This window comes from Oryx dammah, unplaced genomic scaffold (assembly GCF_014754425.2).
Source record: "Oryx dammah isolate SB20612 unplaced genomic scaffold, SCBI_Odam_1.1 HiC_scaffold_18, whole genome shotgun sequence".
In the NCBI taxonomy this organism is placed as follows: domain Eukaryota; kingdom Metazoa; phylum Chordata; class Mammalia; order Artiodactyla; family Bovidae; genus Oryx; species Oryx dammah.
The window spans coordinates 4,215,944-4,288,032 of NW_024070202.1; the positions used below are offsets into that span (position 1 = coordinate 4,215,944).

Here is a 72,089-nt window from a genome sequence, read left to right on the forward strand (position 1 = left end):
TGGCTGGATGGCGACACTGACTGGATGGACGTGAGTTTGAGTGAACTCCGGGAGTTGGTGATGGACAGGGCAGCCTGGCGTGCTGCAATTCATGGGGTCACAAAGAGTTGGACACAACTAAGTGACTGAACTGAACTGAACTGTATACATCCAGAAATGTTTCCCACATTGTGTAAAGTGACGTTTCTTTCTGATAATTGTATAAAATATAAGTTGAAAGAAAAAGAGTTAGATCATCAGCTTTGTGATTCATAAAAAAAAAAAAAAAAATCCTAAAATAGCTATTATATAATGCCCACTAAGTGCAGTCAGCAATGGATTAGAAAATCTTGTATAAATTCAAAACACACTTGAAAATCAGAATAATGGTGTAACAATTTAGTATCATCAATTCACCATTATCATTATGGCATAATTAGAATAGAAGAGTTCAACATTCTTAAGTAGGCATGATTACTAAATACTTGGCAAGTTTAAGTAGAATTAGTATGTAATTTTTCCTTAAGTGAAAATGGACTGTTATGAAAATTAGACATTTAACAAACCAAAATAAAAACTTTTTAAATTATATGGCTAAAAATGCATATTAAAAACTCAATACTAAAATATTCATTAACCACCAACAATTATTAATCAATTGTATATTATACAATTAACATTTAAATTAAAAACATTTAAATATATTAAGCATTAAGTAAATAACATTCATTAATGACTATTAGTCATCAATTAATACTTAAAGACAAGACATTCTACTTTTATGCAGTATTATATTTAGTATGGCCATCTAAATGACCACTGAAAGCAAGAATCTAAAAATAGTAAACAAAATAGTAACATGCTAGACCGTATGATGGTAGAGAATGGCAAACCACTTCAGTATTCTTGCCTTGAGAACTCCATGAACAGTATGAAAAGGCAAAAAAATCACTGAAAGATGAACTCCCCAGGCCAGTACGTGCCCAATATGGTACTAGAGAAGAATAGACAAATAACTCCAGAAAAATGAAGAGACGGGACCAAAGTGGAAAAAAAAAAAATCCCAGTTTTGAATGTGACTGGTGATGAAAATAAATTCTGATGCTATAGAGAACAATATTGCAAAGGAAACTGGAATGTTAGATCTATGAATCAAGGTAAATTGAAAGCAGTCAAGAGATGGCAAAAGTGAATGAACATCAACATTTTAGGACTCAGTGAATTAAAATGAACTGGAATGGGTGAAATTAATTGAGATAACAATTATATATATTACTGTGGACAAGAATCCCTTCAAAGATACGGAGTAGCCCTCATAATCAACAAAAGTCCAAAATGCAGTACTTGGGTGCAATCTCAAAAATGACAGAATGATTTCTGTTCGTTTCCAAGGCAAACCATTCAAAATCACAGTAATCTAAATCTGTGCCCCAACCACTAATGCTGAAGAAGCTGAAGTTGAATGATTCTATGAAGACCTTCAAGGTTTCCAGAACTAACAGCAAAAAAAAGATGTCCTTTTCATCAAAGAGGCCTGGAATGCAAAAGTAGGAAGTCAAGATATACCTGGAGCAACAGGTAAGTTTGGTCTTGGAGTACAAAATTAAGCTGGGCAAAAGCTAACAGAGTTTTGCCAAGAGAACACATTGGTCATAGCAAACACCCTCTTCGAACTACACAAAAGAAAACTCTACATATGGACATTCACCAGAAGGTCAATACCGAAATCAGATTGATTATAATCTTTTCAGTCAAAGATGGAAAAGCTCTATACAGACCACAAAATCAAGATTGGGAGCTGCTGTGGCCCAGTCCATAAAATCCTTATTGACAAATTCAGACTTCAGTTCAGTTCAGTTCAGTTCAGTCGCTCAGTTGTGTCCGACTCTTTGTGACCACGTGAATTGCAGCACAATGTCCATCACCATCTCCCGGAGTTCACTCAGACTCACGTCCATCGAGTCAGTGATGCCATCCAGCCATCTCATCCTCTGTCGTCCCCTTCTCCTCCTGCCCCCAATCCCTCCCAGCATCAGAGTCTTTTCCAGTGAGTCAACTCTTCGCATCAGGTGGCCAAAGTACTGGAGCTTCAGCTTTAGCATCATTCCTTCAAAAGGACATCCAGGACGGATCTCCTTCATAATGGACTGGTTGGATCTCCTTGCAGTCCAAGGGACTCTCAAGACTCTTCTCCAACACCACAGTTCAAAAGCATCAATTCTTCAGCACTCAGCTTTCTTCACAGTCCAACTCTCACATCCATACATGACCACAGGAAAAACCATAGCCTTGACTAGATGGACCTTAGTCGGCAAAATAATGTCTCTGCTTTTGAATATACTGTCTAGGTTGGTCATAACTTTTCTTCCAAGGAGTAAGCATCTTTAATTTCATGGCTGCAGTCACCAAGTCACCATCTGCAGTGACTTTGGAGCCCAAAAAACTAAAGTCTGACCCTGTTTCTACTGTTTCCCCATCGATTTCCCATGAAGTGATGGGACTGGATGCCATGATCTTCGTTTTCTGAATGTTGAGCTTTAAGCCAACTTTTTCACTCTCCTCTTTCACTTTCATCAAGAGGCTTTTTAGCTCCTCTTCACTTTTTGCCATAAGGGTGGTGTCATCTGCATATCTGAGGTTATTGATATTTCTCCCGGCAATCTTCATTCCAGCTTGTGTTTCTTCCAGTCCAGCGTTTCTCATGATGTACTCTGCATAGAAGTTAAATAAGCAGGGTGACAATATACAGTCTTGAGTACTCCTTTTCCTATTTGGAACCAGTCTGTTGTTCCATGTCCAGTTCTAACTATTGCTTCCTGACCTTTATACAGATTTCTCAAGAGGCAGGTCAGGTGCTCTGGTATTCCCATCTCTTTCAGAATTTTCCACAGTTTATTGTGATCCACACAGTCAAAGGCTTTGGCATAGTCAATAAAGCAGAAATAGATGTTTTCCTGGAACTCTCTTGCTTTTTCCATGATCCAGCGGATGTTGGCAATTTGATTTCTGGTTCCTCTGCTTTCTCTGAAACCAGCTTGAACATCAGGAAGTTCACGGTTCATGTATTACTGAAGCCTGGCTTGGAGAATTTTGAGCATTACTTTATTAGCATGTGAGATGAGTGCAATTGTGTGGTAGTTTGAGCATTCTTTGGCATTGCCTTTCTTTGGAATTGGAATGAAAACTGACCTTTTCCAGTCCTGTGGCCACTGCTGAGTTTTCCAAACTTGCTGGCATATTGAGTGCAGCACTTTCACAGCATCATCTTTCAGGATTTGAAATAGCTGAGCTGGAATTCCATCACCTCCACTATCTTTGTTCATAGTGATGCTTTCTAAGGCCCACTTGACTTCACATTCCAAGATGTCCGGCTCTAGATTAGTGATCACATCATCATGATTATCTGGGTCATGATAATCTTTTTTGTACAGTTCTTCTGTGTATTCTTGCCACCTCTTCTTAATATCTTCTGCTCCTGTTAGGTCCATACCATTTCTGTCCTTTATCGAGCCCATCTTTGCATGAAATGTTCCGTTGGTATCTCTGATTTTCTTGAAGAGATCTCTAGTCTTTCCCATTCTGTTGTTTTCCTCTATTTCTTTGCATTGATCGCTGAAGAAGGCTTTCTTATCTCTTCTTGCTATGAGGTCAGGGGCAGTGGCCTAGAGAGCCAGGCTGCAACGGTGCAGGAACGGCTGAGAGAAGCTACCCTGCGTCCGAGGTCAGTGGCGGCTGGGAGGAGACACCCCGTGTCTGAGGTCAGGGCAGCGGCCAGGAAGAGCTACCCTGCATCCGAGGCCAGTGGTGGCAGGGAGGAGACACCCCGTGTCCGAGATCGGGGCGGCCAGGAGAAGTCACCTCACGCCTGAGGCCAGGGGCGGTGACCTTGAGGAGCTACCCAGAGCCCGAGGCCAGGGCCGGCCGCTGGGAGGAGCAACCCGAGGAGTGGTGGCTGAGCAGGCACAGGAGGGCCTAGAGGAGCTATCCCCACGTTGAAGGTCAGGAACGGTGGTGGTAAGGAGATACCCCTCGTCCAAGGTAAGGAACAGCAGCTGTGCTTTGCTGGAGCAGCTGTGAAGAGATATCCCACGCCAAGGTAAGAGAAACCCAAGTAAGATGGTAAGTGTTGCAAGAGGGCATCAGAGGGCAGACACACTGAAACCATACTCACAGAAAACTAGTCAATCTAATTCAGACTTAAATTGAAGAAAGTAGGGAAAATCACTAGACCATTCAGATATGACCTAATTCAAATCCCTTGTGACTACACAGTGGAAGTGACAAATAGATACAAGAGATTAATCTGATAGAATGACTGAAGAACTATGGACAAAGGTTCATGACATTGTACAGAAAGCAGTGATCAAGGCCACTTCCAAGAAGAAGAAATGCAGAAAGCAAAATGACTGTCTGGGAAGGCCTTACGAGACAGCAAAAGAGACACAGATGTATAGTGCACTGGGATGACCCAGAGAGATATGGGGAAGGAGGTGGGAGGGGGATTCAGGATTGGGAACATGTGTACACTCGTGACAGATTCATGTTGATGTATGGCAAAACCAATACAGTATTGTTAAGTAAAATAAAGTAAAAAAAAAAAAAGAGCACTAGAAGACCCCTGAGATCACCTGTTCATCCAGATGTGCCACCAGCTGCCACGGTAGTGCATGTGTGTGTGTGGAGCGGTGGGGGTAGGGTGTGAAGTGATTGTGGAAGGATACAACACTATTTAAATAGCCACATTTTCATTTTAATGTGCATGAGAAAAATGCAACTGGCCATCAAATCCTTCATGTGTATGTCCTCTGTGTGTATGTAAAAATGACCTAACTCAAAAAGCAGATTATTCATTGATGCAACTTTTGTGATATAATAAATTGATGGAAAATTGAAAAAAAAATGCTGAGAAAAGAACAGAAGCTAAAAGCAAAGGAGAAAAGGAAAGATACACCCATTTGAATGCAGAGTTCCAAAGAATAGCCAGGAGCGGTAAGAAAGACTTGCTCAGGGATCAATGCAAAGAAATAGAGGAAAACAACATAATAGAAAGGACTAGAGATCTCTTAGAGAAAATTGGAGCTACCAAGGCAATGTTTCATGCAATGATGAGCAGAAAATAGTACAGAAATGGTACAGACCTAATAGAAGCAGAAAATATTAAGAAGAGGTGGCAAGAATACACAAAAGGACTATACAAAAAAAGATATTAATGACCCAGCAAACCACGATGGTGTGATCACTCACCTAGAGCCCGACATCCTGGAATGTGAAGTCAAGTGGGCCTTAGGAAGCATCATTACGAGCAAAGCTAGTGGAGGTGATGGAATTCCAGTTGAGCTATTTCAAATCCTAAAAATAATGCTGTGAAAATGCTGCACTCACTATGACAGCAAATTTGGAAAACTCATCAGCGGCCACAGCATAGAAAAGGTCAGTTTTCGCTCCAATCTCAAAGAAAGGTAGTGCCAAAGTGAGCTCAAAGTATCACACAATTGCACTCATCTCACATGTTAGCCAAATAACGCTCAAAATTCTCCAACTGAGGCTTCAATAGTACATGAACTGATAACTTCCAGATGTTCAAGCTGGATTTAGAAAAGGCAGAGGAACAAGAGGTCAAATTGCCAACAACTGTTGGATAATAGAAAAAGCAAGAGAGTTCCAGAAAAACATCTACTTTTGCTTCATTGACTATGCTAAAGCCTTTGACTGTGGATCACAACAAACTGTGGAAAATTCTGAAAGAGACAGGAATACCAGACTTCTAGACCTGCCTCCTGAGAAATGTGTATGCAAGTCAAGCAGCAACAGTTTGAACTGGACATGGAACAGCACACTGGTTCCATATAGGAAAAGGAGTACATCAAGGCTGTATATTGTCACCCTGATTATTTAACTCATATGTGGAGTACATGAGAAATGAAGGGTTGGATGAAGCACAAACTGGAATCAAAGTGGTGGGAGAAATATTAATAACCTCAGTTATGTAGATGACACCACCCTAAAGGCAGAAAACAAAGAGGAATTAAACAGCCTCTTAATAAAAATGAAAGAGGAAAGTAAAAATGCTGGCTTAAAACAGCATTCAAAAACCTAAGATCATGGCATCTGGTCCCATCACTTCATGACAAGTAGATGGGGAAACAATGGAAATAGTGACAGACTTTATTTTTCTTGAGGTCCAAAATCACAGCAGATGAAGACTGCAACCATGAAATTAAAAGATGCTTGATCCTTGGAAGAAAAGTGATTACCAACCTAGACAGCTTATTAAAAACCAGAGACATTACTTTGCCAACAAAGGTCTGTCTATTTAAAACCTATAGTTTTTCCAGTAGTCATGTATAGATATGTGAGTTGGACTATAAAGAAAGCCGAGCACCAAAGAATGGGTGCCTTTGAACTGTGGTGTTGGAGTAGAATCCTGAGAGTTCCTTGGACTGCAAGAAGATCAAACCAGTCAATCCTGAAAGAAATCATCCCTGAATATTCATTGGAAGGGCTAATGGTGAAGCTGCCCCTCCAATACTTTGGTCACCTGATGCAAAGAACTGACTCATTGGAAAAGACCATGATCCTAGGAAAGACTGAAGGCAGGAGGAGAGGGGACGACAGAGGATGAGATGGTTACATGGCATCACTGACTTGATGGACATGAGTTCAAGAAAGCTCTGGGAGTTGGTGATAGACAGAGAAGCCTGGAGTGCTGCAGTCCCTGGGTCACAGAGTCGGACACGACTGAACAACTGAACTGACTGAACATGATGGTTTCATTAGGTGTCCATTTCTAAATAAAAAAAGCTAAGCGGTTTTGAGAATAAGTCAGTTATTTTTCTTAAGAAGAAAGAAATAATAGCACTTCTAAGCAAGGGAAAAAAACTTACTTTAAAGAAGTTCTAAAATGAAATTCATAAGAGAATAAAAATACATTAGAAAAATGGAAACTGAAGTTTTTTTTTTAAAAGTTTCTTATAATCAAGTACATAAGACATTTGTAAACATGATAATAAAAATGAATATAACAAATAAATAAAATGAGTATAAATTACTCCTAGAGAAGCTAAAATGGGAAACTGAAGATTAAAATTAATTATGAAAGATGCTATTTATAGTATAAGTTGTTTACCTATATCAACACATTTTATATTGGAGGGAATTTTTTTCAAATAAATATCAAGATGTAGTATTAGGTTGATAGATGAGCTCTTTCGAAATTCCAAATTAAAAAAATCCTATATATATCATATTGAAGCCTTCTAGTTCATTATACAAGTTAAATATAACTTGGATTCTATATTCTGATGAACTTCCATGAAAAGAAAACTATTCGTCAGAAGAATAGCAAACACTATTATAAAGCACTTAATTTAATAAATATGCATTTTAACCAATCTGGCCCAGTCACAGGGATGCAATGACAGAAGTCCCAGTCATGGGTGACCCTCTCTTAGCAGGACGGGGAGGTAAATGTAATGAATTTCAGTTAAATACATTCCTGTGATGCTGGGAGGCCCAGTCAGAGAGACAGGAGGGAAGTGCACTTACCTCAGTCAGATGGCTAGGGCACAGTGCAGCTCCACCACCACCATCTTGGCACTGGATCCCAGCAGCCAGAGGTGGTGTCAGGAATACAGGGCTCAATGCTTTTCACAGAATTGTATGGAAACAGACACAGAATTGAAACACTTCAACAGGACTCTAATTCATAATGAATTAGAACTTTTAAATGCAACTCTGCTGAGATTTTCAAACTTTCTATGCTTGCTATTTATTTTTAAGCCCCACATTTTTACCAGATTTTATGATGTAAGCCTTTCCTTCATTTCTATTCAACTCTATGCCCTTCTCTGGACTCCAACTGTGTTTTCTACTTTTTTCTGTTGAAAACCATCATTAAAAACATGAATAAACAGCAAGAGAGCTTACAGTGTTGTCACAAAACTTTATCTGAGCATACACTGGAAGCTGTAGCTTTGAACAGTAGTCAAGGAATTCTGTATGGTCTTTGGCCAGCATAAAATCTGTGACTGTTTAATTGTCATTTGAAAAAATGCATGGAGGTATGACAACTCTTTCCACATTAAGTTATAGATTCAGTGCATTTCCAATTAAAAGTCTAATAAGATACTTTATGAAACCTGACAAAATGATTCTTAAATTCATTAATAAAATAAATGAATAAGGCTATTTAATGTATTCTGAAATAAAAAAAGAATGTTAATGATAGACTAAAGATCTTGCCAGATAGTAGAACCTAACATATATCAAGAGTAATTAAACTTCATTGAAGAGCCATAGAACTCAGAAAAAAAATTGTTGAAAAATGTAAAATATAAACCAAAGATGATATGCACAAATAATGAAGAAAGCCTTAAGCAAGAAGTTCAAAAAGAAACAACATCCAGTGTTTATTCTTAAAATAACTGGAGAGAAGCACAATGCAGAAATATTGTGAAAACAAAATGTAAACATTGGAGACTCATCTCCTCTTTCTGAAACAGTAAGAAAGAAAAGTGAAAGTGAAGTTGCTCAGTTGTGTCCGACTCTTTGCGACCCCATGGACTGTAGCCCACCAGGCTCTTCCATCCATGGAATTTTCTAGGCAAGAGTACTGGAGTGGGTTGCCATTTCTTGATTTTATTTCTTTAAAAAAACTAGCTATGATGTGGCTCTAGGAAGACAGAATATAAACTATAACCAAGATTATCTATTTACATATCTATCATCTGTCTGTGCATGAGAAAAATCTAAATGACCAACAGTTAGTACATCTATTAATGTGTTAACAAATGCAAATGCTGAAACGTAATTGGTTTCTTTGGAAGGCTTTAATACCATTTTGAAGTCATTAGTCTTTACATATTTACATTATATTTAGAAAGCATACATTTGTAGCAAGAACTGTATAAATAGATCTAATCAGAGTTCCAGGGCCAAAGCACTCCTTGCTTTAAAAGTGTTATATTCTCACTGTGCTTTACATATTTTATATTTTTCTTAAAATTTACTCTTTTCTTAGAAGATTAAGTACAAATGTATACACAGTTGTCATTTTTTAATTCCTGGTACTGAAAATTTCTCTATGTGTAGTCAAAATGAAGAAGCAGTTTGAAAATTTGTGGATATAGACTTAGAAACTATGAAAGTGAAACCATCAAAAATAAAACCCACTTAGCGTACAGAAGAGCGAGGACAGTGAGATGCAAGGAGGTGACTTGCCCCTCTGCTGCAGCAAGCCTGAAAGCCAAACAAAAGCATGGGCCTCTGAGTTCTGCCTTCCAAGTGTTCTCGTAGCGATCACGTCAGTCCTAATGCCTCTCTGCTCCCTTCATCGGAGCCATTCATCAGCCAGGTGGGACTCCTGCCCCCAAATGGACATGAGGCCAAGGTCTCTGTCCTGTTTTCTGCTTTAAGTCCAGCCACTACTATATTCATTCAGGGAGACACAGGGCTTATGTTCCCATGTTTAAGGAAACCAAGAAATCGAAGTTCCTGAATGTGCTTTGCTGCCTCTAGGCTCCTGTCATTTCCCTTCCTTCGTATGTTTGTCTTGTATCATTTTTATTTAATTACAGTGTAATTTATGTCAAGCTTCACATAAATTGCACGTGAATCATAAACAGAATGATCTCAGGGGATACTGGAAGGGCTGGGCCAGCTGAGCCTGTGTAAGAAAAATGGCTTATTCGACACAATGAATGAAAACATTCAGAGAGGATAAAGGCAGAAAAGCTGTTTTCGTCCATTGTACAGGAGTTTGTTCTGTCAGTGTGGCCAGTGTCTGGGGTGATAGTGTGCATGTGAAAAAAGACTATAGAAGATTCTTTTCAGTCCTCAGCTACCAATCTGGAGATAGTACAGGTGCAAGTGTTAAATTAAACCACAGGAACGTAATCAGCAACATCTAGATGAAAAAGTAAAAAAGATGACAGCAGTGTTTCTAAATGTGGCAAAGCACCAGCTTAACCTACGTGCTCAGTTTTAATTCCATTCATATACAAACATATAAAATCCCATATTTGGATAGTAAAATGGCTGAAAATGGTTTCTAAACACTTATTCTTTTCTATTGATTCTAATTTAAAATTTAATATAATGCAGGGAATTCTGTAGCAGTCCAGTGGTTAGGACTAGACATTTTCATTGCCTGGGCCTGACTTCAATCCCTGGTTAGGGAACTAAAATCCCACTGGCTGCAAGGCAAAAAAAAAATATATATATATATATATATTTAAAAATAAAATTTTACATAATGCAGGTTTTAAAATATTCTGAGGAAAATGAGAATAATGGAAAAATATTTTTAGTTTATGCAGAATTTGAATTGTGCAAGGCTACAAAAATTAATTTATATATGAGAAAGTAAAATGTTTTTTCCATAATAGGCAATACTGACATTATTTTCAAAGGAAATGATTTTAACATATATTAGTTACACTGTCTTTTAAATTATCTATAATATTCACTTGGTGTTTCTCCAAAGAAAATGTGCATTTTTTATAATATTTCTACCTTTTTGTGCATTATTTTATAATATTTCTACCTTTTTGTTGAAATAGATATATAAACTTTAAAAAAGATGACTATAAAATTAGGCAGATGTTTCTATGATGTTGGATTTTTAGTTCTTTATTTTTGATCTATTGAAAGAATGTGCTCAGTTGTTCAGTCATGTCCAGTTGTTTGTGACTCCATGGACTGCAGCCAGCCAGACTCCTCCATCCATGAAATTTTCCAAGCAAGAATACTGGAGCGGGTGGCCATTTCCTTCTCCAGGGGATCTTCCCAACCCAGGTATTGAACCTGTATCTCTTGCATCTTCTGAATTGGCAGATGGGTTCTTTACCACTAGCACCACCATATCTTGAGACAAATTACCTTGAGTAGAATTATTGTATGGGGAAAAATTAAATGACTTATTTCTTTAAATCTGGAAATAATGTTCCCTTTTTCTGAAAGAATTGGGATTTTTATAATTGCCCTAATAATTTAATCATTCACCTGGAGCTTGAAAATTAATAGATTTGTAACACTTTAAAAATCTAAAGATTTAATTCAAGGAACATCTATGTTGAACCTCTGTGTACAAAGCAGTAAGGCAGCTATAGCGAAGTCCCTGCATGCGCAACAGTACTGGCATTGCCCTGAACGTGCAGATTCTCCACCAAATATTCACATGTTGGAATTCTTCAGAATCAAGCTTGATCCTTCACTTCTCTGCTTTTGGTGAAATCTCCCCAATGTAAGCTAATCTGTGCACAGGGGTTCTTTGGCACTGACGCATGGACAATCGGTTCTCATTATCTGTAGCAGTTTTGTCCTGTGAACTTGTCACAGACACTGAATCAGTGACTACTGCACCATTATTGTTTCTAGGGAAAAGGCAAGGTTAGGTTTCTGTAAGCCTGTGGTCACATTATGTCAACTAATCAATTAAAAATATATATATTTACAAAATGTTTGTTCCCATTGAAAGACATTTTTTTAAGATATATACTGTTGATACATTAGCATCAAACTCACAGTCAACAGCACTATAACTCATGCCTGAAATAAGTTTTCCATCACATATTTTCTTTGTAAAATACATCACAGCCTTCTTGCTCTTAGCGACACTGAATATATACTATTTAGCACTATACTTGGGGGCCTTTTTTTTTTTAGCAAAACCACCCAAGAAAGCACAAAAATGTGAAAATGTGGATCTAAATATATCATAAAAAGGACAGTTTTTTACAGTGTGAGTGCTAAAACAAGAAGGCAAAGCACTATCTTGTTCAAACAGCCATGAGCACAAGCATGAGGCAGCAATGATATTTTAAAAAATATTTATTTCACTGTGTTGGGTCTTAGTTGTGGCACACATAATCTTTTGTTGCAGTGTTTGGACTCTGGCCATGACTCACAGGCTTAGCTGCACCGTAGCATGTGGGATCTTAGTTCTCAGATCAGGGGTCAAACCCAAATCCCCTGCATTGCCAGGCTGATTCTGAACGATTGATTTTTGCCACTTCATGCACATCTGGAAAGTCTGTGAAAGCAAAACAAGTACTGATTTTGGCTTCAAGTTCATAAGTAGATTTCAGTGAATAGGTAAATTCCCAAATATAGAATCCATAAATAATAAGGAATGTCAGTCTGTCTGTCTCTATCCTTCCTTTCCTCTGAGAGAGACATCAATATAGATATAGATGTAGGTATCAGATCTATCGATCTATCTATTCTAATAGGTGCATCTGTCCCTCTATCAATCTATTGATATTATCATCTATATGTAGAGAAAGAGGAAAAATATTCTGTCTCCATTTCAGCTCATCATTTACTAAGTGCTTAATGACTATATACAGTTATCTAAAACTGAAATCATGAATTTCCATCTGGATGTTTCTTTCCGTTCTGAGAAACTAGCAACATCATCAATCTCACATGGCAAGGCAGTGAAATTGGGAGCCATCTGATACTCAACTTTCTTCTTCCTACATAGCAAAATTCTGTCTTATTGATGATACATTCTAAATACTGTCAGTCTGTCTATCCTGTCATTACCACTGCTGACACTGAATATACACCAAAGTGGCCTCACCTGCTTACCTACAGTACACAATATGCATCCTCCAGTTTGTTATCTACACAATCTACAGAGTAAACTTTTCACATTTTAAAACACAAATTAGATATATCTCCTCCTTCAATCCCTCCAAAAAATTATCATTAATTAAAAAAAAAATCCCCTCTGGCATCACACAGGATCATTTCTTTTACTTTTCTTTGATTTTCTTTCATCTGACATTGATGTGTCTTGGTGCAGTTTTCTTTTTTCCCCCATATTCATCCTACATAGTATTCTCAGAGCTTTCTTGAATCTGTGGTTTGGTGTCTGACATTAATTTGGAATTATTTTTATGATTGGTTCAAATATGTCTTCTACTCTTTTCTCTCTTCCTTCTACTTCTGATATTCCCAATATGTGTGCATTTTGTGGTTGCTTTATGGCCCTAGAAGCTTTCTTCTTTCAATCTGTGTTCTCTTACCTTTTTAGTTGTTAAGAATTCTATTAGCATATCATCGAACTTAAACATTTTTTCCTTAGCTATATCCAGTCAACTAGTAAGCTCATGAAAGGCATTTTATTTTGGTTACAGTTTTTTTTTTTAACCTCTCATATTTCTTTTCATTTTGTTTTTTAGGATTTCCATCTCTCAGCTTATCATGCACATCACTGTATGCTGTATGCTTTATCTATTAGAGCCCTCAGTGCATTAATCACAGTTGTTTAAATTCCTGGTCTGATAATTTTGACATCCTTGTTTGTCTGATTCTGATTCTTGCTCTCTCTCTTCAAATTATGTTTTTGCCTTTTGCTATGCCTTGTAAGTTTTTCTTGACAACTGGATACAATATTCTGGGCAAAAGAATGGCTGTAAATAGGTCTTTAGTAGTGTGGTGGTCTAGAGTGAGTTGAGGGGTAGTGCTCTATAGTCCTATTTACACACAGAGAGTGAATTATCCATTTTTTGTGTCAGGCTTAAAGCCAAAACTCTAAAGTTGACACAAACAAGATGGATAATTCTCTATGTGTGTGTTTTGTAGATTTACGGATTCATTTGCATGTTACCAGAAAGGCACCTAGATTCTGCTCTCCAAGGGAAATTAGTGTTTCCTGTTTCTTGAATTCTTTCCAAGGATATTCTGAGTGGATACATACACACATCCTCCTTGTTAGTCAAGGATACGAACATTGTTGTGCATCTTGCTTTGTTCTGCTGATATTTTAAATTTTGTGAGTTATTCTATGTCAGAACATTTAGTTATATTAAATCCTTTTAACTGATGTTATTGGGCTTCCCAGGTAACACAGTGGTAAAGATTCTGCCTGCCAATGCAGGAGATTCAAGAGACTCAGTTTCAAACCCTAGGTTGGAAAGATCCCCTGGAGTATGAAATGGCAACATTTCCCAGGATTCTGGCCTGTGGAATTCCATGGGCAGCTGAGCTTGGTCGGCTACATGTGGTCCATGGGGTCACAAAGAGTTGACATGACTGAGCAATTGAGCATACACACACATAGTGTAGCACAGAGAATCATGGCTCCATGTACTCAACCAGTCTCATAGGTGCCAAAAGTCATTTGTACTTTTTACAAACGTTTGACAGTATGGAAGGAAATGCATGAATGTTCCTTGTGCATCCTCTCTTGTGTACCTATGCAAATATATCTGTGGCAATTCTGTGTCAAGAAAGCAGATGCCTGATGTTTATAGGCACATAAATGTGTCTTCCTGAGAGGTCCTATGGTGGGTGGGGTTGGGGGGAGCTGGCAATGTGCTAGCTGTGCTATTAGAGCTCCTGTTTCCTCACCTTTCCACCAAAGCTTCACAGTATCTGGCCCACCCCTGCCCAAGACTGGCCACCTATAGCACAGGCATGACAGCCTAGATCCAAACATAGGATGTGATCACAAGCCCCATGCCATACGGAATCCACAGTCTCTTAGCATCTCACGTATCAGCTCTGCAGTGTCCCTGCAGGCCCATATCTCCAGCATCACCAGGTTCTTGGACTCATCCCTCTGGAGCATCCATATAGGTTCTGAGGGGACTCGGTTGGCCAGCCTCACTTCCTTGATGAGGAGTTCCAGCTTGGTACCATCCAGCTGCTCCTTCTGCTTCTGTTCTCACGAGAATGGTTTGGCCTGAACCCTTTCCTCTTCTAGGATCCAGTTCTGCAGTCAATTCTCCCTGTCCTCAGTCTCTTCATCTTCTCCTAGACACTTGATTTTCGGCTGTTTATCTTCATCGTCCTTGTTCTGTCTTTTTCTCTAAAACCTTCATCCACAGCTCCTTTTCCTCCTGCTTGAAGTATCTAAGTTAAGTGATCCTGAAAATACTTCATCCCTCCTCCCTTTTGTTTGGGATAATGACTCCTGTCATGATTTGAACTCATTTTAATGAGGTTTTCTGAAACTTTCAGTTGGAACCATCCTGAAATCTAACATCAAGAGTCAGAAGAAGGTTTTTAAAGAGATGCCATCACTTGAATTAGGTAATCAGCTGAAGGAGGCTATGATACATCTAAATCAGGCTCTGGAGGAAATGGACCTGACTGAGCCAGTGAGGTCGGTGGATGTATGGAATATCCTTCCTTGTGGCACAAGTTCTGGTTCTGAACAGCAAGCAGGGTATGGGCCTGTGCCCCATACCTGACCCACCCCTGCACAAACTTACCTGAGAAAAACCAGGCTTGAACAGCAGTTCCCAAAACAACCACCACCACCATGCTAGCTCCCAAGAAGTGGAAAGATTTTCTCTGGAGGAAGAAGTCATGAGACCAAAAGAACAACAACAACAACAACAAAACAATGACAGCTTTGAAGCATTTCAAGAAAAATGAGCTAACAAATGGCAGGGATTTTAGGAATGAGGCTGAGCTGAGGCCAGAAATAATAAAGGCAGGATTGATCCAGGGACTCTGACAACAGAAGCCCTGATCCACCAACTATTGATTGGTGATGCACCTCTGACCTCTGAGAGCAGGGAAGAGTCTAATGGAAAATTGAAAGTTGCTGCAGGGCAGTCAAGCAGGGTTGGAGACACCACAGTGCCCGGGTAATGTTCAAGCATTCTTGCGATATTGAAATGGAGGACAGTTCTTGTGAGTCTAGAAGCAAGGATCTTAGTCATTTGCTATAATTATTTAGTACTAATAATTTATTTTCAAAGGAATAGATGGTTACTAATATTCAAACCAATATTTGTTCTGAAGTTTAGCTTTCACAAAATAGTGATGATAACATAAGGTTTCATATTGTCATTTGGCCCCAACTTATAATATTTTTATTTATTAAAAGAATATAGTTTGATATTAAAGATATTTACAAAATCTTCCCTAACTTCCTCATCCTAGAACACAGGTTGATTTTTTTTTCCCTGTTACTCTCAGTTCACCACCTATTATGCAAGTTACAGATCTATAGTCACTTTGAATGATCCAGTTGAATTTTTCTCTTTTTTAACCAGCTTTGCAATAAATACATCTTGATATGTATGCATTTCCAAACTTGTGTCATGTAACAGTTATAACACTGTTTGTTTGTTTGTTTTTTAATTTCTCTCATTACCAAAAATGATCTTGTGAAACTTCTTATAATACAGTGTTTTATTTCCAGGGACTACTGTGTCAGGAAAATTCATAGATGAAAGTCATTAAATTAGCTATGTTATATAGTCTCTCTGGGTTGATATTATAACTTAAACATGAGAAATTTGGTGAATTACTTTACAACTTTCCCAACACCAGATACTAGATTATAGAATATTTGATTAATTATAAGAATGCCACCTCTATATTGATTTAGGTCATACCTGAATGGTCTAGTGGTTTTCCCTACTTTCTTCAGTTTAAGTTTGAATTTGGTAATAAGGAGTTCATGATCTGAGCTACAGTCAGCTCCTGGTCTTGTTTTTGTTGACTGTATAGAGCTCCTGCATCTTTGGCTGCAAAGAATATAATCAATCTGATTTCAGTGCTGACCGTCTGGTGATGTCCATGTGTAGAGTCTTCTCTTGTGTTGTTGTAAGAGGGTGTTTGCTATGACCAGTGCATTTTCTTGGCAAAACTCTACTAGTCTTTGCCCTGCTTCATTCCACATTCCAAGGCCAAATTTTCCTGTTACTCCAGGTGTTTCTTGACTTCCTACTTTTGCATTCCAGTCCCCTATAATGAAAAGGACATCTTTTTTGGGTGTTACTTCTACAAGGTCTTATAGGTCTTCATAGAACTGTTCAGCTTCAGCTTCTTCAGCGTTACTGGTTGGGGCATAGATTTGCATTACCGTGATATTGAATGGTTTGCCTTGGAGATGAACAGAGATCATTCTGTCGTTGTTGAGATTGCATCCAAGTACTGCATTTCGGACTCTTTTGTTGACCATGATGGCTACTCCATTTCTTCTGAGGGATTCCTGCCCACAGTAGTAGATATAATGGTCATCTGAGTTAAATTCACCCATTCCAGTCCATTTTAGTTTGTTGATTCCTAGAATGTTGACGTTCACTCTTGCCATCCCTTGTTTGACCACTTCCAATTTGCCTTGATTCATGGACCTGACATTCCAGGTTCCTATGCAATATTGTTCTTTACAGCATTGGACCTTGCTTCTATCACCAGTCACATCCACAGCTGGGTATTGTTTTTGCTTTGGCTCCATCCCTTCATTCTTTCTGGAGTTATTTCTCCACTGATCTCCAGTAGCATATTGGGCACCTACTGACCTGGGGAGTTCCTCGCTCAGTATCCTATCATTTTGCCTTTTCATACTGTTCATGGGGTTCTCAAGGCAAGAATACTGAAGTGGTTTACCATTCCCTTCTCCAGTGGACCACATCCTGCCTAGATCTGATAGATAGAGTGCCTGATGAACTATGGAATGGGGTTCATGACATTGTACAGGAGACAGGGATCAAGACCATCCCCATGGAAAAGAAATGCAAAAAAAGCAAAATGGCTGTCTGGGGAGGCCTTACAAATAGCTGTGAAAAGAAGAGAGGTGAAAAGCAAAGGAGAAAAGGAAAGATATAAGCATCTGAATGCAGAGTTCCAAAGAATAGGAAGGAGAGATAAGAAAGCCTTCTTCAGTGATCAATGCAAAGAAACAGAGGAAAACAACAGAATGGGGAAGACTAGAGATCTCTTCAAGAAATTTAGAGATACCAAGGGAACAGTTGCAAAGATGGGCTCAATAAAGCACAGAAATGGTATGGACCTAACAGATGCAGAAGATATTAAGAAGAGGTGACAAGAATACACAGAAGAACTGTACAGAAAAGATCTTCACAACCCAGATAATCACGATGGTTTGATCATTCATCTAGAGCCAGACATCCTGGAATGTGAAATCAAGTGGGCCTTAGGAAGCATCACTACAAACAAAGCTAGTGGAGGTGATGGAATTCCAGTTGAGCTATTTCAAAACCTGAAAGATGATGCTGTGAAAGTGATGCACTCAATATGCCAGCAAATTTGGAAAACTCAGCAGTGGCTACAGGACTGGAAAAGGTCAGTTTTCATTCCAGTTCCAAAGAAAAGCAATGCCAAAGAATGCCCAAACTCCCTCACAATTGCACTCATCTCACATGCTAGTAAAGTAATGCTCAAAATTCTCCAAGCCAGACTTCAGCAATACGTGAACCGTGAACTTCCTGATGTTCAAGCTGGTTTTACAAAAATCAGAGGAACCAGAGATCAAATTGCCAACATCCGCTGGATCATGGAAAAAACAAGAGAGTTCCAGAAAAACATATATTTCTGCTTTATTGACTATGCCAAAGCCTTTGACTGTGTGGATCACAGGAAAATTCTGAAAGAGATGGGAATACTAGACCACCTGACCTGCCTCTTGGGAAATCTGTATGCAGACCAATAAGCAACAGTTAGAACTGGACATGGAACAACAGACTGGTTCCAAATAGGAAAAGGAGTACGTCAAGGCTGTATATTGTCACCCTGCTTATTTAACTTCTATGCAGAGTACATCATGAGAAACGCTGGACTGGAAAAAAGCACAAGCTGGAATCAAGATTGCAGGGAGAAATATCAATAACCTCAGATATGCAGATGACACCACCCTTATGGCAGAAAGTGAAGAGGAACTAAAAAGCCTCTTGATGAAAGTGAAAGACAATAGTGAGAGAGTTGGCTTAAATCTCAACATTCAAAAAATGAAGATCATGGCATCTGGTGCCATCACTTCATGGGAAATAGATGGGGAAACAGTGGAAACAGTGTCAAACTTAATTTTTTTGGGCTCCAAAATCACTGCAGATGGTGACTGAAGCAATGAAATTAAAAGACCCTTACTCCTTGGAAGAAAAGTTATGACCAACCTAGATAGCATATTCAAAAACAGAGATATTACTTTGCCCACTAAGGTCCGTCTAGTCAAGGCTATTGTTTTTCCAGTGGTCAAGTATGGATGTGAGAGTTGGACTGTGAAGAAGGCTGAGCACCAAAGAATTGATGCTTTTGAACTGTGGTATAGGAGAAGACTCTTGAGAGTCCCTTGGACTGCAAGGAGATCCAACCAGTCCATTCTGAATGAGATCAGCCCTGAGATTTCTTTGGAAGGAATGATGCTAAAGCTGAAACTCCAGTACTTTGGCCACCTCATGCAAAGTGTTGACTCATTGGAAAGACTCTGATGCTGGGAGGGATTGGGGGCAGGAGGAGAAGGGGCTGAAACAGAGGAGAAGATGGCTGGATGGCATCACTGACTCGATGGAGGTGAGTTTGAGTGAGCTCCGGGAGTTGGTGATAGACAGGGAAGCATGGCGTGCTGCGATTCATGGGGTCGCAGAGAGTCGGACACAACTGAGCGACTGAACTGAACTGAACTGAACTGAACTGAACTGAACACCTCCATATTACATTAATTTGCACTGCTTTCTGATGCTGAGAGATTTCCCGTAATCCCCAAATTCATCTTCTATCATCTTGGTATCTGTTTATCAATCTACCTATCATTGATCAATTTTGAGTATGTGAATTATCTGTTATGTGAAAATTTAAACTGCTATCTTTTGAGGAATTGCATCCCTTGTGTTTGCATCTTTCTGTGTAGTTTTGCCGATCACTCAGTTTTGAACTTCCTGAGTCACATTGTGTTCTTGACAGAGTTGCCTCCTGCCAGCATGTACCGAGATGGCTCTATTACTCCAGTAACTGACAGCTGCACCACACGTGGTGCTACATACCATGAATCCCTCTGCGGCTTTTGCCATGTCCTTTTTTAAAATTAATGTTTGTTGGAGTATGTGTGCTGTGAGTGCTCAGTTGCTTCAATCATGCATGTCTGACTCTTTATGACCCCATGGACTATAGCCCACCATGCTCAAAGGAGGAGGACAAAGGTCCATGGGATTATCCAGGCAAGAATACTGGAGTGGGTCGTCATTTCCGTTGTATACTGTACTGTATTCTCTACCCTACAGCAGAATGATCCAGCCATACATATGCAAATATTCACTTCCTTTGGGACTTCCTCCCCATTTAGAGGACTACAGTGCTTTGAGTAGAGTTCCCGGTGCTATCCAGTATGTTCTCATTAGTTATCTATTTCATACATGGTATCAATAGTGTGTGTGTGTCAGTCTCAAGCTTCCAATTCCTCCCACTTCCCCTCTTTCCTCCTTAGTGTCCATACATTGCTCTCTACATCTATGTATCTATTCCTGCTTTGCAAATGTCATCTATACCATTTCTCAAGATTCCACATATATGTATTAATAGATGATAAATGTTCTCTTTCTGACTTACTTCAAAACAGCTTTTTATTTGGAGAGATTGATTCATTTTCATTTACTGTCATACTTCAGTCTTATATTTACTTCAATCTTATATTTCAGATTTTGAATCATATATATTTTTATTTCTTTACAGATCCCATTATTTTCATCCAACAGAGCTACAACTTTCTGAATAACATTTTGGAAAATATTAATATTTCTATTTTAAATATTCAAGCAGTTTGCATAAGTGATTCTAATTAATTCTCCCCAAAGGCAATCATAAGAAGGCACTATATAATGCATATTTTGGTAGAGAAATTGTGCAGATGGCTAGTGAAAAATATACTCTTTGAGTCTAGAGACTCTCACTGTGGGATCTCAAGGCAACCATGTCACAATTCAATTAAGGGCCTGGAAATGCAGATTTAAACCAACAGGCTAGGGGAAAATTGTTACCTCACTCCAATTTTATTGCATAGCAATTTATGAAAGAGACTGAGTAGTTTATATTTGCATTAGATACTTGTATTTCTGTATCTATAAAATGCCTGCTTACATCATTTGCATTTTTATACTAAATTACAGTCATTTTCTCAATTGATTTATGAGTTATTAGTTCATTAAGAAATTTAAATTATTTTCTGTCCTACTGATTGTCAATAATGTTTGCATTTTTGCACTTATTTTTGGAATTGGTGTATATTCTTATAAATTATACTCAATCAAATTTGTCAATCTTTATTTTATTAATTAGGGCTTGAAATTTCATTAATATAAAATTTGGAATGGTAATTTTATAAATTTTAATATAAAGAGGGATTTTATGAAAATATGTATGAAAGAATAATAATTGCCTTTTAAAATTTAATAAAAATTTTATCTCTCAGCAAGAATACTAACTTGAGATTCATCTCAATTTATGATATTATAAAAAAGTAATAATAATAATGACTATCATTTATTAATTCTGAAGAAGGTATAGGGAAAGGAACTTTATATAAAATATAGATTAAAAAATAGCCCAATACAATATATATTATTGTTACCATTACACAAATACAGGTATTTGAAGCCTAGAGAGATTTAAAATTTTTGTTAAAATAATGGAGGAGCTAGAATTAAAAATAAACTACTTGACTACAGAACTTCTTCCTTAAGCCCTTATATTACACAGCACTACCTAAATTTTAATTAAATTTCAAAATATACTTGTGTTCAAAATAGATATTTAATGAAAAAGATATACTACAAGTTGTTTCAAACATATATTGTACATATATTTCTAAAGTGTTATGAAACATTCATGGAAGCATTGATTTTTATCATTTCCAGGCACAGAAAGTGTGCCAAATGTTCATCTATTTAGTTTATATTTACTGAAGGACAGACACTAGGATATACAGAGAAGGCAAAAAATAAATTTTTAAAAAATGGTTTATGGATAAAAAACAAGCTCAACATGGCTCATGGAACATACTTTTCATTAGTAGGAAATTCTGAATAATGTATGAATTCAGGGGTAAAAAGCACTGTGAGTTACAAGGAAATTTTTCTGGGGTGATGCAGATCAGGTCTCCATGGCATCACTGCTGCAGCTCCCCAATACATAACTTTTATTTCCAGTCTACACCTGAAGACTGATGCTGGTCCCTCATGGCTGGTCATGAGGATTTGGAACCAGCTACGGCCAAAGGATTGTGAAGACAAGCAAAGTGTGTTTTCACCAAGTTAGAGAATTTAATAACTAGTATGAGACCCTGAACTTCCCAGGTGGTTCATTGGTAAAGAATCTACCTGCCAATGCAGGAGATCCAGAAGATGTGGATTCAATCCCTGGGTCAGGAAGATCCCTTGGAGGAGGAAATGACAATCCCTAGTTCTGTGGACAGAGGAGCCTAGTGGGCTACAAGTTCATGGGGTCATAAAGAGTCGGACAGGACTGAGCAACTGAACACACACATGAGACCCTGAATATTTCTTATTCCATAATGAATCTGTTGCCTAGAGTGACTAAGGACAGAGCCTCCTGCTGGAAGACAATACAGAATGTACATTAACCTCCTGTGGGAGCTGTTGTTACTGTGGCAACACCTATATCTCCTCTGTCCTGACTGGTAAAGCCTGCCAGCTTCTCAAAATGTATGATTATGACTAGCTTCATCTTCATGTCCTTTATCTTTTGAAAATTGTTTTGCTTGTTATCACTGGCCTTCTCTATGAGTTTTGAGACTTCATGAGGGCATAGATCAGACATAGCAGAGTATTTTTCTGCTGTGTCCCCAGCATATACATTTCATGACTTAGCACAATGAATAATGAATGAACAGTATAGTTTTGCTCATTTTCTTTACTGAATGAAATCACATAGCATGCAATGAAATAACTCCTCAGACAGTATTAGAAAGACCTGAATTTTTATATAAAATATATAACTTATAAAATGTATTATATTTAAAGATTGAGGGCAGAAATAAGCAGGGAAAATTTTTGCAGCTCAGAAACAAGACAATCCTATTGTCATCACCATCTCAATGGACATGAGTCTGAGCAAAGTCCAGGAGACAGTGAAAGACAGGGAAGCCTGGCATACTATAGACAATGGGTCACAAAGGGTCAGACATGACTTATTCACTGAGCAACAATAATAATACAAGTTATATTTGAATATAATTTTATAATTAAAATTACATGTGCTTTTTCATTTTACTGGACACCTGAGACTAAAATGAGGCAAGCTTCTATTTTGTATCGTGGCATGGGATAGACAGCAAATACCCTGTGTGAGGTGTCAGATTCCACCAGTCTGGAAGCCCTGTTCCTGTTGAAATACTGTCAGGAATACCAAAGTTCTGTCTAAATGTCCATATCCACAAACATAACATTAAATAGGATTTTTTTCAGTATTTATTCCCATGTCCTCATCATACCTTCCCTCCAACCGAACATCAATTTCCCAAACGATGAACATCCACATTCCTGATCCACCCTGAAAGGCTGAAGGCTGCAGGGCTGTCAGCTGTGTGTAGGCCAGGTGTTTGAAATACTAATCATGTCAGTAAACACCAGAACAGGCCTGAGCTCTGGACTACAGAAGCTGTTTCCCCTAATGTTCTGGGAAAGAGGTAATGCATGCACCTAGCTGCAGGTGGTGGAGAAGGAAATGGCAACCTACTCCAGTGTTCTTGCCTGGAGAACCCCAGGGACGGGGGAGCCTGGTGGGCTGGCATCTATGGGGTCGCACAGAGCAGGTGGGGCAGACAAGGCACAATGACCCCAAGTCGAAAGCTTTTGTTACTGAAACAGCACTGGGAATTTTTTCAGAGCCGTGCTTCTCTGTACTAAAAATCTATCCTTATACTGTTATGTGGGTCAAAGTATGGCAACTTGCCAATAAACTGGGGCCTGTGGCATGGATAGGATTGATTGCCTAATGGAAACTTGGGCAGACTCCATGGCCTTGCTGGCCAGCTTGTCAATTACCTTTCATGGTGAGCCACTTCTCTTGGATAAGTGACACTGTGTCTCTTTAGCAAGAAAAGGGTCATATCACATAAACATATGCTTAGTTTTGTGATTTGGGCTACTCTGTACTCTTTTACCTACAAACCAAAATAAATTGCTCAGACCTCATTAGAAAAAGGTTAGCATTTCTTTTAAAGGTTTAAAAATCATTTTGTTTTCACAGCTATAGATCCATTTGTTTTGTTGTTTAGGTGCTCAGTCGTGTCTGACTCTCTGCAACCCCATGGACTCTAGCCCTCCAGGCACCTCTGTCCATGGGATTTCCTAGGCAAGAATCCTGGAGTGGGTTGCCATTTCTTTCTCCAGAGCAATACCTTCATATGTCGGTGCCTTTCTTTCTTTCTTTCTTTTTTTTGTTAGAAGTTATATAAAGGTTTTTTCAAAAATATTTTTATTAATACAAGATTGAGATTTTGACTGAAGAAAGTTTAGCTCTTTTGAGCATAAAATAGGAAACACTGTAAAATTAGGATTTATCAAAACAATATTTGGAGTTTTAAGGTATGTTCAACCATGAGAATCTTAGAATTAGCTATATTTTACTAGAATAGTAAATGAAATAGTTACAAGTAAAAATAGTTTCGCAAATTATCCTTCAATTTCCAGGTATTTGTAGTTATTCAAACTTATCTAGAGTCTGAATTAATGATGATATAATCTGAGATGCTTTAGGATGTATAGAAATTAAACTTCCAGCAGGGTAATATTTTGATTGACTAAAGCCTTCCTCATTATTTATTAATTCAGCAGCTATTTGTGTATCTTTTCTGTACCCATCATTTTGCTGGTATTAGAAGAGAAACAAAGAAGCATGGTATATGAATCTTGGTTACCATTAGCTTAGAATATACATAGGACAATGATGCTCTCCTAGTACCATAGCATTTGGAGACAAAAGTATGTAGCATAGAAGCAGGATAGGAAGTAGGGGGCTGATGGCTCTATCTCACAGACCTGAACAGCCTGATGGTCCATGCCTGCTACTCAGGTTTCCCTAAGATGCAAGGAATACTGTCCTGGGCTTTCTATCTGCCTGGTGGTGGCAGCCAGTATTGAATAGGGATGCAGGAAAAAAAAAAAAAAAAAACATGGTAATAGAAGGGGAAATAAGCAGGGAAAATTTTTGCAACTCAGAAACAAGACAATCCAATTTTACTCCAAAAAGAATCTAAGAACTTAATTTAAATCAAGGTGAAAGAAACAGAAAGGGAGGAAGGGATGAAGGAAGGATGGAAGGGAAGAAGGAAGGAAAGAAGAAAATAAATAGGAGAGTTAAAAAAGTTGCTATGATTTATTTAATCACAAAAGTACTGGTGGCCATGCTATGCTTTTTCATGCTTAATGAATAGAATTCATAAAGAGAACAATCTTCATTAATTTAGCTTAATATGATCATATCATAATAAATTAATATCAACCCACAAGCTTTAAAATGTATTTCTCCATATGGTTTAAATGGAACCACATCTCATTGGCATATGATCATTATAAGAATCTATGTAACTAAGACATCTAAGGTGGATTTTATAAACATCACCATACAATGTTTAATTTCTATTCTGTCTTCCTCACATTTCCAGCACCTAGTCAATTTATGTGGCCGCATTACAGTAACCTGAGAGATAGCCCTGGATGCCTCACTGAAATGAGGCAACGGGACCCACTGTTGTGGACTTCAATATTTTCTGTGATATTTTACAGTCATGGGACAGAGATGTTCATCAATAGCATTTGTACTTTTATACATGCTAAAAATGGTCACAAAACACCAATAATTGTTAACGTCTACAAATGGACCTTGGGAAGCTCTAACAGTTCACTGCAGTAATTTATAATTTTTTACAAGTTTTATTTCAAAGCATTTTTCTAAACAATAATACTGAGAACACTTGTCAAAATCTCAGAATTGTTATAAGTGAAAATATATCATCTTTTACTACTAAGCATATGCTTTTAAATGTTATCCAATATCCAGGAAAATACCAAATACCATGTTTTACTTTCAAAATAATGTTATCTTACACCTTTGATGATTGAAATTTGAGAAGATATAGATTTCCAATCAAGTCTTTTAAGAATAACATTTATCCCATAATATATGTTTAATATAACAGAAAGTAAAGGGGAAAAGGGGGGGATTTTCAGAATCTTAAGAATCTAATCAGTGTAACAGTTAAGATATGTTTTAAAGCAAAAGCAAAGGTAACTTTCCAAATCTTTTATAGTAAGGTATACTGTGCTATTCTGTTTCTAAAATATATGGTTTGGTTTTTTAGATTATAAAGTAAATTTTCATTTACTTTCTCAGATTTGTTTCTTTTCTTGAGAATTTATGATGCTTGAATAGATCAATAGTCCTTGGAACAAAAATCCTATATTTGTCCAGAGCACATGAACAGAGAGACACAATAAATAAGAAGTGCCACCATGAGACTCATTCCCTCCCCTGTGGGGACCTTAGGCATGCCTTGCCTTCGGCAAAACTGGGAAGCAGCCAATTTCCGTGTCTCATTCCAAGAACGTATGGTTGAGGCACTTTTGACCACACTTACCCTTTGTCCCACAACACCAGACTCCCAGGAGGGAGGGAGGCACTTGGCACCCCAGATTTCTTTAGTTTTAGTCTGTGCTCTGAACCGATGCCCAGTTTCTTGCTTGGGTGACAATACCTTGGAATATCTCTGACAAAGGGCTTGTCTACTGATGACTCATGAACCGGGGAAGTAATCTTTTCTTGGGGGTTTGCATTTGGCAGAAACTTTCTAAAGTTCTATAAAGCCCCCCAAAATCAACACCAATTGGTGATTTTCAAGAATCTTAAAAAAAGAAATATTCAAAAGAATTGTAAAACAAATCTGACCACAACTGAAAACCCAGAGAGGCAATTTGGATGTATGCAGAGATGCCTTCCTGAAGGCAAAGTGACATTATTTTCTTTTTCACTGTAAGAAAATGTCTTTATTCAATATGACATTCTAGATGACATTCTCAACTGCCTTTTCCTGAGTAACTTAAAAGGTGTGCAGACAGATTTTAAAATCTGTTCCCTCATCAGGGCCCAAGTTAGTTTTAGAAACTAAATTAGATTGTGTAGCATTAAACTAGTTTCTTCACTCAGGATTTTTTTTTTTCCTTTTTACAGGATTTAAGCAAATAAAGCACTGTGCAAAGGAAATATTTCATGAGACAGTTTTCAAAAGTTCATTTATTGTGCATTTTATGTGTTCATGTGTATGTGTGTTCTTGTGTATGTGTATATGTATATGAGTGGTTATGCCATCAGTGAATATCTCACAGATATGATTTTCTGTGAATTAGGGAGTAATGGGCCAAGATCTAACTAGATACAGATTTATAAATTTTTCATCTCATATTTAGTTTATATGATCCATGCTATCTCTGTATTACTAACATGCTGATGAGGAAAGTGTATGTTAGAAAACGCATGTCTCCAAACAATGGGCCTGCTGTCAGGACTTCAGGAGAACATGCTTCAAAGGATGATTTTCAAGTAAGTCATGAGTGGAATTAAGTAACTTAGATATCTAAGGGCACAAACGAATCATACAGGAGCCGTGAGAATAAAGATTTCTGACCGAAGAATGACATTCATGTTTGTGGATACACATCTGCTGCCTTTCTTGATAATGGTACTTCTCTTCATTATAGAATGTGGGCTGTTATGGAGATGGCTTCAGGGCTAGGGTAAGGAGGATGAGGTATTATTGATAGGGGTTTGATTACAAGAAGGCTCACTCTTCAGGACTGAACTTGTAACAACACAATTGACAGCCAGTTTGCTGATACAGAAGATGTAAATGAAAGAACCTCCAATGATCCTGGGTCTAGATTGGCCTGTCTTACTACATCCTTTCGGATTCCCACAAAGATAATGATTATATAATAAAGCATCACTACACTGAGAATAGAAGAATGAATTTCAGAAAATTCAAAACAGTAGAAAAGGCTTCATTTGGCATAGGTACGATTTTGCATTTCTCTGATAGACAAGGAGCACATTGCTGTTGTGACTCTACCATCTTCTTTTTTTTTTTTTTTTCAACCTGTGCTGAGCAGTGAAGCTCTTATGTAAATTAAAAACGAGGATTAATGTGTGTAAAAAGTAAGCAGAACTCTATGGAGCCTCCATGGGATAGAACCCACATCCCATATCTTCCATCTGCCCCTTTTCTGTAGGAAAACTTGAGCCTCCTAGGTTTTCCCCAAGTTCCAAATAGCAAATTTAATCAGAGATGTGAGAAAATGCAGAAAGAGAGAAAAATAGTTAAATAAGACAATATAATAATAGTATAGTCGTTAAGCAAAGTCAGATGGTCAATATCGAAATCGGATTGATTATATTCTTTGCAACCAAAAATGGAGAAGCTCGATACAGTCAGCAAAAACAAGACTGAGAGCTGACTGTGGCTCAGGTCATGAACTCCTTATAGACAAACTCAGACTTAAATTGAAGAAAGTAAGGAAAACCACTAGACCATTCAGGTATGACTGAATCAAATCCCTTATAATTATAGAGTAGGAGTGACAGATAGATTCAAAAGATTAGAGCTGATACACAGAGTGCCTGAAGAACTATGGAGGGAGGTTCAGAACATTGTACAGGAGGCAGCGAACAAAACGATTCCCAAGAAAAAGAAACGCAAAAAGGCAAAGGGGTTGTTTGAGGAGGCCTACAAATAGTTGAGAAAAGAAGAGACGCTAAAGGCAAAGGAGAAAAGGAAAGATATACCCATTTGAATGAAAAGCTCCAAAGAATAGCAAGGAGAGATAAGAAAGCCTTCCTCAATAATCAATGCAAAGAAATAGAGGAAAACAATAGAATGGGAAAGTCTAGAGATCTCTTCAAGAAAATTAGAGATACTAAGGGAACATCTCATGCAAAGATGGGCTCAATAAAGGACAGAAATGGTATGGACCTAACAGAAGCAGAAGATATTAAGAAGAGGTGGCAAGAATACACAGAAGAACTATACGAAAAAGATCATGACCCAAATAACCACGATGGTGATGTGCTCACTCACCTAGAGCTGACATCCTGGAATACGAAGTCAAGTGAGCCTTAGGAAGCATCACTACGAACAAAGCTAGTGGAGGTGATGGAATTCCAGTTGAGCTATTTCAAATCCCAAAGGATGATGCTGTGAAAGTGTTGCATTCAGTATCCCAGCAAATTTGGAAAACTCAGCAGTGGCCACAGGACTGGGAAAGGTCAGTTTTCATTCCAATCCCAAAGAAAGGCAATGCCAAAGAATGTTCATGCTACCACATAATTGCACTCATCTCACATACTAGCAATTCGGGAGACTCAGGTTTGATCCCTGGGTTGGAAAGATCCTCTGGAGAAGGAAATGGCAACCCACTCCAGTACTTTTGCCTAGAAAATCCTATGGACAGAGAAGCGTTGTAAGATACACTCCAAGGGGTCGCAAAGAGTCAGACACGAGTGAGCGACTTCACTTTCATAAACTAGCAAAGTAATGCTCTAAATTGTCCAAGCAAGGCTTCAACAGTAGGTGAACCATAAACTTCCAGATATTCAAGTTGGATTTAGAAAGGGCAGAGAAACCAGAGATTAAATTGCCAACATCCAATGGATCATTGAAAAGCAAGAGAGTTCTAGAAAAACATCTATTTCTGCTTTATTGACTGTGCCAAAGCCTTTGACTGTGTGGACCACAACAAACTGTGGAAAATTCTTCAAGAGATGGGAATACCAGACCACCTGACCTGTCTCCTGAGAGATGTGTATGCAGGTCAAGAAGCAACAGTTAGAACCAGACATGGAACAATGGACTGGTTCAAAATTGGGAAAGGAGTAAGTCAAGGCTATATATTGTCACCCTGCTTATTTAACATATGCAGAGAATATCATGTGAAACGTGGGGCTGGTTGAAGCACAAGCTGAAATCAAATTTGCTGAGAGAAATATCAATAACCTCAGATATGCAGATGACACCACCGTTATGGCAGAAAGCAAAGAAGAACTAAAGAGCCTCTTTATGAGAGTGAAAAATTTGGCTTAACTCTCAACATTCAGAAAACTAAGATCATCCAGTCCCATCACTTCATGGCAAGTAGATGGGAGAACAATGGAAATGGTAAGAGACTATTTTGGGGGGGGGCTCCAGACTGCAGCCATGAAATTAAAAGATTCTTGTTCCTTGAAAGAGAAGCTATGACCAACAAAATAGCATATTAAAAAGCAGAGACATTACTTTGACAACAAAGTTCCATATAGTCAAAGCTATGGCTTTTCCAGTAGTCATGTATGGATTGAGAGTTGGACTATAAAGAAAACTGAGTGCCCAATAATTGACGCTTTTGAACTGTGGTGTTGGAGAAGATTCTTGAGATCTTTTGGACCACAAGGAGAACCAGTCAGTCAGTTCTGAAGAAAATCAGTTCTGAAGAAAATCAGTCCTGAATGTTCATTGAAAGGACTGATTCTGAAACTCAAACTCCAATACTTTGGTCAGTTGATGTGAAGAACTTACTCATTGCAAAAGACCCAGGTGCTGGGAAAGATTGAAGGCAGGAGAAGAAGGAGAAGACAGAGGATGAGATGGTTGGATGGCATCACCAACTTATGGACGTGAGTCTGAGCAACCCCTGGGAGTTGGTAACGGACAGGGAAGCCTGGCGTGCTGCAGTCCGTGGGGCTGCAAAATGTCATAAATGACTGAGTGAATGAACTGAGGACATTATTTAGTTCCTCCTCAAAGACAGAATCGGACATGACTGAAGTGACTTAGCAGCAGCAGCAAAGAATATTGGTAATATTCTGAGCCATGTCCTTTGAGCAGTTATGTGGATAATGAGACCCCCACCTAGTGGAAGAAGCTAACTGTATACTGACCACAAGCATGCAGACCCCAGACTGTTGGACTTAGAAAGTTGATGATATTGACTCCTGATTACTTCAGCTCAGTTCAGGTCAGTCGCTTCACCACCAACCAGTCAGAAGAATGTCCATGAGCTGATCATACTCCTCTCATCCTGACTTTAAAAACCCCAATGTTCATCGCAGCACTGTTTATAATAGCCAGGACATGGAAACAACCTAGATGTCCATCAGCAGATGAATGGATAAGAAAGCTGTGGTACATATACACAGTGGAGTATTACTCAGCCATTAAAAAGAATACATTTGAATCAGTTCTGATGAGATGGATGAAACTAGAGCCGATTATACAGAGTGAAGTAAGCCAGAAAGAAAAACACCAATACAGTATACTAACACATATATATGGAATTTAGAAAGATGGCAATGATGACCCTGTATGTGAGACAGCAAAAAAGACACAGATGTGTATAGTGGACTTTTGGACTCAGAGGGAGAGGGAGAGGGTGTGATGATTTGGGAGAATGGTATTGAAACATGTATAATATCATGTAAGAATCGAATTGCCAGTCTATGTCTGATGCAGGATATGGCACGCTTGGGGCTGATACGCAGGGATGACCCAGAGAGATGTTGTGGGGAGGGGGGTGGGAGGGGGGTTCAAGTTTGGGAACGCATGTACACCTGTGGTGGATTCATGTCAATCTATGCCAAAACCAATACAGAATTGTAAAGTAAAAATTAAAATAAATAAATAAATTAATTAATTAAAAAAAATAAATCAAGTTGAAGAAAAAAAAAAAAAAACTTTGAGTGCTAGCTGCCTGGACTCCTTGCATAGAACTCTACAATAAATGCTTCACTTTCCTTCATCACAACCCACTTTCAATAGATTGGCTTTACTGCATGCAGACAAAGGACCCAAGTTTGTTTCTGAACATGTTGACCTGAAGACATTCTGTGGGCATAGGCTGACTGAGCTAGTGAAATCCTTGAAATGTTAGAGCTGAAAATATCTTTAAACTTAGAGAAATAAATTGCTTGCCTTTGTTATATTTGGCTACAGACAAGACTTTCAGACAGCAATCAAATAACATCTACTTAATATTTAAATATATACTGAGTCTGACTAGAGACAATTGAATGTCTCTTGAAATGAGACAGTAAGTATTTAGAGATTCTGTAGCATTTAAAGTTATTTAGATAGACAATATCAAAGATATAATGTGAATAACCTGGTGCCTCTCCTTTAAAAAAATTGAAACATCACAATTTCAGCATTCATGCATTCAGTATATGCTCATTCAAATAGAAAGTGCTGAAATGTACTTTGTAGAGTCAAAGTACCATGCTCTTTAACTAATGATGAAAAGTAGACAGAGTTGCAAATTTTAAACTTAACCTATTTTAGAAACATCTGTCTAGCTGAAGAGCAAGCATACATTTTATTTCATGACAAACACGTTCCAGGAATTTTAAAAGGAAAACAATGTACATTAGTAATATATGATCCTTGTTCACAAGGTTATAGTCAATGAACTAAATAATACATATTCAATTAAACACAGTATGTCAGGAGTGGGTTTCCCAGGTGGTGCTAGTGGTAAAGAATCTGCCTGCCAATGCAGGAGACGTAAGAGACATGGATTTGATCCCTGGGCCAGAAAGATCCCCTGGAAGAGGTCATGGGAACCCACTCCAATATTGTCACCTGAAGAATCCCCATGGACAGAGGAGCCTGACAGGCTACAGTCCATGGGGTCTCAAAGAGTTGGACATGACTGAAGCAACTTAGCATGCACACACACTAATATTTAGTGTGCTTTTCTGGGGAAGCAAAAAGTAGGCTCTCACTTCTTCAGTGGATAGCCCTTTTGTTGAGTTCTTTCATCAACACACCAGAAACATTTATCTGTTTTAGGTTATCATGAAGTTAAATTGAGGAAAAAAAAATGTGTCTCTGTATATGCACATACTACATATAACATGACATATATGATCTTGGACATCCGGCTTCTAAAACTGTGACATATAAATGTCTGTTGTTTAAGGCATCCAGGCTGTGGTGTCTATGGCAGTGTGAGCAGACTAACACAACATCACTGTCCAGCTCAGGTTCTCTAGCTGATAGCAGAGCCACATTGTCAATAAACGGGGAAATTGTTTTGGCTGTTGTATTTAATTTTATTGGACTATAGTTGATTTATGATGTTTTGTTAGTTTCAGGTACACAGTGAAAAGTGATTCAGTTTGACATATACGTATATTCACTCTTTTTCAGAGTGTTTTCTCATTTCAGTCCAGTTCAGTCGCTCATTCATGTCCAATTCTTTGTGACCCCATGGGCTCCGCACACCGGGCTTCCCTGTCCATCACCAACTCCTGAAGCTTACTCAAACTCATGTCCGCCAGTCGGTGATGCCATCCATCCATCTCATCCTCTGTCATCCCCTTCTCCACTGCTTTCTCAGATAGGTTATCATTTGGTCCCCTTTCTCATATAGGTTATCATAGAATATTGAGTAGAGTTCCCTGTACTATACAATAGGTTCTTGTTGGTTACCTATTTTACATATAGTTGTATGTGTATGTTAGTCCCAAGCTCCTGATCTATTCCTACCCACATTTCCCTTTTGGTACCCATAAATTCACTTTTCATATTTTTTAAGTCTGTTTCTGTTTTGTAAATAACTTGTGTCATTTTTAAAAAATTAGGTTCTACATATGAGCCATTACTGATGCTTTAGGCCTTCTCAGGTGGCTCAGTGGTAAAGAATCTACCTGCGAAGACAGAAAATGTAGGAGACCTGGTAAGATGCCTTGAAAGAGGAAATGGCAACCCACTCCAGGAATTTTGCCTGGAAAATCCCACAGACAAAAGAGCCTGGTGGGCTGCATCACATGCAGGTCACAAAGAGTCAGATACAAATGAGTGACTCAGCATATATTTTCTACCATTTAAATCAGGGCATGTGTTTCCCAAAGATGTTATAGGATACAAAATTACAAAGAATTCCTAAATCATCTCCAACTCTATCCTATCACCTCACACCATTAAAGCAAACACACGTAGTGTTTCTGGTGCTGGTGGTAATTTTTAAGGGAAGAAAAAGATTTACCTTCTGAGAGTCAACTTTTGATCTAAGAGGTTTCTTAGCCTATTTTATCCCAAAAGACTTGTTTCCTACTCTTTGACATTTGTGGCAGACTGTACTGTAAAAAAAACTGACCAAGATGACATGTCTCTTTCCACACACTCTCCTCATGTTATGATGCTAAGGAATCTGAGGGGGCCATGTAATCTATAACTACAGCAGAAGTGATGTTTTGTGACTTTTCAGGCTGATTCATAGAAGTGGATATGCCCCAAACTAACCCTTTGGAGACACTTGCTATTGGAACTGAGACAACATGCTGGGAAGAAAGTAAAAACTACACGGAAAGCCCACATGCCGATGCTCTGGCTGAAAATCCCCCTGGGGTCCTAGCTGACAGCCAGCAGCAACTGCCAGATAGTTAGTCAAGCTCCAAATTATTCCATCCCAATCACTGAGTCACTCCCAGCCTTCAAGCTGCACCAGCGGATGGCACCTGGAGCAGAAATGAGCTATTCCCACTGGGTTCTAGCCAAATTGCCGATTCATTAGTAAAGTAAAGCATTGCTGTTGCTTTAATCCACTAATTTGGGGATGGTTTGTTATTCACATTGTATAACTTGTAACATTCCAAGTTAACCATCCAAGTCCTAAATGTATTATGTTTACATCATAAATAGATATAGGGAAGAAACAGAGGAAAGCCATTATTCAGGCATCTTCCCAACGTAAACACTCCAGTCTGAAATATCACCGAGTAGGTGAGGGAAACAAGTGTGCCTGAGTTCTTAAGTAATCTTGTAATATCAGGATTCTGTATGATTATTTTTAATATTATTATTGAAATATAATTGACCTACAACACAACGTTAGTCCTGATCCCCAACAGACTGATTCATTATATTTCTAAGCATTACTAAATGATAAATACAATAAGTCTAGTTACCATCTGTCAACATACAAAGTTATTGGAGTATTATTGACTATATTCCCCATTATATTCATTTCATCTTCATGGGTTCATTTATTTTGTAACTGAATGTTTGTACCTCCTAATCTCTCATCCCACATTTCACTCATTCTCGCCTCCTTCCACCTGGCAACCACGTGTTTTTTCTCTGTATCTGAGACTGATTCTGTTATGTTCTGTTTGTTTATTTGGTTTATTTTTTACATTCTACACATAAGTGAAATCATACATAATTTTTCCATCTCTGTGTGACTTATTTCCCTTAACATAATAACCTCTAGGTCCATTCATCTTCTGCATCCATTCTTCTATCATTGGACAGTTATGTTGCTTCCATATCTTGGCTATTGTAAAAGAAATGCTGTAATGTTATGGCAGAAGTTATTTTACATAGTCTGTAAAAATACAAAAGTACTTTCCACTAATTAAAGTGAGGCTAAGTACCTAAAATGCAATAGTAGACCAGGTAGAAAGCAAAAAAGGAAACATATTTTTTCAGCCAAACATTTCCTCCAACTTTTGTCTTTCTATGCTTCAGAGAGGCAATGTATATACTGATTTGAAGGCTGAAGAAATAATTCATGAACGAATTATTTTATTTGACAAGATTATCTTCCCTTATAAAGGAAGATGCTATAATGTAGGCATCTTCCCAATCAAAATACTCCGATCTGAAATATCATCCAATAGGTAAAGGAAGCAATTTTGTCTGAGTTCTTAAGCAATCTTGTAATTTATATCAGGTTTCCCTATTGAATTTTCCTTCATTTAGTCCAAGACCAAGTTTTCACAGTGCAATGGTGCTGGGAAAGGAAGGGGTCAGAGAGTGTAATCTGAAGCATAGTGTGAGTATGGGCTGAAAGCAGCCAAAACCATAAGACAGAGGTGCTAATGGGTCCATGTTTGGAGGCTTACATCACCTCATCTGTAATTATTGAAAACTGATGGCAATGAAAAGCACCAAAAGTAAGCCAATTAAAAATCAAACTCTAAGATATTTCCTTGAAAAAATAAAGTAATAAATATATAAATTAAATTATTCAAGAAAGGTGTTAGAAATGCTAAAATGAAACACTAAATGAGAGCAGGAAAAATAAAGGGGACAAAAAATTTCTTTTAGAAAATAATAATCATGAAAATTTTAAATTAAAACGAGTTGCTAATCTTTGAAAATAAGGTAAAGCAGGTACTCATTAAATAAATCTAATCACAAATATAAACAAATATAGAAAACATCAAATGAGAAAGAGAATATAACCAAAGATGTAGACATAAATTAAATTTAAGAGATATTTTACACAGAAGTATTTGCCAATTAATTTAAAGATGAACAATTTTCCAGGCAATTAATTTAGTTTAATAACATTAAAAAAAAAAAAAAACAATGGGACCAATAACCGTGGAAATGTATAAAACATATTCACAACATGACTCTAAAAATGCCACATCTAAAATGTTTCACAAGTAATATCTGTCAAACAGAGACACCAGGAAAAAGTGTGGAACACTTTGTGAACATAGAGGCAAAAAGAAAAAATGCCATCTTAGCACATAAATCCCATTACACAGTGAAGATTAGTTCATCAGGGCTGGCCCAGGGGTCAGACAGCTCCAGGGTGACAAGCGTGTGACTCAAGGATGTCAATAGAGAAGTGGTGTTACTAGGTCCTCCTCTACTTTTGGCAGGTAGACTTAGCCTAAGCCCAGTCTTCATCAATGAAAAATGGAGGCCAGGAGACACTGGAAGACAGATTATTTTCCCTGTTCATGTCCAGAAGGAGAGAAAAGTTGACTCCTTGTCACCTGCAACTGTGATTGAAGAACTCTTTAAGAAACTTCCAGCAAACTTCTCATTTCCAGTTGGCCAAAATTGGGTCCAATATCCACGCTGACCTAATAAAGAATTGGTGGGATAAGTCCAGCAGGAGTCACACCTAGATGAGAGTATGCATTAAAGATTGGGTATGCTTTGAAAATGGCAAAAGGATACTCCAGTATCCTTTCCTGGAGAATCCCATGGACAGAGGAGACTGGCAGGCAACAGTCCATGGGGTTGCAAGAGTTGGACATGACTGAGCAACTAAACCACCACCATGCATTAAAGAACAAACTGGGATTTTCTTGGTTAAAAAAAATTAGAATATTCAATGCTCAGTGGGCCAACAACAGACACTACCCACTAGGTGTGTTTTTCATCTTTGCCTGATCCTGGTATAGCTGTTCTCTCAGCTTTGATCAACATTTTTCTGGAACAGGGTTCCACAAAGTAAAATTAACACAAGCTATCACGCAAAACAGATTTCCACAGATTGTGTTATGTATTAGAGATAGGACAAAGTGAAGCAAAATTCAAACCTAGTTAAAACTGTCTGCTACATATGAACTCCCTTAAATTTCCTTGAAAAATCCTGGACAATGGGAATTTCCTATCAGTTAATATCTTTAATGAACCATACATCTTTTGTTATTGTTGTTGTTTGATACCTTTCTTTTACTCTCAAATCTGTGCCAGAAAATCCAACTAACTCAACTCTATTTGTTCTCTTCTCACCTTTCAGAGCAAACACTGTAGATAAGTAGGTGCACACGGCTGTACCAGGCTCTGCTGAGAGGACTATGATCCCTGCTGCTACTTTGTTCCCTTGCTTAGTTTCATTGTTGTTTTTCAGTCACTAAGTCATGTCCGACTCTTTGCCACCCTGTGAACCACAGCACGCCAGGCTTCTCTGTCCAACACTATGCCCACTCTGTCCAATACTATCTTCATTGTTAGTATATAAATACATGATACATGCTTGAGGAGATTCAACTGGAAAGAATATGGTAACAGTAGCTAACTTTGGATGTTGAAACTGATAGTCCTATTTAGTTTCTTCTTTGACTGTTTTTGCACATAGTAGTTGTGAAACTCTATTGACAACTGAGGTTTGGAAAATCTTTTTTTTTTTTTTTCCCCTAAGAATAAGCTGAATTTGTATTTTGAATTCTTGTTTCTCCAGAGTGGTTGCAAGCTTATTCTTATGGATGGAGAAGAAGAGCTTTCCAATATCTCCAGATTTTACTGGGTTGTCTAATTTCCAAAGTATTGCAGAGGGAGGTTAGAATCTTTTTCAAACATAAAAGTCAATACACACATCTGACAATGCTTGATAACCTACTAAAACTCCCTATCTGATCCTTGACTCCTTATTCTGCTCTTCTGGAAACTGAAAGCCATAGCTTATCCTCACCTGCCTGCCCCTGTCCTAGCCTGAACTGGCAAAGTGTGAAATTATACTGGAAAGTTTGTGAAATCTTCCCTGTATAGACTCACAATAGCTATTCACCTTTAAGCAGGGGCTCTCATCCTTGCTGTGATTACCTATGGAGCAGACTTTTTTGGTTTGCTTTATTTCTTCTCCCTATTTGGTCCGGAAATTTTCACTAATTTATTCTTTCTTCATTAGGGGATGAAGTATATTATCAAATACTCAGTCTGTGCTATTCAATCTGCAGGTGGAAACTAAGAGCTAGAAAGAGATCTGAAGATGACATGCATCCGTGTTGCCATGCACCTCATCTCCTCCTCAGCAGAGAAGATATGACATTCTGTTCACATGGAACAAGAATCCACCCAGAGAAAATGGTTATATTTGCAAAACAGTTTGGTACAAAGCTGTCTGCAAAGAAAGATACTGAAACTGAGATTTGATAAGGAGCTATGCAATTGCTTAGACACATTCAATTTCCCTCTGAGGTAAGCTTGTGAGGTTCAGGGAAAATAGGTGTTTTGCAGATGCTTGCTTAAAACTAGAAGATTCCACACATGATTTTTTCTGTGTATACTGTTATTGCTCAGTCTCTCAGTTGTGTCTGACTCTTTGCGACCCCATGGACTGAAACATGCCAGGTTTCCCTGTCCTTCACCTTCTCCCGGATCTTGCTCAAACTCACATCCATTGAGTCTGTGATGCCATCCAGCCATCTCATCCTCTATTGCTCCCATCTCCCCCTGTCTTCAATCTTTCCTAGCATCAGGGTCTTTTCTAATGAGTCAGTTCTTCGCATCAGGTGGCCAAAGTATTGGAGCTTCAGCTTCAGCATCAGTTCTTCCAATGAACATTCAGGGTTGTTTTCTTTTAGGACTGACTGGTCTCACCTTGCAGTCCAAGGGACTCTCAAGAGTCTTCTCCAACACCACAGTTCAAAAACATCAATTCTTTGACACTCTTGAATCAGTGATGCCATCCAACCATCTCATCCTCAGTTGTCCCCTTCTCCTCCTGCATTCAATCTTTCCCCACATCAGGGTCTTTTCCAATGACTTACCTCTTCGTATCAGGTGGCCAAAGGATTGGAGTTTCAGCTTCAACACAAGTCTTCCAATGAACACCCAGGACTGATTTCCTCTAGGATGGACTGGTTGGACCTCCTTGCAGTCCAAGGGACTCTCAAGAGTCTTCTCCAACACCACAGTTCAAAATCATCAATTCTTCTGTGTTCACCTGTCCTTATACTACAACTCTCACATCTATACATGACTACTGGAAAAACCATAGCCTTGACTAGACAGACCTTTTTTGACAAAGTAATGTCTGTGTTTTTTAATATGCTGTCTAGGTTGGTCATAACTTTCCTTTCAAAGAGTAAGTGTCTTTTAATTTCACGGCTGCAGTTACCATCTGCAGTGATTTTGGTGCCCAAGACAATAAAGTCTCTCACTACTTCCATTGTTTCCCCATCTATTTGCTATGAAGTGATGGGACTAGATGCCATGATCTTCATTTTTTTCAATGTCAAGTTTAAAGCCAGCCTTTTCACTCTCCTCTTTCACTTTCATCAAGAGGCTCTTTAGTTCTTAGCTTTCTGCCATAAGGGTGATGTCATCTGCATATCTGAGATTATTGATATTTCTCCCAGAAATCTTGATTTCAGCTTGTGCCTCATCCAGCCAGGCATTTTACATGATGTATTCTATGTATAAGTTAAATAAGCTGAGTGACAATATACAGACTTGATATGCTCCTTTCCCAATTTTGATCCAGTCCATTGTTCCATGTCTTTTTCTAACTGTAGCTTCTTGACTTGCATACAGGTTTCTCAAGAGGGAGGTAATGTGATCTGGTAATCCTATTTTTTTAAGAATTTTTCAGTTTTTTGTGATCCCACAGTTAAAGGCTTTAGTGTACTCAATGTACCAATCCTTAGTGACCAACTGTTTTTCCTTATTTCTGTGGGTATTAGCACACGCTTCTTTGTCCTTTGTCTTAATTGTGTTCTCTTTGGAAAATGTGTTAAATATCCCTTACCAATTCAACTCCAACTTAATTTAGTCTGTCCCTGAAATCCAGTGTGCATTCCCTCCAGATTAATGACCCTTAAACAGTTAAGAAGTTTTTAATGCCACTGACAGTTCCCATGACCCTAGGAAATGCTCTATTAAATAGATGATTAAACTGAGATGTTGCCACCTCAATTTTTTACTTCTCAGAGTTTATTGCCCAGTGGGTGGAGGCAGACAATAAATAAATAAGCAAAAATAATAATCTCAAAAAAAAAAAAAAAATAATGTCTTCTACAACCCTGTTTTATGTGAAAATACCTATTGATTCAAGACAAATTGATTTGAATGATATTAGGAAGATTTTCTGCAAGGAAAAAAGAGAGTGTTTATATGTGATTGGGCAGAGAAGATTCATGAAGGTGAAGCTGATATCTTGACTGCAACCATAGGTGGGTCCACAGGTGGAGGTGGGTGCTGCCTGTGAAGGACCTCAGCAAAGGCATGCAGAGGGGAGGCATTTGATTTAGAGCAAGGACCTGCTGTCCACTGGCTACTGGGAAGACTTTAGGAAAAGAAGATTTAGTGAAGAGTAATAATCCTTACCCTGCCCCAGCTGTCTACTGGCAAGTGAACACTGGCATGCATGTCTCTGAAATCCTGTTTGGGAATCCATGGACATATTGCCCAGTCTTTAGCACTCTTGGAAAGCAGTTTAGTATAGTGACTAAGAACCAGGGTTCTGCAGTCTGACCCTTGGGGTTCTTGTCCCAGGTCTGCACCCTACTAGCCAGGTTACCTTGGATATGATGCTTAACCTCTTATGCCTCACTTTCCACATCTGTAGAAAATGATAATAATTCTGTCTGCTTCCTAAGATTTTTATAATGGTTAAATAAGTTATTGTAAGCAAAGCAATTAAAACAACATCTGGCTAACAAATGTTAGCTATGATGATAAGAAGAAGAAGAAGAACATTTTTACTTTCCCAGTGGATTGTACCCTCACGATAGAGTCTATTATTCAACTGATGCATTCATTGCATGATCCAGGCATCGATTTCATGTTCAAAAAATGCTTTCTTTTCTTATTTATAATATGGTGATGAAAATCAAAGCAAAATCTATCATAGAGGAGAACACAGCAGCTGGCCAAGTCTGCTCTGATTTCCTTGGGGATCCAGATGAAAAAAGAATTAAGACTCAGGAGAAAATAAAAGAAATATTTAGGAAAAGAAATGGAGACTAGATGATCTTACATTCCAATGAGAATAAGCACTTCAATTTTATTTGGCTCCTGCTGAACTACTTTCCCTTAAGAAGATACTTAAGAAACTAAATTTAAGCACAAGTTAAATCAGAGACTGGAAAGCCAGCTACTGTAGTATTTTTATACCACTTGACTTCCCTAAAGATATTCAGAAACTTTATGGCCACGGAGAATTCAACTAGGAATTCAATGCAGAACTAGAACTTGAGGTGAATAAAGGTGAGAAAGTTATTACCCAGTTTTGGGAATAAGGGGAATTTGATTCTGAGGGTCAATATTACTAACTTTTGTTTTCTTCTGATGAAATCACTGAAATGTGTGTACATGCCTTAGGGAGAGCTCTGATGGTAGGTGATAAAATAAATGGGACATTCAAGAAAGAATAGCTGTCTGTAGGTATTGTGAGGTTAAGAAATATGTATGTTCTCTAAATGGAATGGGCAAAGGTTATAATACGGTGTGTAAATCAAAACCAGCAGAGCACACTGAAAGGCCTGGTAAGGATTTCATTCTCTTTATCTGTATGTCTGTGCGCATGTGTGTTCATGTCCTAGTGTGTGTGGCTCACGGTTTGCTGGGCTAAGCTGAGTGGGAATTGAAGTCTACACTTAGGGGCAAGTCAGTCAGCAAACAGCAGTGCATTGAAACTCAGGGTAGTATACTGACAAGGGGCCTCAGGAGGATTCAGACCCCAGATAACCTTTGTCACTCTCTCTGGGAGTCACTAACACATAAAAATGACAATCATTGCTTAATGGGTGAGCAGTTAGAGATGCCTTTGAATTTTAAGATTCTTTTCTCTCCAGAATTTTGAGATTTATTTCTGTCCAGTTCTGGTGACCTGCTGATTGAGTAAGCTCATTAGCAAAGGGATAATCCAGGGTTTTTCCAGTCCCTGGAAACCAGCACACTGCTGCAGAGAAATAAAGTTCTGCATTTTCCATAATATTCCAACTTAAATTGAGCAAAAGTTCTGGCATACTGCCATATTTCAACCAATCAGCTTCAAAGTATAAATGGTGTGACTGTAGCAAAAATGCTAGGTATTTTCTAGAAAATGTTGATTTTTTTCACAAGATTCTAAATGGCATATCATTTACTGTTTAAAAGGCTCAATTAGGTTGAGAAAATAAATTCTGAAATCTCAGTTGCTTGTAGTGATGACAACTTAAATCAGCTCTTTCCATAATTTTTTCACAAGGAGCATGAAGGGTCTTCAATGATAGAGGGTATTTAAAAATATGGTTGGTGGAAGTATTTATGGAAGCATGTCTGATCCTGACACTCCTGGAAGAGTCCATGGAGAAGTCTCTCAAGGAAAAATTACACATGTTTGCATGTGTTAGCTATCAACCACTGCACAGCTAATGGTCCCCAAATTACTCACTGATTCTGTGGTCAGGAATTTGGAGGCAGTTTAACTGGGTGGTTCCAACTCAGTATTTCTCAAAAGCTTGCAGTATACATCCATCAGTTGGACCAGTAGTCCTCTGGAGATCTGACTGAGCTTGAAGGATCTAACTCTGAGGTACTTCCCAGGCCTAGCAGATTCATGCAAGAATGTGCCCTTTGTCACCTAAGCATGGAGCTCTGTGATGCTCTTTCTTAAAGACCAAATGGGAAGCTGCAATGTTGTTGGTGACCTAACAGAGTGATACTCAGCTTGCACAGTGGCTTCTGTGATCCCCATTGCTGACACCAGCAGTGAAATCCCTCTCCTGTGTGTGGATTAAACCTTAACTTGTTTTAATGAATAGGATATGACAAGAGTGATGTGATGTCCCTTTTGAGATTAGGTTATAAAATACCCAGACTTTGGTCCTGCTCAAGCACATCCTTTCTCTATCTTTCTCCTCCTTCTCCATCTCCTCCTCTTCACTTGCTTCTTTGGATAAAGCAAGCTGCTGTGCTGTGGGCCTCCCTATGGAGTGCATCACAGGACAAGTATCTTTGGACACCCTCTGACCAACAGAGAGGGAAAGACCAAGGGCCTTAGTCCAACAGCTTATGAAGAGCTGAATACTGCCAGGAAGTAACAGGATAGGTTTGGGCCCCCCATCTTTAGTCAAGCCTTAAGGTGTCTGCAGCCTTATGAGAGACTCAGAGCCACAGGTCTTAGACAAACACTTCTGATTCCAGATCCACAGAAACTGGGAGATTATAAATGTGTATTTTAGGGACATTTATTATGCAAACATAGGCATCTAATACTCTTTGGTATCACCCAGCATCATGTTTGCTGTATCTTATGGCTTGCTCAGGTCAGCCCTGTCCCTTGCAGGAGGCAGACGCCGAGGTATGCATACCTGGAGACAAGGATCACTGGGAGGCCTGTTGCCTACCACACTGTACATTGCGCTTAATGATGGGCTCCAAGATAAAGCTATAAAAAGAAGGGGTAATTTTGATTCATTTATGTTCAAAGATGTGACAAAACACTTTGGGTAAATAGAAAAAAAAAAAAAAAAAAGGTACCAGGTACCAGAATACTAGGCTAGATTGTAATCTGCTTTCTCCATAAGGGAAGCTGATACAGCTTCTGTGAGGTGTGGGGCTCATGCTGGAGGGGACAATGGGAGCAAGACCAGGGCCCATTTTACTAGAACCATCTCCATGAATACATTTTTATACAATACTGTGAAATTACAGTGGAAAACATTAGCAACTTCTGGACAACTGATTGCACCCTCTATAAATTATAATTTTTATTCAATGTTACTTTAAAATCTTGGTAAAAGTCCATAGTGAACTATATAGTTCTCCGGCACTAAGTATACTCACATTCTTGGGCAACTGCCGCCATTAGCCATCTCCCAAATGTGGCACCTTCCTAAACTGGAACCCTGTCCGCATTCCATTCTCCCTCCTCACCCCTCACCCTCAGTCTCCAGCATCTATAAATGTACTTTCTGACTCTATGAATCTGACTAGTCTAGGTAACTCATATAAGTGGAATCAAATTCTATTTGCCAGCACCTAATGAACATTGGTAGTGCATATATTGTTAACCTTAAAAATGCATTCCAATAAATTACAGTCTTTGAATGGAGTGAGAATTGGCCTTTGTTGACATTAGGAAAACTGTGAACGTACCATCAGGAAAGAATCAAGGAGCCACACAGAGTGGATGAGAGCACTAACCTGGACGGGTGGAAAACTTTCCTGAACGCAGTTCTGTTAGCTAACTCCTTTTTTATCAACTATAAAGCTGTAATAACTTTGGTTTTTGTGTATACTCCATTGTATTCATTACTTTGGGTTTTTTGGTTTTGCTTTATTTTTATTTGATTTAGCTTAGTTTTCTGTTTTTAGAATTATCAATTAGAAAATCAAACTAAAGGGTGCTCTTGGCAATATCCCTGGTGACCTCCACATTGTCAAACCCAGTTACAGATCCTCACCTCCCTCTGCTGGTTATCACAACTGATCATTCGATCCTTCCGGAAATATCCCTCCTACTTTCCAAGACACTCCACTCCAGTGCTTTTCTTTCTAGCTCATGGGATGTTAGTTTTCAATTTCTTGTCTGCGTCTGCACATCTCTCAGGATCTCAGAGTTGAAACACCCAAGAGTCCAATCCCCGGACTGCATGCTTAGGCTCTGTGTGCATCTTCTATGTCTGATGACCCTGTGTACCTGTTTGAGCACTGATCTTGCACTTGAACCCACCTTCTTCCTTAATAGTCCAGATGGTGACAAAGACCTTGAACTCAGCATGCTCTGAACTAAACTCCTGCTCTTCCCCTCACCCCAACTCTACCCCGAATCCCCTTCCTTCCTCTCTGTCTCACTTGATAGCCATGCCAGATTCCAATCCTGGAATTTTGTCCAAGGGAACAATCTTTAGTTCTGTCTCTCACATAACCTATTCATTCCCATTAGTAAAACTCCTTCTATTTTACCTCCAAAATATACCCAGAAGCTGACTATTTATCACCACCATTGCTGCCATGTAACATAAGTCACCATCATCCTTTACCCAGATTATTGGAGTCAATGACTGAATACTCTCTGAGTTTATCCCTCAACTTTATAGTCTATTTTCAATTGTCAGTAAGTGTAATGCTTTTAAAATAATTTGTATTACAACAGTTTGCAGACTACACTCCTCCCTGGCTTCCTATCATCCTCAGGTAATTACCCAAGCACAACAAGCTGCAGTCCATGGGGTCACGAAGAGTCGGACACGACTGAGTGACTTCCCTTTCACTTTTCACTTTCTTGCATTGGAGAAGTGCTGGGAGCCAGCACGGGAGATCCCACACATGGCAAAGTTCATGAGGAAGAGCCCTGATGGGCAAAGGCGGGTCAGGACTCGAGGGACTCCCCAACCCTACCCATGACAAGGTCATGCAGGCAAGGTGGATCAAGATTCAAGGGGTCCCTTAGATCTGCTCGAGCATCTACCCCTGAAACCAAAATCTGTCCATTATACTACACTCTCCTGACATTAACAGGGGCTATCCCCAACCACCTTTCTCTGGAAAATTAACTTAGAGCTCCAGTTAATAGTCTCTTGAATATAAAAGGAGTGTCTCAGGTCAAACCTCTCTGCTAGCAGACTAGCTTGTGTGACAGGATTATCCACACTCCTGCTACTACACACATGATTGTTTACAACCTTTCAACCATAAACAGCACAAAGAGTTTGGAGTATTTTCAAAGTCTTAGTTAGCATAGGGCTTTTCTAAAGATAAAAATCATGTTGGTGAAGGGTTTCATTGCTGAGTTAATGATTGCTGCCAGGCCTCCATATCCTCAGGCACCTGGGAGTATGTTAATCAATGTAATTGGAATGTAGAAAAAGAAATATAGTAGTTTTGATGTTAGCAATACTACACTTTTGAGTTAATGAATTTTCTCTTTGTTATAAATCACTCCTCTTTCTTTGTTATAAACCGTTGTATCCTTGCTATATAAGAATGTAACTTTAGCACTGTCTTAAGACTAAGTAGATCTTAAGGGAAAACAAGTTTTCTGATTGACTAACTTTTATCAATTGAAAGAAAGATGGGGCCATAAAATGTTAATCAGTCTCCAGGCCAGAAGATATTGTAAACAAATGTAAGACCCTTGTAAGAACAAAGATATGCAAAGAACACTCTGTCTTTAGATAAGGGTCGGAGCAGCTGACCCTGCATGACTCTGCTTCTTACATTCATCTCTATGTACAACTTAAAGTATAAAAGCTTCCCTGAAAAATAAAGAGACGGACCAGGACCAGGACCAGTTCCACGAAAGCCTGGTTCCCCCGTGTCGTCTTTTCTTTCTTACTCTCCTTTTCAGGCTAATTCCCATCTGAAGCACAGAGGTCCACCGTGTTTACTTATTTGCCTGGGCTTCTAAGACCTGAACGGGAAGGTGCCTTGCATCTTCACTGCCTCGGGAGACCGGGAGGGTACCTGCAGCCTACGTAAATGGTACATGTCTCTTGTCTCGAGACTTTATTGATTTTCTGTGTAAACCAAGGAATATAAGCCTCTTTCTCTCCTATATTTTCCTAACTGCTATACTCCTTCTTTATCTCTTTCTATATCTCTAAATAAATCATTTGTCTAGGTCACTGATGCCGTCCCCCCGGGGATTCCCTGGATCCAACCAGGGCTGGACCCCGGTAGAGAAGGAAATGGCAACCCACTCCAGAATCCCAGGGACAGGGGAGCCTGGTGGACTGCTGTCTGAGGTCACACAGAGTCGGACACCACTGAAGAGACTTAGCAGCAGCAGCAGCAAAAACAACAGCTGTAAGACCTCATGATCTAGCCCATCCCCATTCGGTGCCTTGCTGAAGTCAAGTGCAGCCAAGTCAGTCTTTCTTCTCTTACAAACACTATCTCAGAGCCCTGCACTCACTCTCATGTCATCTCTAGCAGGAACACTTCCCTATCCTCCTCCAAGTCTTTCCATAAATGAGGCTTTAATGGTGAAATTTTACCTCCTCACCTTCCTCTTTTTCTATCAGGTTTATTTTTCTATTCAGCCCTTTACATCATACAATTAACTGTATGTATGTATGTATGTATGTATGTATGTATGTATGTATGTATGTATATATATGTGTGTATATATAATACATATAAGTATATATTACATGTATTTTTATTTGCAAGTATACATATAAATATATATGTATACACATATGCATATGTATTTTAACTTATTTATCTGCTTGTTTTCTCTGTCTCCCACAAGAGTATGTGCTACATAAAAGCAGCTGTTTCATCTGTTTTTCTTGATTGATGTATTCTATTTGAATAGAATTGACATGATATATTTTAGGCATTTCTTAAATGGAAGCATCAACTTAGCAGAGATCAAGAGATATGTGTGATCTCCACAAAATGTAAAATATTCACAAATCTCTATTGCTGATGAATATCATGCTAGGCAAATAGCCACAAGGCTTCCCATAGGCAAGCAGAACCAACAAGCAGAGAAAAGTACATTATTTTCTATGACTCTTTCTGCATCAGATTCAAGCCCAGGAGACCTGCTCTATGTAAAGTCACTCCTTTGGAGTCAATAGCTTGCAGGAGACAGAAGAAAGACTTTTTTCCTCCCTCTCTGCTAGTACTACCCATGCTTTTGTTTTAAAAGCCTGGACATCATGTATGACTCATTTAAATGGTCTCTCACAGCATGGAAGGCGAGGAAGAAATCTCAGCCATGCCAGGGGAATAGAGGGAGGACCATCAGGGAGCAGATGACAATTTGCTGACCATTGGCCCCTGAGATGATGCTGCAAGGGATGGGTCTTACCCTGTTCACATGTCCAGATTAGCTCTGCCCTTAGGAAAAGATTAGTTCATTAGCCAGCTAACAGGAACCTTTTCAGGCTAGCCTGTTGACAGGAGAATGGGCCAGCAGGCTAGCAGTCACACAGGCACTGATCCTGCAGTGCCCAGCTGGGGCTCATCAGGACAGAGCTGGCCAGGACTGCAGGGGGGCAGGGGCATGGGCAGTTCCAAGTGCCTTCAGTGATTGTCATCATCCATGAAATGACTAGTAGGCCAGTGCTTTAGCAAATACTACAGATGACTATCCACCTAGGTAATGGGGATCAAATGAGGAAGAAAGCCCTGGCGGATGTGTAGCCTGAGACTTCTCTCACTGGCATGGCCCAGGGGAGAGTTCACTGGGGATAAGATGGAAAGAAGCATGTGGACGGCATCACTGGATCCAAAGGCCTGAGACACCCTAGGCTTATGAAAACTCATTAGGCTGAAATAAATGAAAACACAGACTGACTTTTATTTGTGTGAGGCTTGAACCACCTTTCCCATGATAGAGATTCCTGGTGGAAATCTGAGTCCCTCCTGCCTCCTCCTTATCTGCAGTGGCCAATCAAAGGGGTTCAGCCTCCAGCCGTTTCTGCACTCTCTGAGTGAGGGGTGGACACAGCCTTTTCCAGATGGTTTAACAGTTAATGAGCTAAAAGGCAGGTCCCTTTAAAGGGAGACCTGTCAGGTATCTTCCTTCTGAATTGCAACCTTGGGTGAAGTGTGCTCTTGTTCATACTTACAAGAAATTCTAGGAGATACATTTATGATGGGATCTGAACATGGACATTAAAAAAAAATACTTCAGAACTAGAGACCATAAAAATCATTGATAAGATCTCAGCCTTGGTCATTGTCTGGATTCAGGCTCAAGAGATTCACTTACTAACAGTTATTTGGGAACACATCTGACTTTTAGAGAATTAGGAAGTGCTTTTAAAGGAGGCTGTATATTTAGCCCCTCCTTTAAAAAAAAAAATAAAAGAATATATGTCAATGCGACTTTCTCAATTCATCCCACCCTCCTCTCCTCACTCTCTGTCCACTGTCCATTCTCCATGTCCACACCTCTATTCTGCTCCACAAGTAGTTTCATCAACACCATTTCATGTACACTGCCATGTATAAAATAGCTAGTGGGAAGTTTCTATATAGCACAGGGAGCTCAGCTCTGTGCTCTGTGATAATCTAGAGGGGTGGGATAGGTGGGCAAGGAGGGAGACCAAGAGGCAGTGGGTATGTGTATACACATGGTTGATTCACTTTTTTGTACAGCAGAAACTAATACAACATTGTAAAGCAATTATACTCCAATAAACTGAATAAAAAGAGTGGAAGTCAACTCTCCAAGACATTCCTATAAATTGACAAATACCCAGTGTTGTTAGAGATGATTTACTTTCACACCCACAAATCTAAATAGTGTCAGTTAATATATATACACACACATGCTCGCATGTTAAGTCGCTTCAGTCATGTCTGACTCTTTGTGACCCTATGGACTATAATAGTGTTCCAGGCTCCTCTGTCCATGGGATTCTCCAGGCAAGAATACTGAAGTGGGTTGCCACACCCTCCTCCAGGGGTCTTCTTGACCCAGGAATTGAACCCACATCTTACATGTCTCCTGCATTGGCAGGGGGGTTCTTTACCACTAGCACCACCTGGAAAGCCTATATACACGTATTTATACACTCTATTAGTAGATACACACACACGCACACACTCAACAGTTTATTTATTATTTATCAACAATGTGTATGTATATATTGACATACACATATATGCTTTGTGTGTGTGTGTATATATATTTATACATAATACATTTTACTATTTCACCTAAAATCTTAAAACATGGACACAATTTAAAAAGTGTATAATATTTATCAACTGTATGTCCAGAGTCAATTAAAAAATATATGCTAACTCATTTCTGTCATGTCCAATTCTTTGAGACCTCATGGACTATAACCCACCGGGCTCCTCTGTTCATGGGAATCTCCAGGCAAGAATACTGGAATGGTTGCCATTCCCTTCTCCAGGGGAGTCTTCCTGACCCAGGGACAGAACTTGCGTCTCTCTTGCCTCCTGCACTGGCAGGCGAGTTCTTTACCACTAGCGCCAAATTGTACCTCTGAACATGAGTGTTTCACGTGGGAAAGTACAATAACTTATCTATTATCTTTCAAGGTCATTTAAGAGTTAAATAAAAAGCATATGATAAATTAATTGCAACCTCTAAAATGTTTAGCCAGGAAACATATTTACTCTTATCAAGGTGGTGAGGAACTACAAGTCATTACAATGGAAGAAGGGAAATCTAGGGACTTTTGCTAGAAGGGAAAACATGGAAAGAAAGGAAATGACAATTCTCATCTGGGCAAGAAATGGTGAAGCAGAAGCCGGGTACCATCATCAAGGATGTGCTTTGGATGATGCTTCCCTTGACCTTCAGGAGGTGTCAGTTACCTGAATCCCATCTGCTCTCTGTAGGGTGAGTGTTCTCTTGAGGGCAATGCTCTCTGGCAAGTGAGGGGGAGAAACACAGCAGTGTGACATTTCACCCCCATCAGAGACTCATCTTAAATGCATCTCAACAGCTGCAATGCCCCTTAATGACATTAAAATAACTCCAAACCCTAAATTGTTTCCCTCCACATTTAAGAAACTTCTGGACACTTTCTGGCACTCCCACAGGGTTTCCTATATTACATTTGCTTCTCTCCACTGTCATATTCTGTTGAGAAGGCCAGAGGGCTTGCACACTAAATATAGCCTTTTAAAAATCCATGACACTTGACGAATGGGTTAAAATTCAAGTTATTTTTCAGTTTTTGGAGAGAATATTTGGCTGATTACATAGTGTAGCCTAAACAAATGCTCTGAGACCTTGAGTTAAGGGTATGGAAGGAATCATTCTCATTTCCTCTGTGCTTTAATAACAGGATCCAGGGCTGGCAAGCTAAATGGCAGTAAATCTGACAGAAACGATATAATGAGAAGGAACAAGCCCAGAATGCATAATGAATAGTGCAGAGACCTTCCTCCAGAAGGGACACGTGCAAAGGAATAAAAATCACTGTAACTCACAACCTGGTTTATGACTTGTCTTCCCCAGACAAAAGGTGAGGCTATGGGCAAGGGCACAATAGACAGCATTTATAATGGGAGCATCACCCCAGCTGCCTCTTCCCAGCTTCCTCCATATCCCTGCATCTTAAGTTCTTCCTTCTTCACAACTATGCTTTGATGCCATGAGTCTTGACGTGTTGCTGAGAAGCCTCTCTTTCTATGCGGCTTTCTCTTATGAATGAAGGTTGTGACTCTAACTTGCTTGTGTCACTTTCACTTGATTAAATGCAGCATTATTTTAACAACATGTGACAGCTTACATAGAGAGGATTCATAGGATGTCTCCTGGGAATCCATCTTCTATAGTTAAAGGCGGTGGGGGCGGGGGGGCCTGGGTGTGAGGCTGTTAGTCAAGAGCCACTGTAGATTACTAGCAACAATAGCAAAGCTTGATGGGTGTCCATTGAAAGTACAATATTGTTAAAGCAGCAGGACTTTTTTAAAAAGATAGATCCTGTTGTTGAGTTATTTTTATCAATATTGCTAATGTTCTGAACTTGCTTTGTTTATCCTTAAAAGCCAGTATTTTAGTACATAGCTGCAAGCAACTGGATCCAGAAACATAGACAATCATCTTGGGTTGTAAAACCCCAAGCTCCTAAGTCCTGACAGTAACTGAACTGATGACAATTCTGAATTCCTACAGAATCTGCTTCCAGAAAATTTTACACAGCTTTAAAATGTGGCTTCTACTTTTTTCTCAATGTTGAAATTAAAATCAAAGAAGACTTACAATAAGATATTTTGAATGGCTCATGTAACATTTGGGAAATAAGAAATATGATCAAGTAATAATGACAAGAAATCAAACAACGAGCATTAGGACAATAAGTACCTCACCTGGAAGAGGAAAGGAGTATACCTGGTAAATCCTTTTCTGCTACACTCACCTTGTTAGCCAAAAGTATAAGCAATCATGTCCAACTGCTTGCAACACTGTGGTCTGCAGCCCACCAGGCCCCTCTGTCGTGGGATTCTCTGCAAGAATAAAAGAATTGGTTGCCATTTCCTCCTCCAGGAGATCTTCCTCACTCAAGGATTGAACCTGTGTCTCTTACATTTCCTGCACTGGCCAGCAGGTTTCTTTACCACTAACGCCAAGTGGGAAGCCCATAAACAATGGAGTTAGTGATCTTAGAATTTCTCCTCACTCCACTGAGAAAGGTCTCCCTGGTCATGCCCAGCATTTAGATTGCCCAGAAAATCATAAAACCCATCTTTTGAAGGGCCCTTGGATTTCACTTCCATTGTCTTCTCAGTTCAGTTCAGTCACCCAGTCGTGTCCGACTCTTTGTGACCCCATGAATCACAGCACACCAGGCTTCCCTGTCTATCACCAACTCCCGGAGCTCACTCAGACTCACCTCCATTGAGTCAGTGATGCCATCCAGCCATCTCATCCTCGGTCGTCCCCTTCACCTCCTGCCCCCAATCCCTCCCAGCATCAGAGTCTTTTCCAATGAGTCAACTCTGCATGAGGTGGCCAAAGTACTGGAGGTTCAGCTTTAGCATCATTCCCTCCAAAGAAATCCCAGGGTTGATCTCCTTCAGAATGGACTGGTTGGATCTCCTTGCATTCCAAGGGACTCTCAAGAGTCTTCTCCAACACCACAGTTCAAAAGCATCAATTCTTTGGTGCTAAGCCTTCTTCACAGTCTAACTCTTATATCCATACATGACCACAGGAAAAACCATAGCCTTGACTAGACAGACCTTAGTTGGCAAAGTAATGTCTCTGCTTTTGAATATGCTATCTAGGTTGGTCATAACTTTTCTTCCAAGGAGTAAGGGTCTTTTAATTTCATGGCTGAAGTCACCATCTGCAGTGATTTTGGGGCCCCCAAAATAAAGTCTGACACTGTTTCCACTGTTTCCCCATCTATTTCCCATGGAGTGATGGGACCAGATGCCATGATCTTGGTTTTCTGAATGTTGAGCTTTAAGCCAACTCTCTCACTCTCCACTTTCACTTTCATCAAGAGGTTTTTTAGTTCCTTTTCACTTTCTGCCATAAGGGTGGTGTCATTTGTCAAGAAACCAGTCACTCCTCTCCTTTCTTAGAGGTGGGTGAGTGAATGTAATGCATGAGTCACACTTTTTGTTTCACTGGAACTTCAGGGACTCTATTTGAGGGAGCTTGTTTGCTGTTTTCAACAACAGATTGATTAATCAATTTTCCTGTCTTGCTATTCTATGATTTATGATTTGGTTTTGTAAGGCAGTTTGAATTCTAGGTCTCATTAGCTAAATTATATTTTTGGATCCTAACAAGGCATTAAATTACATATTAAAAATTAAAGAACTCTCACTGTTCACCAAATCAGGACTCATGCTCACATTTATTTTGTTCTGGAGGGATGGAGAAGGATGAAAATGACACGAAAGAGTTCATGCATTCACCTTCCTCACAGTTCCTCTCATCCAATGTGTGCCATATTTTAGGTATTTGAAAAAGCAAGCTCAGGACTCCATATGGGCACTGAGGAGATGGATTAAGGAGCTCAGACACCATCTTGCTCTCCATCGTGATTTCATACCCATCTCTCCGAGGAGACTGACATATATGACTGGTTCTGCTTTCTTTCATGGAAGCTATGAGGGCAAAATAACAGATTAGGGGATTTTATGAAAGGCCTCAACATCCAGAGGTTTCTGAAGCAAGGACCCAAATATAATTTGGGATGAAGGCAACCCAGTGCTCTGAAGAATGGAACTTGCACTCTTTCCCCTCTTGCTCCCTCAGCCTCCTTCCAAAGACGTGTGTCCTTCGATTGTCTCATGGTGTTACCATCTAGACACTGCCATTCACCTCTTGGGGACTTGGCCAAAACATTTAGATGAACAGGGAAATCAGTTTAAAGAAAATGACTAGAAATCCATTAAGGATGTGTACTGGTCCCATGAAATTACTTTACTTCAGGAAAATTGGCATGCTTTATAGACCCTGAATGAAAGAAGTATGAGTTGAAGAGCAATTTATGTAAAAAATATTAGGCTCCCAGGTAAAATCATTTGCCTGTTTTGTCATTTTGCACCAAGTTCAGCGTGTCACTTCAGGTTTCATGCTTCCCTGGAATGTCAATCTATATTTTCCTTCTAAAAAAACTGTATCTGAAGAAAATAAATGAATCAAGTGTTTTCCACGGGAATTTAAATTTAATATGAATGCAACATCAACATAGACCCAATTCTGTCTTAAACCCACAGCTCATCAGCATGTTACTACTATCATCTCCATGTAAAATATAGGTTATATTTCTTGTACATTTTTAATTAAAGGAGCATTGTAGAATTACTTGATTCAATTTAGAAGTCTCAGTAAATGATATAATTTCTAAGCACTCTTTATTTAATTTCCTTGCTGTAACATTTGCTTTTGTGTTCTAAGTTGAGGCAGTGCTGTGTCATAGAAAAAACATGGCATTAGAATTAGAAAGTGATGAGTTCTAGTCAATATCCAGGGGAAGTCAGCACTGCACCTCAAATTTCAAGTTATCATCAGTCAAAAGTGAAGAATGCAAACACTTATAGCTGTTGAACAGTTCAATAAATAATTTTTATAATATTTAATGTAACTGAATGGCCAATGTCTTATGATGATTACTATTATTATCATTATTAATAGGATTCATTTTTCTACCCAAGATGTAAATAAATTGAGAAATTCAGTTCAGTTGAGTCACTCAGTCTTGTCCCTGTCTTTGCAGCCCCATGGACGGCAGCACACCAGACTTCTCTGTCATTCACTATTTCTTATGTTTGATCAAACTCATGTCCATTGAGTCAGTGATGCCACTTAACTCTCTCAACTATCTCTGTCATCGCCTGTTCCTGTGCCTTCAGTCTTCTGTCTTTCACTATTTCTTATGTTTGTTTGATCAAACTCATGTCCATTGAGTCAGTGATGCCACTTAACTATCTCAACTATCTCTGTCATCCCCTATTCCTCCTGCCTTCAGTCTTTCCCAGCATCAGGGTCTTTTCCAATGAGTTGGCTCTTTGCATCAGGTGATCAAAACATCGGAGCTTCAGCATCAGTCCTTCCAGTGAATATTCAGGATTGACTTCCTTTAGGATTGACTGGCTTGATCTCTTTGCAGTCCAAGGGACTTTCAAGAGTATTCTCCAGCACTATGGTTCAATAGCATCAATTCTTTGGTGCTCAACCTTTTTTATCGTCCAACTCTCACATTCATATATGTCTACTGGAAAAACCATAGCTTTGACTATACGGACCTTTGACAGCAAAGTAATATCTCTGCTTTTTAATATGCTGCCTAGGTTTGTCATGGTTTTTCTTCCAAGGAGCAAGAGTCTTTAAATTTAATGTTAATTTATTTTAATTTCACTTCAGTCACCATCCCCAGTGATTTTGGAGCCCAAGAAAATAAAATCTGTTACTGCTTTCATTGTTTCCCCATCTATTTGCCATTAAGTGATGAGACAGGATGCCATGGTCTTTTTTTTGAATGTTGAATTTTAAGCCAGCTTTTTCACTCTCCTCTTTCATCTTCATCAAGAAGCTCTTTAATTTCTCTTTGCTTTCTGCCATTAGGATGGTGTCATCTGCATATCTGAGGTTTTTGATATTTCTCCCGGCAATCTTGCTTCCAGTCTGTGCTTCATCCAGCCCAACATTTTGCATGACGTACTCTGCATATAAGCTGACTAATCAGGATAACAACATATAGCCTTGATGTACTCATTTCCCAAGTTATAACATTTGAAATAAAATTCTGAGATTGGATCAGTCATATATATATGTATAGTAAGAGGAATACGTGATGCAGTTGTATATAATATCTCTCTGTGTGGGAGGATCAGAAGTGGGTGATTTATGCCACATAATGACCATATTTCATTCCAATTATCACTGTAGTAGCATGGGATGAAGGGCAGGTGGCGGTCAAGTTGACAGGACCTCAAATAGCTGTGATAATTAATTACTGAGGAGACAAAGGCAACATGCATAGAGTAAATGCAAATTTCAGAGCATGCACATGAAGCTGCTTGAGTAACACCCAAAGGCTCTCCTGACAATTTAGAAGTCCCTCATCTCCAAGGTAGCTTTGATGAAGTCACAGGTGGATGTAGCAGAGGAACAAGCCCAGGAACTGATTGTAAGATTTTTTTCACTAGGAATTTCTCTTTACTCAAAAAGCAGAGCTCTGGTGCAGACAGTTCACTGTGGGGGATCACTGCCAGAGGCAAGAGGAGGGGAGAAGGGAGAAGGAAGCTTGGAAGGAGGGACAGTTACACAGACATGCAGGACAGGACCATCACCATCATGAACTGAGGCTTGGTCTCACTGGGATAAAGAAGTCCTTCACACAAGATCTGAAAAAGGGAGCATTTAGATCTGGGCTCCCAGCCTCCATGGCAAATGGTGGCCTCACACTATATGAGCTCATGAGAAATTCTAGGTAGGCACATGTGTAAATTAATAAATGGGAACTTCAATTAAAATAGAGACAGGAGGCCAGAAGGGGCAGCTTTCATGCCCTAAAATGACAGCAGAGCCCAGCCAGAAGAAGAGAGGCCCCTTCCCTGGCAAGAGCTCAGCCACTGAGGGACAGTTAAAGAGCCCAAGAGAAGCCCCTGCACCACAACTCTCAGCTCCTCTGCTGGCCTCCGTTTACACCAGCCCTCCCACCTCCGTGATACCCTTATAAAAGAGTCTTCCTCTCCTTGCAGTATGGTGCACCATAGTTACAGACTCTGAACTGCTATTCTTTGCTGATTGCAAATAAACCTTTTTTTTTTTTTTTTTTCTGGAAGAGTTACTGTTACTTTCTTTGCTTCCCTGGTGGCTCAGAAGGTGAAAAATCTGCCTGCACTGCAGGAGACCCGGTTTGATCCCTGGATGATGAAGTCCTCCTGAGAAAGTAATGGCAACTCACTCCAATATTCTTGCCTGGAGAATTCCATGGAAAGAGGAGCCTGGTGGACTATGGTCCATGGGGTTGGGCTATAGGCCATGGGGTTTCAGAGAGTTGGACACGACTAAATGACTAATACTTTCACTTTTCACTTCTTTGCTTTAGGGCAACAGTACGTATAAGGAACATGAAGCATACACATCAGCACAGACTCACACCCTGTGTCAAGGAGACCTCAGACGGAAAGAACTCAGGATTATTAAAAGGGATTTGATTCCATGATCATGGGTGGACATATTAGGATCCCAGGATGGTAAAGACCCAATGTCCATACCGAACCATTGGAGACAAGTGGTAAAAGTTAACAAAATAATCCAAAATGGTAATCATGTTTTAAAAATGTTTATTGGAGTATAGTTGGTTTCCAATGACCAGATGTACAGCAAAGTGAATCAGTTATACATTTACATGTATCCACACTTTTTTTTTTTTTTTCCCATATAGGCATTACGGAGTATTGATTAGAGTTCCCTGTGCTATACGGTAGGTCCTTTTTAGGACATAATAGGTCCTTTTATCTATTTTATCTATAGTCATCTGTATATGTCAATCCCAATCTCCCCTCCTCCCTCCTCCATTCCCTTCTGATAACCATAAATTTGCTTTCTACATCTGTGACTCTATATCTTGTATATAAGTTCATTTGTACCATTCTTAGTTTTAAACAACAGAGGTTTGTGAGGAGTTGGCGGAAAAGAGCACAGAGTGTCCAGTAAAATTTGAATTTCAGATAAACAACAGGCTTTTATACATAAGATATGTTTCATGAAAAATTTAACTGAAAACATTTGTTAATCTGAAATTGAAATTCAACTGGGCATCCTGTATTTTATCTGGCAATCCTACATCTGGGGCAATGGCAAAATCATACAGCTATCTCTTAAAATAAAAATAATTTTAAAGCTATTAAAATTCTACTTCACATAAACTTATTCTGACTTCCAGATATCTTCAGGTAAAAATTGGTTCACTTGTTAGAGTAGAGCCTTGGCCTCTCCTAAGAATGGGTCCCAGTTGTAACATGGATCCATCGTGTGTTTATTTTCTCAGTTCCATGGAGTAAAGTTTCTTGTGGTAAGAAGAGTCAAATGAAAGTCTCTAGAATGAACCTTTGCACATCAAAATATGAACCCAGGACATGGCTACAACCTTGAGGAACTTCCAAGAATTATTGTTACCTTAGAGACAAATTCTACAGCATACCCATTTACCTGACTACTTACAGCAAATGCCAGGATATGTGACAAGGTATGTCTGGATTATCAGACTACATCTGAGATGATGCACACAGAAGCTGTGCTTCTGGACTGATTTCCTGGAGAAAATCAACTTAGCCTCTGAAGCCTGGCATGGCTGTAGACCTGGAAATTCTTAACAGGAAAGGAATTCAGAGGCAATTTGAATTGCATAGGCGGCAGAACAGCTTTATCATCTTGTTTCAATACTCTCCCTTGCTCTTTCCCAACTATGGGCCAGAGGGATTTTGATCAGCTTGACATCCTATATAATTTCTTGCTCGTTCATTACATTGATAATATTGACCCAATGAATAGGAAGTAGTAAAGTACTCAGATATTTTCTTAAGAGGTGGGAACTAAGACCTGTGAAAGTTTAGAATCTGCCATGTTGGCAAAGTTTGTAGAGTTACTGTGTTAGGATACCGATTCTAATCAAATGAGAGGCAGGTCACTTCACCAGGGACCCTCTGCAAAATATAAAGATGCACAGCACGTTGGTGGGCTTTGGGATGTGCTGTTCTGACTCATTTTACCTTGTAAGGCTTTCGCCTGGCAGTTTTGCCTGGAGAGAAGCATAGGCATTAAGGCACCCCAGCAAGTCCAGGGGGTTGGAAAATGCCCTGACACTTGATGTGGGCCTGAGGACCCAACAGCCTTGAGGGGATTAGTGGTGTCGGTGTATTGTTGGGGTTGGGGGGAGTGTCTCCGAAAAATGCCAGAAAGAGAAAGAAAGTGCAGACACAGGAATTTGGAGTAAGGCTTTGGCTCCCTATGCTAATAGATCATATCTCACTAAAAAGCAGCTTTTACTTTGCTACCTGGGGCATAGTAGAGACTGATCATGGAACACCAAAACATTTTAGGATGAAATGATTCAAAATAAAATAGGTGTGACTTGAAACAATAGGCTGAATCATGGGAATTTCATAACTGCACACCATATAAAAATTGTTAAAAACATATAGAAAGAGCCATCCCAGCAAGTCTGGCTGCACAAGGAGGGAGTTTTGACTCCAGGTACCTGCTCCTGTTGCTTTACCCTCACTTATGCCTACCCTGTGCCTCTAGGGAGTGCCCAGCAACTGTCAGAAGAGGAGGAGCAGGCGGAGCTGGATCACGAGTGTTGCAGACAGGAGCCAGGCCAGCGCCTGCCATGGACTCTCAACCCTACATAGTGGTAACTCCGTCAGCAGGCAAGATTTCAGGTTGAGGCAGGAAGTAGTTGCCTCCTACTCCCACCCTAGGTAAAGTACTTGGAGATTTACTCCCTGTGGACTGAAATTTCAAGATGAGAATAGCAGGACAATTAATGGAGGAAGCTGGGCCCTACTCAGATCACATATTTCTCATTGTAGAAGTCAGGAGACCTCCCTGACCACACATGCACAAAAAGGCTCATTGGAGGTCAAAAGGTGAGTGAAACCAAGGGATGTTCTACCCAGAAGCCTTTCAGTAGACTCCACCTAGGCTAAGAGAAGCATGTGCACACATGGGAAGATCCCAAGATATACAAAATATGAACTGTGAACCAGGCAAATCAAAATGGTTGGCCAAAGGAAACCTGGAAGAAATAGCCCATAAAAGTGATTCAGACCATCATGAAGGCATGAGTCTGCAACTCTATGTCTTCCCACATGTCTATCCACACCTACTGTACCCGTCTTTCCCTCTTAATAAACGTTACTGGTTTTACTACTTTCCATCTTTGGGGGAATTCTTTTCTACAAAGCCGAAGGGCCAGGGCCCTTGTCACGGATCTGGTAATTTCACCTCTGTCATCTGGCCTGAATCTCTGGCTGGGAACCCAAGCCTTGCTCGAAGCTGTTGCAGCCTGAGGCTACTCAAGATCAAGGGAACAGAATAAGCAGTCCACTTTTTATGGAAGAATATGTTCATTCATAATTACCAGAGGAAGATTGAATTGTATTAAATTATGTTTCAAATCCAATAGATTCAATATAACACCTTTTAGTACTTCCTCGCCCAATAGTACTGTTCGATACACAGTTGCAGGAATCTAAGTAGAATACAGCAAAGCCTCAGCAAGTGGTTAATGCTAGTTTTAGAATACCCTCCCTGCAAGGAGGATAACCTTACCTGCCACCTCCTTTCTATAGCAGACACATTGGTCTCGATGTTTTATTTAAATATTGACAAATATGAAAAGTGGTGGAAGATTTTTGTTTGAATTGCCTCTTTCTCTAATATATTGAAGACCAGTTACTTTTCATATCTACTTCAAGGTATGTTTTTCTGGCATCCAAGTTCTGAATTATTAACAAAGCATGAAGACTTCCTTTGGGACAAGAGTGTTGTGTCGTGGAACTCTTTCCATAGATCTAAGAGATTGCTACAGAATAGTCTAGGGCTAGGCTGCTCAGCTGGTAAAGAATCTACCTGCAATGCAGGAGACCTGGGTTCGATCCCTGGGTTGGGAAGATCCCCCCGGAGAAGGGAAAGTCTACTCACTCCAGTATTCTGGCTTGGAGAATTCCATGGACTGTATAGTCCATGAGATCACAAAGAGTCAGACACGACTGAGCAACTTTCACTTTCATGCTATCTGCCTACTAAGGACTGATTTTCCCAACCCCCACTTGTGATTAAGCAATCCAGAACTAACTGTAGACCATGTGGTCCATGTGGAGGGTGTCATTTGGGCCCATTGACAAGTCAGAGATCCCACATTAATCCCTTGTATTTTCTCTTTGATGTAACCACAGAATGAAGTTTGAGTTTGTGGGTCTACAGCTGCTTACCCATGCTGAGCAGTAATAAGTGCACAAAAAAAAAAAAAAACACTACTCAGTGCCTTGGAGTTTTAAAGCAGGGTAGTCTTCTGTGTAATGTGGATGAAGCTGCTGGAAGGCAATACCCTTTGTCTGCAACATAGCCGTCACCTGTGACAAGCCTAGCTAGGAAAGGCTGCCTCCATGTGGGAAATTTAGTAGGTTGAATTCTGAGGTCTCTGCATCCGTAAGACCCAGCTATCTCAAGCCCTGACCCTGCTCAGTTGTCAGCTCACAGAGACCCAAGTCCTATCCTGATATTACCTGCTGGGATGTCTGCAAACCTAGCATCTGTGGGAGTCACACAAAGGCTTACTTTAACTAAGTTCTTTCTGACCTCGGTCTCTGCAGATGCCTCTAACTCTAAGGCTTGTTTTCCAAGGCCTGAAGCTCACCACTTACATGCTTTTGTTTGAATATGGTATCTGAATCTAAAAAGCAATTACTTGCCTTTGGGCAAAGCTGTAGTCATCAATCAAGGTCATTCACCTACATATCTTAGGGTTTGTAGTCTTCTGTCTAAGCTACAACAATATCCCAGGCTTCTATTTTGCCTCTCCAAACCACCCATGTAAAATGTCCCACTCATGAACTGAGTCAAAGACCCAATACTCTGGGCACAGCAGAGTCTCAATAAGCCCATATATTATTTTCACTTCACCATATTCTATTTCTTGATATTTCTAGTGCATGTGGCAAATGCTGCAGCCTTTGAGGGGTCAAGTAAATAATATACCACCTTTACATCTACATTCTAAACAAATTGGGTACTAAAATAGATTGTATGCACATTTTTCACAACCTTGTTCTTATGTAAAATTAGATGTGCTATTATGAAACATTCTTATTCCTCAGTAAATTTGTTACTTTACGGCATCATCCAACACTTTTATCCTTTCTCTTCTGCATTTACTTATTTACTGAAAAATATTTATTAAGTATCTGTGCCATTTTGAGGTGTCATTTTAAGTGCTCAAGATACAGTGTAAGCAAAATTAGTATTGGTGAAGATGTGGAGGAAAGGGAACCCTTTTACACTATTGGCAGATATAGGGAAAGAGCAAATTAGCCACGATGGTAGTGGTCAGGTTCTCGTGCACCATGGCCTCTTGCTTTCATCCCACGTTTTGTGAATACATGATTATATAGCAGCTGAGATCACTTATAGTACTGCATATGCACTTCAGGATGTACCCAGTTGGCCTCGGGGCACTTTTGTTCTGTAAACATATATAAGCTCCACCTGAAAAGCCCTTGCGTCTGTGTTATGGCTGGGTTACAGCTGCATTGGAACCAACTTATGGTTTCATTCAAGCAACGTTATGGCTGTGCCCACTGGGTCAACCATGAGAAGAGAGAATATAGTGTGTCTGCTGCTACAGCTGCTATGCCAGTAAGGAAAGAATAAATGTGTTTGCTGTTCCTGTGACTCCTTGAGTTTTCTTTCAGCTTCTCCATCCACACTTGGCCTACCGTGAATTCAACGAACAGTTGAACAGTGTGCACAGTGAGGAACAATGAGACAACTGGCGTGGTCACCAGGATGATACAGCAACACAGTGGGAATGAGAACTGGTACAGTCACCACAGAAAATAGTATAGAGGGTCTCAGAAAATTAAAAATGAAATCACCTCATGATCCAGCAATTCTACTCCTGGGTATATAGCCAAAGAAAATGGAAACATTAATTTGAAATGATACCTGCACCCTAATTTCATAGTGGCATTACTTGTAATAGCCAAGATACAGAAGCAAATTGTGTGTGTGTGTGTATAATGTATATAGCATGTATATATATATATAATATTATTATACATACACATATATATTAAAATATTTTGCAACCATAAAAAAGAATGAGCTATTTCCATTTTGAACAACATGGATGGATCTGGAAGGTACTGCATTTAACGAAGTAAGTCAGACAGAGAAAGATAAACACTGTGTGTTTTCACCTATACACGGAATCTAAAAAGTAAAACAAGCAAATGAATGTAACAAAACAGAAAGAGATTTATACTTACAGGGAACAAATCAGTGGCTAGAAGAGGGATGAGGGAAGGGGGAGGAGCAAAATTGGAGTAAAGACTTAAGAGGTACAAATAAATGAGGTACCATGATGTAATGCACAACACAGGAAACATAGCTCATATTTTATAACATTAAATGGAATATAATCTATAAAAATATTTAATCACTATGCTGTACACCTGAAATTAATATAACATTGTAAATCAACCATATTTCAATAAAAAATATTAGCAGACACTTTTGTATGAAGAGATTTACATAGAGAATTGGAACTAAGTGTGCCAAGGAGTATTGTAATTATAAATAGAACATCAGAACAGTCCTATTTAGAATGTGCATTTCATCCAAAACCTCATATGTGGAGCTCAGTGTGGCTGGCTGTGAGAAGAATGCTCCAGAAGGTGATAAGAGGCAGTGCAAAGAGCCCCAAGGTGAAAAATGTACTTAGCATACAAGAGGAAGGATGAAGGGAGAGCAGAAACAGAAGGATGGGATCTGGTCACCCGCCCTGGCTTTACTCTGTGTGAAGCGTGAGGATGAAGACTGTATTGCACTAGGGTTTGGCACACTCTTTTAATTTTCAAAAGATCATTCTGGGCCTCAGTGGAGGATAGTGTTCAGGATAAGAATGGAAAGTAGGAGTGGAAAGTGGCCTGATCCAGGCTGGTAGCAATGAAAATGATGAACAGCACTTCCATCCCTTTCATCACTGGGTGGAATTTGTACTCAGAAGTATAGTAAAGATAGAGATACTTCTGTTCACTGGTGCATAGTCATCTAGGGATAGAGCTGAGGAGTATCCTCCTCCAGGCTCCTACATATTACGCACACATGCACCACTGTACAACTGGAGCCCAGCCCCACCTCCGTGTCCTTCTCTGCTGCATGTATTTTATAAGGATTCATAGAAGTCAGCACTTTGCTGACCTAAGATTTTACAGCCTTCAATAGTAGGTGTGCTCAGTCGCTCCGTCTTGTCTGACTCTGTGGTTACATGGACTGCAGCCAGCTAGGCTCCTCTGTCAGTGGAATTTCCCAGGCAAGAATTTTGAAGTGGATTGCCATTTCCTCCCCCAGGGTATCTTCCTGACCCATGGATTGAACCCATGTCTCTTGCATCTCCAGCACTGGCAGGCAGATTCTTTGTCACAAGCAACAACATATCTTTAAATAGTAAGCTGATATCTAAATACAGACATCAGCTTTATCTGACACATAAATTATGCTAAGACCCTTGATTTAACCTGAATTAGTTCAGTTTTGTCATCTGACAACAAATTCAATTGCATGTCTTTTCTTTTAGCTCAATATATAAACATGTCTCATGAATAATTGCACTGACCTTTCAAATTCCAGCATATTAGGTTATGTTCTTTGCCTAATTTTGTCCTTCAAACAGCAACTATTTCTTTGTAAAATGAGACTGTAACTCATTCCTTTAGGTCAGTTTCCATCTTCCATCTTTACTAATGTCATCACCACCCTTCATTACCCATCAACAGGAAATTGCATTTACTTGAAGCCTATTCCTTTCATCATATAATTAATTAAGGAGTTAATTAATATCAGATATATTGTTGGCCTCTGTGACACTTCATTAAATACTTCCTTCCTGAAGACACTGTCATTTATTTTAGTTGTTATTAATGGTCTTTGAACTTCCATTCTTTTTAATGTCAAAACTCATATTTAACCCATATTGAATTAATTTTGCAGGTGAAACTTCTTCCAAAGGTTACTGCATTAATTATTGGTTAAAAGCCATTTACTGTCTTCTGATATCTGGATTCAGTTATTTTTTTTCACTGAAAAAAAATTAGTTTTTTTTTTTTTACCCTCAAATTTAAGACCCTGGTATAGCAATTTAAAATTTGCCAGACACTTTATTTCTCAGTATGATATTATATAATAATATAAGTGATATTATATTATTATTATATAATATATAAACATATATTACATACATAGGGGGTTCCCTGGTAGCTCAGTGGAAAAGAGTCTGCCTGCCAATGCAGGAGACGTGGGTTTCATCCCTTGGTTGGGATGATCCCCTGGAGAAGAAAATGGCAACCTAGTTTAGGATTCTTGCCAGAATGGAAATCCCATGGACAGAGGAGCCTGGAGAGCTACAGTCCATGGGGTTTCAAACAGATGACTTAGCAACTAAATAACAATAAAAATGTTATATATGTACATTATAATATATATACATATATACATATATGTATATATACAAAGTTTTATTTTTAATGTAATGAACAAAACTCCCTTCAGTTCTGACCTGTTTATTGGTAGTTCTTACCACTCTGTTGACACTACAGAAATTTGATCAGATTATCCTGTATATTTCCCTTTATATATATGTATAGATTTTTGTCTTCTCTGGTAGATCACCTGGTAAAGAATCCATCTGCACTGCAGGAGACCCTGGTTCTATTCCTGGGTTGGGGAGATCCACAGGAGAGGGGATAAGCTACTCACCCCAGTATTCTTGTGCTCCCCTGGTGGCTCAGCTGATATTTTTTAAATTTTTTATATTGTTTGTTTTCCACAGATTTATGTTTCTAGGAACTTAGGGGCTTGAGAGTAGAGGGTCTCCTGGTCTCCCCCACTTCTTTGAAGTAATAAATTTTCATCCTTTTGATTCGGTCTGCACTCCATTAAACATCACCTCTCTACCTGCCAACTCAGTCCCTTGATTCCCTGAGACTGGGTGAGGGTCTCCCTTGTGTCTCTAATGCTTCATCACACTGCATTTGGTACTTTTTGGGGTGTGCCTCCCTGGTACCCATGCATGGAGCAGGGATGACTATTCCCCGAGTAGACCATCCTGCACAGTGGATGTCCTTTCATGCTCCTTCCCAGGGCCCCTCTGGGTGGGGCAATCTGCTAGGTGTAAACTCCCTGGAGCTGGTGCAGCTTTCCTGGAAACACAGAGGGGCTTCTGTGGCTCTCAGAGGACCATCACTCAACAACAGTCCGTCTAGAGTGGTGTGTTGCAGTTTTGCTCTGAGGTAGAGCACTGAGCAGTCTGCAGATTTTTCTCCCCCAGTTTCACTCCTAATTCTTATGATATGTACTCAAGTATTATAACAAATATACATACAGGAAAGTATACTTTCATAGGTGTCATGTTGATGAACATATATGAAGTGAATGTACCTGTAAGGTCTCTCTCCCTACTTTACCAAATAACTGAAGTATAGTTGAATGATTCACATGTATATGTATCTATCTATAAACAGATAGGCAGATACTCTTTTCCATTATGGTTTATCACAGGATATTGACTATAGTTCCCTGTGCTACCCTGTAGTACCTTGCTGTTCATCCGTTCTATATGCAATAGTTTGGACCCGCTAATTCCCAACTCCCAGTCCTCCCCTCCCCCACGCACTCCCCTTTGCAACCACAAGTGTGTTCTCTAAGTCTGCTAGTCTGTTCTGCTTCTTAGATAAGTTCACTTGTGCCATGTTTTAGATTCCACATATGAGAGATATATAGCACTTGTCTTTCTCTGTCTGACTTACTACACCAGTATGGTGATCTCTAGGTCCACCCATGTTGCTGCAAACAACATTATTTCAATCTTTTTTATGGCCACATAATATTCCATTGTGCATAGGTACCACATCTTCTTTGACCATTTATCTATTGATGGACATTTACATTGTTTTCAAATTATAGTTTTGTTGGGATATATGCCCAGGTATGCAAATGCAGGATAATATGGCAATGCCATTTTTAGTTTTTTTAGGAACCTCCATACTGTTCACCATAGTGGCTGCTGCACCAATTTACATTGCCTCCAGCAATATTATTAGATCCCTCCAAGGAATTCCCTCCAATTCCCTTTTTTCCACAACCTCTCCTTGCATAAACCACTTTTCTCTCCATTCGTCTTCAGCTTTGACAGAGTTGACACATATGAGCTTTTCCACAGTAGTCAACTTGGTTGAGTTCTCCAATGATGCATTCTTCTAGTTTACTTCCAGACTACACTCTTCTGGTTTCTTTAACCCAAAACTAAACGTATCTCATTATCATTCTCAATTGAGCACCCTCAATTGCTTTCTCTTTCTATTCTCCCTCTGGATAAGCTGAACAATTTTCTTTCCATATTTAGTGTCTGATGTTGATGTCCTGTTTCCCTTCTCTTACGTGTATCCAGCATGTCCTCTTGGATGTCTAGACAACCCAAAATAACATACTCTGAAGGTAACTCCCCTCCCCAACCTATTCTCTCCCAGTCGTCTCCAATTTAGTTCTCAGGAAATAAAAGCCCACTCACTCAGCTATTTAAGCCCCCAAACAGAGAAGTAATCTTTCAAGCTTCTCCTTCTGTCAATCAAATCTTCAACAAGCCCAATCATGTCAGGCTTTTAAGAATATCTCATTTGTTGTTATTTAAATCCATCTGCCACCATATTTTCCAAACATGCTGCCATTTCTTGGTGACTTGCTACAATAGTCATCTTGTTGGGATCTTGATTCCCTCCCCTGTCTTTCTCAAATCTACTCTTCTCTTAGAAAATGTAGTAACAGAAATTGCTTTAATCAATACAGTTGACCCTTGGGCAAAACAGGGCTTAATTTCATCCATGAAACTAAGCCTTCATCCATACTGTTACCTTTCTGTTAAAGATTCATCCATGACTCTTCTTAAGGTCAGTTCCCACTTATTCTTCAGATACTGGCTCAAATGCCACAGTATCAGGAAGCTCTTAATAAACTGAGCAGATGCTTCTACTTAAATCTACAAGGGATATCACTCTATTAAGAGCTAGTCTTTGTTGAGGCCAGTCTTTGTTCCTGTGTTCTTTGACTCTGGCTGAAATCCGGAAGGTCAACCAGCCCACTCCTCCTTAAACGCTAGGCTCTTGCCATGTTCCCTATTTGTGGGAGCATCTTCCTTCTCAGTTCAAAGACTGCATCCATGTTGTTATGGTTCTGTTAAACTGTTCCATTAAAGAAGGATAAGCTCCCTCTTATCCTTCAGATATTGGCTTAAATGCCACAGTAGCAGGAAGTTATATTTTGGAAAAAAACAAAACAAAACAAAACTCATTCTTTTTAGGAAACCTTCTTTTTGGGTGAAGTGTATGTTTCACAGGTTAAAATTAAAATGTGTGCTTTCTTGGTTTTATTGTTTTTATTTTTCTGTCAGCTGCCCCCCAACAGAGTGCAAACTTCATAAGATCAGAGGCTAAGCTTGTTAAATCTACTAACTATCCTAGCCTGTTAAATCTATCTAACCCTGTGTGTGTGTGGGGGGGGTGTACAATATCTAACACATGCTAGATAAACATTATATAACTATTTAATGAATGTAGACAAGTTCTATAATTGTAATTTTAGAAATGTGATGGCTAAAATCAAGGGAAACTAAAAAGAAAAGAACTATGTGCCAGCAATATTCTCTGCATTTATTTAATTTTTATGATATTTTGTGGACGAAGCCTGATTAATCCTCTCAGAAGCTGTGGGCCTTTTATTGGTACTTTCTTGAATAAATCAGGCAGAGCTCTCATCACTTCACATAGGTTTTTTTCTCAATTTATATGATCTGAGATGAGCTATTTCCATTTTACTTTCCAAGGACTTATGTTGGTTATTCAAGTCCATCCACAGTGAGTCAAACCTGAAACACTGATACTGATGTTACTGAATTCAAGCTTTTCAGCATGACTGGTGCTGTGTCCCACTCTGGGAGACCACCTGGGCCACACTGATTTACCAAGGCTTCTGTGACAAATGATCACAAACAGAGACAAAACAAGAGAAAATCACCCTCTCATGGTCTGAAGGCTAGACATCCAGGGTCAAAATGTTCCCAAGGCCATGTTTTCTGAGGGCTTCTAAAGAAGGATCCTTCCATGCTTCTCTCACCTACCGGTGGTTCAATGAGTTTCTTGGTTTGTGGTAGCACCACTATGATTCTGGGCTATATTTTCTATGATTGTCTTATCCCTATGTTCTCCATATCTCTTTCTTACTGTATTGCTTGTTGGACTTAGAGTCACTTTATTCAAGTGTGACTCAACTTGATTACTTGATTATCTGCAAAGACACTATTTCCAAAAAGGCCATAGTAAAGGTCAAGAAGGTTAGGGCTTCAGCACATCTATTTAGATGGAAACAATTTAAAAAGTTGGCTTAAAGCTCAACATTCAGAAAATGAAGATCATGGCATCTGGTCCCATCACTTCATGGGAAATAGACGGGGAAACAGTGCAAACAGTGGCAGACTTTATTTTTCGGGTCTCCAAAATCAAGATGGTGATTGCAGCCATGAAATTAAAAGACGCTTACTCCTTGGAAGGAAAGTTATGACCAACCTAGATAGCATATTCAAAAGCAGAGACATTACTTTGACAACAAAGGTCCATCTAGTCAAGGCTGTGGTTTTCCCAGTGGTCATGTATGGATGTGAAAGTTGGACTGTGAAGAAAGCTGAGCACCAAAGAATTGATGCTTTTGAACTGTGGTATAGGAGAAGACTCTTGAGAGTACCTTGGACTGCAAGGAGGTCCAACCAGTCCATTCTAAAGGAGCTCAATCTTGGATGTTCTTTGGAAGGACTGATCCTAAAGCTGAAACTCTACCATGTGAAGAGTTGACTCATTGAAAAAGACTCTGATGCTGGGAGGGATTGGAGGCAAGAGGAGAAGGAGACGACAGAGGATAAGATTGCTGGATGGCATCACCGACTCAATGGACATGAGTTTGGGTGAACTCTGGGAGTTGGTGATGGACAGGGAGGCCTAGTGTGCTGCGATTCATGGGGTCGCAAGGAGTTGGACATGATTGAGTGACTGAACTGAACTGAACTGAATTTAACTGGCAGCAGATTGTCCAAAAAAGAAAGGATCCAGGAACACAGATAATGCTTTAACATGGAAGATTCTTATCAAAGGGAATTTCTTCAACCTTTGAGATCCCACCTGCTTCATCTCAAATCCAGCAGAACTCACAGTTCACAGGCAAGCCCAGCAATGGTATTTATTACTAACATCCTCAGCTCCCAGTCCAAAGGCAACTTGGATACAAATTTTTTTGTTTTTTGCTGATGAGATAAGCAAAAGATTGAGGTAGAACTTGTCCTCACTTCTCCAGTTGCTAATTCTTGGGGCAGTTCTCTGGATGTCATTATTCTTTTCCCATGGGAAGGGAAGCAAATGTAGGGGAAAGTGTACAGATTAAGGTAAGTTTAACATGACACTCCAAAATCAAAGCACTAAGAGGCCTTAGAGACACTCAGGGTATCAACAAGAGAAAGATAACCAAGCTTTACTTATATTAAGTAAATTAAATGACTCAAGACACAAACAACTGTTTGCAGGATAAGGATACCCCATAAGGAGAGGGAGTCACTGTGAGGCAGGACACTTATCTAAATCTCCAGAGGATTCCAAACTCATTTTTCTAACAGATGGTGAAGACAGCTGTAGGGAAGTGATCACCATTCTTGATGAATATAAGGCCCTGGAATTGGTTTCTAACTGTCAAATTGCAGTTGACAGTAGAACAGGCCTCAGCAAAATGAGGTGAGAGCATATTAAAGTATTTAAAATGTCAAGAAGGAGCTGCCAACATTACGTTTGAACAAGAAGAAGAGAAATCACTCCTTAATTATGCACATATATTCCAGCCAAAAATGAAAGCAGCTGAGAAATCACACAAAAATTAAAGAATCCATTCTTTACCAAAAAAAAAAAAGTTCCAAGTAAAAGCAGAAGAATTTCAGTAAGTCCTTTTCAGTTTAAAAGTACATAAAAGACATAAATTATGTAAAAACAAAGATGAAAGAGTAAACTATCCTAAGAAAATTTAAAGGGAGATTATATTGATAAGATATATTTTCATGACCCAGATAATCACAGTGGTGTGACCACTCACCTAGAGCCAGACATCCTGGAATGTGAAGTCAAGTGGGTCTTCGGAAGCATTCCTACGAGCAAAGCTAGTGGAGGTGATGGAATTCCAGTTAAGCTATTTCAAATCCTAAAAGATGATGCTATGAAAGTGCTGACCTCAATATGACAGCAAATCTGGAAAACTCAGTAGTGACCACAGGACTGGAAAAGGTCAGTCTTCATTCCAATCCCAAAGAAAGGCAATGCCAAAGAATGGTCAAACTACTGCACAGTTGTACTCAGCTCACAGGCTAGCATATAAATGCTCAAAATTCTCCAAGCCAGGCTTCAACAGTATGTGAACCATGAACTTCCAGATGTTCAAGCTGGATTTAGAAAGGGGAGAGGAACCAGAGATTAAACTGCCAAAATATACTGGATCATCAAAAAAGAGAGAGAGTTCCAGAAAAACATCTATTTCTGCTTTACTGACTATGTCAAAGCCTTTGACTGTGTGGATCACAACAAACTGTGAAAAATTTTGAAAGAGATGGGAATACCAGACCACCTGACCTGCCTCCTGAGAAAACTGTATGCAGGTCAAGAAGCAACAGTTAGAACCAGACATGGAAAAATGGACTGGTTCAAAATTGTGAAAGGAGTATATCAAGGCTGTATATTGTCACCCTGCTTATTTAACATACGCAGAGAACATCATGTGAAATGCTAGGCTCATTAAAGCACAAGCTGAAGTCAAGATTGCTGGAAGAAATATCAATAACCTCATATAACACCATCCTTACGGCAGAAAGTGAAGAGGAACTAAATAGCCTCTTGATGAAAGTGAAAGAGGAGAATGAAAAATTTGACTTAAAATTCAACATTCAGAAAATTAAGATCATGGCATCCGTTCCCATCCCTTCATGGCAAGCAGATGGGGGAACAATGGAAATGGTGAGAGACTATTTTGGGGGGGCTCCAAAATCACTGCCGATGGTGACTGCAGCCATGAACTTAAAAGACACTTGCTCCTTGGAAGGAAAGCCATGACAAACCTAGATAGCATATTAAAAAGCAGAGACAT

The 72,089-nt window shown here is 39.3% G+C and overlaps 1 long non-coding RNA gene across 1 annotated transcript; it reads left to right on the forward strand.

Moving 5' to 3' along the window:
• The first annotated feature begins 4,968 nt into the window (after nucleotides 1-4,968).
• On the forward strand, nucleotides 4,969-28,724 carry LOC120877823. The gene is made up of 3 exons (XR_005724408.1): nucleotides 4,969-5,071; nucleotides 6,658-6,660; nucleotides 28,703-28,724. It is a non-coding gene; the product is annotated as an uncharacterized LOC120877823 (long non-coding RNA).
• The last annotated feature ends 43,365 nt before the right edge of the window (nucleotides 28,725-72,089 follow it).